Source organism: Bubalus kerabau, chromosome 5 (assembly GCF_029407905.1).
Source record: "Bubalus kerabau isolate K-KA32 ecotype Philippines breed swamp buffalo chromosome 5, PCC_UOA_SB_1v2, whole genome shotgun sequence".
NCBI lineage: Eukaryota > Metazoa > Chordata > Mammalia > Artiodactyla > Bovidae > Bubalus > Bubalus kerabau.
The window spans coordinates 12700987-12773075 of record NC_073628.1 but is presented as its reverse complement, the minus strand read 5'-3'; the positions used below and the strand labels follow the sequence as shown (position 1 = coordinate 12773075).

At 41.8% G+C, this 72089-nt stretch overlaps 1 protein-coding gene and 1 pseudogene across 1 annotated transcript; both read right to left on the bottom strand.

Annotated features, from left to right (window-relative positions):
- Positions 1–16654: 16654 nt before the first annotated feature.
- Positions 16655–26426, bottom strand: LOC129653637 (pregnancy-associated glycoprotein 1-like; annotated as a pseudogene).
- A 21711-nt stretch (positions 26427–48137) lies between these two features.
- LOC129653636 (pregnancy-associated glycoprotein 1) lies at positions 48138–57321 on the bottom strand. Its single transcript, XM_055583377.1, has 9 exons — positions 57221–57321; positions 56004–56151; positions 54903–55020; positions 54686–54804; positions 53294–53487; positions 52253–52369; positions 50168–50309; positions 49982–50080; positions 48138–48287 (listed from the first exon to the last, which is right to left on the bottom strand). Exons 1-9 carry the CDS (start codon positions 57319–57321, stop codon positions 48138–48140), a joined length of 1188 nt encoding a protein of 395 aa, XP_055439352.1.
- Between the last annotated feature and the right edge of the window lie 14768 nt (positions 57322–72089).

Below are 72089 nucleotides of genomic sequence, written 5' to 3'. Positions count from 1 at the left end.
TGCATGCAACCCAGGGCCCACCTCAGACAGTTCCTGGCAGAGCAACCTAAAAACCTGAGCAGTGTAGACAGGGAAAGCACACACTCCATGAGCAGGGCAAACCCAGTGTTCCCAAGACACTGGGAGCATTCCCCACACACACCAGTGATATTTGTTTCCAGCCTTCCTCCCTCCCCACAGCATGACTGAACAAGTGAGCCTAAAAAAATTGTCCATCACCACCAACTTCAGTCAGGGCAGAAATTAGAAACTGAAGAGACCAGCAAGCATAAGAAGCTAAAACAGAGGGAACTGACCCGGAAGTGACAGGTGAAATAGATTAAAACCCTCCGGTTAGCACTGACTACATAGGAAGGGGCCTATAGATCTTGAGAATTATAAGCTGGATCAAGGAACTATCTGAAAGTGAACTGACCCCACATAGTCCACAACAACATCAGAGAAAGACCTCTATATATTTTTACTATTTTCATTCTTTAATTTTTTTTTTAATTTTTAAGTCCTCTACTACTCCTTTAAATTTCATTTTTATAAGCTACTATTACTTTGGCAAAAAAAGACCCTATTTCTTAAAGCAAATTTCATATATATATATAATATTTTTGATATATATTTATATAAATATATATATATTATATTTTTGTGACTTTATTTTTTCTTTCTTTTTTCTTTAATATTGTATTTTTGAAACTCCAACCTCTACTCTAGATTTTTAATCTTTGCTTTTTGGTATTTGTTAGCAATTTTGTACCTTTAAGAACCCAATCTTCAGTAGCCATTTTTACTTGGGAGCGAGATCACTGACCTGATTTCTCTCTCCCCCTTTGGATCTCCTTTTTCTCCACCAGGTGGCCTCTATCTCCTCACTCCCCCTTCTCTTCTCTACCCAATTCTGTGACTCTCTTTGTGTATTCCGGACTGTGGAGAGCACTTAGGGAACTGATTACTGGCTGGAACTGTTTCTCTCCATTTGATTCCCCCCTTTATCCCCCGGGCCACCTCTGTCTCCTTCCTCTCTCTTCTCTTCTCTTCTCTGTGTAACTCTGTGAACATCTCTGAAGGATCCAGACTGTGCAGAGCACATAAGGAAGTGATTACTGGCTAGCTTGCACTCTCCCCTTTTGATTCCCCCTCTTCTACTCCTGGTCACCTCTATCTCCTTCGTCCCTCTTTTCTTCTCCATATAACTCTGTGAACATCTCTGGGTGTTCCTCACTGTAGAGAAACTTTTCATCTTTAACCTAGATGTTTTGTCATTGGTGCTGTATAGATGGAGAAGTCTTGAGTCTACTGTAAGAATAAGACTGAAAATCAGAGGCAGGAGGCTTAAGTCCAAATCCTGAGAACACCAGAGAACTCCTGACTCCAGGGAACATTAATTGATAGGAGCTCATTAAACGCCTCCATACCTACACTGAAACCAAGCACCACCCAAGGACCAACAAGTTCCAGAGCAAGACATACCACACAAATTCTTCAGCAACACAGGAACATAGCCCTGAGCTTCAATATGCAGGCTGCCCAAAGTCACTCCAAATCCACGGACATCTCACAACTCATTACTGGACACTTCATTGCACTTCAGAAAGAAGAAATCCAGCTCCACCCCCCAGAACACCGACACAAGCTTCCCTAACCAGGAAACCTTCACAAGTCACCCATCCAACCCCACCCACCATGAGGAAACTCCACAATAAAGAGAACTCCACAAACTCCCAGAATATGGAAAGGCGACCCAAAATACAGCAATATAAAGAAGATGAAAAGGCAGAGAAACACCCAGCAGGTAAAGGAGCAGAATAAATGTCCACCAAACCAAACAAAAGAGGAAGAGATAGGGAACCTACCTAAAAAAATATTCCGAACAATGATAGTGAAAATGATCCAAAGTCTTGGAAAAAAAAAAGGAATTACAGATAAATAGCCTGAAGACAAGGATTGAGAAGATGCAAGAAAGGTTTAACAAGGACTTGGAAGAAATAAAATAGAGTCAATATACAATGAATAATGCAATAAATGAGATAAAGAACAATCTGGAGGGAACCAACAGTAGATAATGGACACAGAAGATAGGATAAGTGAGGTAGAAGATAGAATGGTAGAAGTCAATGAAACAGAGAGGAAAAAGAAAAATGAATTAAAATAAATGAGGACAATATTAGAGACCTCTGGGACAATGTTAAATGCCCCAACATTTGAATCATATGAGCCCCAGAAGAAAAAGACGGAAAAAAAAAAAAAAAAGACCTTGAGAAAATACTTGAGATAATAGTTGAAAACGTCCCTAAATTGGGGAAGGAAATAATCACACAAGTCCAAGAAACCCAGAGAGTCCAAAACAGGATAAAACCAAGGTGAAACACCCCAAGGCACATATTAATCAAATTAACAAAGATCAAACACAAAGAACAAATATTAAAAGCAGCAAGGGAAAAACAACAAACAGAACACAAGGGGATTCCCATAAGGATAACAGCTGATCTTCGAATAGAAACTCTTCATGCCAGGAGGGAATGGCAGGGCATACTGAAAATGATGAAAGAAAAAAAACCTACAGCCCAGATTACTGTACCCAGCAAGAATCTCATTCAAATATGAAGGAGAAATCAAAAGCTTTATGGACAAGCAAAAGCTGAGAGAATTCAGTACCACCAAACCAGCTTTCCAACAAATGCCAAAGGATTTTCTCTAGACAAGAAACACAGAAGCTTAAACGGTGTATAAACTTTAAATGGTGTATAAACTCGAACCCAAAACAACAACGTAAATGGCAATGGGATCATACTTAACAATAATTACCTTAAATGTAAATGGGTTGAATGCCCCAAACAAAAGACAAAAACTGGCTGAATGGATAAAAAAAAACAAGACCCCTATATATGTTGTCTATAAGAGACCCACCTCAAAACAAGGGACACATACAGACTGAAAGTCAAGGGCTGGAAAAAGATATTCCATACAAATAGAAACCAAAAGACAGCAGGAGTAGAAATCCTCATATCAGATAAAATAAACTTTAAAACAAAGGCTGTGAATAGAGATAAAGAAGGACACTACATAATAATCTAAATATCAATCCAAGAAGATGATATAACAATTATAAATATAAATGCACCCAACATAAGAGCACCACAATATGTAAGACAAATGCTAACAAGTATGAAAGGGGAAATTAACACTAACACAATAATAATGGGAGACTTTAATACCCTACTCACATCTATGGCTAGATGAACTAAACAGAAAATTAACAAGGAAACACAAACTTTAAATGATACAATAGACCAGTTAGACCTAATTGATATCTATAGGACATTTCACCTCAAAACAATGAATTTCACCTTTTTCTCAAGTGCACATGGAACCTTCTCCAAGATAGATCACATCTGGACCACAAATCTAGCCTTGGTAAATGAAAGAAAAAAAAAAAATGAAATCATTCCCAGCATCTTTTCTGTCCACAATGCAGTAAAATTAGACCTCAATCACAGGAAGAAAACTATTAAAAATTCCAACATATGGAGGCTAAACAACACGCTGATGCATAATCAACAAATCACAGAAGAAATTTAAAAAAAAATCAAAATATGCATAGAAACGAATAAAAATGAAAACAAAACAACCCAAACCCTGTGGGACACTGTAAAAGCAGTGCTAATGGGAAGGTTCATAGCAATACAGGCACACCTCAAGAAACAAGAAAAAAGTCAAATAAATAACCTAACTCTACACCTAAAGTAACTAGAAAAGGAAGAAATGAAGAACCCCAGTGTTAGTAGAAGGAAAGAAATCTCAAAATTCGGGCAGAAATAAATGCAAAAGAAACAAAGGAGACCATAGCAAAAATCAACAAAGCCAAAAGCTGGTTCTTTGAGAGGATAAATAAAATTGACAAACCATTAGCCAGACTCATCAAGAAACAAAGGGAGAAAAATCAAATCAATAAAATTAGAAATGAAAATGGAGAGATCACAACAGACAACACAGAAATACAAAGGATCATAAGAGACTACTATCAGCAATTTTATGCCAATAAAATGGACAACTTGGAAGAAATGGGCAAATTCTTAGAAAAGTACAACTTTCCAAAACTGAACCAGGAAGAAATAGAAAATCTTAACAGACCCATCACAAGCACAGAAATTGAAACTGTAATCTCAAATATTCCAGCAAACAAAAGCTCAGGACTAGACAGTTTCATAGCTGAATTCTACCACACTGGGATGACCCAGAGGGATGGTATGGGGAGGGAGGAGGGACGAGGGTTCAGGATGGGAAACACATGTATACCTGTGGTGGATTCATTTTGATATATGGCAAAACCAATACAATATTGTAAAGCTAAAAAATAAAATAAAAATTAAAAAAAATTTAGAGAAGAGCTAATACCTATCCTACTCAAAGTCTTCCAGAAAATTGCACAGGAAGGTAAACTGTCAAACTCATTCTATGAAGCCACCATCACCTTAATACCAACACCTGACAAAGATGCCACACACAAAAAAGAAAACAACAGGCCAATATCACGGATGAACATAGGTGCAAAAATCCTTAACAAAATTCTAGCAATCAGAATCCAACAACACATTAAAAAGATCATACATCATGACCAAGTGGGCTTTATTCCAGGGATGCAAGGATTCTTCAATATCTGCAAATCAATCAATGTAATACACCACATTTAAAAATTGAAAAATAAAAGCCATATGATTATCTCAATAGATGCAGAGAAAGCCTTGGACAAAATTCAACATCCATTTATGATAAAAAACTATCCAGAAAGCGGGAATAGAAGGAACATACCTCAACATAATCAAAGCTATAGATGACAAACCCACAGCAAACATTATCCTCAATGGTGAAAAATTGAAAGCATTTCCCCTAAAGTCAGGAACAAGACAAGGGTGCTCATTCTCACCACTACTATTCAGCATAGTTTGGGATGTATTAGCCACAGCAACCAGAACAGAAAAAGAAATAAAAGGAATCCAAATTGGAAAAGAAGTAAAACTCTCACTGTTTGCAGATGACATGATCCTCTACATGGAAAACCCTAAGGACTCCACCATAAAATTACTAGAGCCAATCAATGACTATAGTAAAGTTGCAGGATATAAAATCAACACACAGAAATCCCTTGCATTCCTATACACTAATAATGAGAAAACAGAAAGAGAAATTAATGAAACAATTCCATTCACCATTGCAACGAAAGAATAAAATACTTAGGACTATATCTACCAAAAGAACCTAAAGACATATATATATATATATAAAACACTGGTGAAAGAAATCAAAGAGGACACTAATAGATGGAGAAATATACTGTGTTCATGGATTGGAAATATCAATATAGTGAAAATGAGTATACTACTCAAAACAATTTATAGATTCAATGCAATCCCTATCAAGCTACCAGCGGTACTTTTCACAGAGGTAGAACAAATAATTTCACAATTTGTATGGAAACAAAATAAATCTTGAATAGCCAAAACAATCTTGAGAAAGAAGAATGGAACTGGAGGAATCAACCTGCCTGACTTCAGGCTCTACTACAAAGCCACAGTCATCAAGACAGTATGGTACTGGTGCAAAGACAGAAATAAAAATCAATGGAACAAAATGGAAATCCAAGAGAAATCCATGCCTCTATGGACACCTTATCTTTGACAAATGAGGCAAGGATATACAATGGAGAAAACACAATCTCTTTAACAAGTGGTGCTGGGAAAACTGGTCAACCACTTGTAAAAGAATGAAACTAGAACACTTTCTAACACCATACACAGAAATAAACTCAAAATGGATTAAAGACCAAAACGTACAACCATAAACTATAAAGCACCTAGAGGAGAACATAGGCGAAACACTCTCCGACATAAATCACAGCAGGATCCTCTATGACCCACCTCCCAGAATATTGGAAATAAAGGCAAAAAGAAAACAAATGGTACCTAATCAAAATTAAAAGCTTCTTCACAACAAAGTAAACTATAAGCAGGTGAAAATACAGCCTTCAGAATGGGAGAAAATAATAGCAAATGAAGCATCTCACAATTAATCTAAAAAATATACAAGAAACTCCTGCAGCTCAATTCCAGGAAAATAAATGACCCAGTCAAAAAATGGGCCAAAGAACTAAATAGACATTTCTCCAAAGAAGACATACAGATGGCTAACAAACACATGAAAAGATGCTCAACATCACTCATTATCAGAGAAATGCAAATCAAAACCACAATGAGGTGCCATTTCACACCAGTCAGAATGGCTGCTATCCAAAAGTCTACAAGCAGTAAATGCTGGAGAGGGTGTTGAGAAAAAAGAATCCTCTTACACTGTTGGTGGGAATGCAAACTAGTACACCCACTATGTAGAACAGTGTGGAGATCCCTTAAAAAAACGCGAAATTGAACTGCCATATGACCCAGCAATCCCACTGCTGGGCATACACACTGAAGAAACCAGAATTGAAAGAGACACGTGTTTGTTAGTCATCTGTATATCTTCATTGGAGAAATGTCTGCTTAGTTCTTTGGCCCTTTTTTTTTTTAATTGGGTCGTTTATTTTTCTGTAATTGAGCTGCACGAGTTGCTTGTATATTTTTGAGAATAGTTCTTTTCAGTTGAATCAGTTGTTATTATTTTCTCCAATTCTGAAGGCTGTATTTTCACCTTGCTTATAGTTTCCTTTGTTGTGAAGAAGCTTTTAATTTTGTCCCATTTGCTTATTTTTGCTTTTATTTCCAATATTCTTGGAGGTGGGTCATAAAGGATCCTGCTGTGATTTATGTCGGAGAGTGTTTCGCCTATGTTCTTCTCTAGGTGTTTTATAGTTTCTGGTTGTACATTTGGGTCTTTAATCCATTTTGAGTTTATTTCTGTGTATGGTGTTAGAAAGTGTTCTAGTTTCATTCTTTTACAAGTGGTTGACCAGTTTTTCCAGCACCACTTGTTAAGGAGATTGTCTATTCTCCATTGTATATTCTTGCCTCCTTTGTCAAAGATAAGCTGTCCATAGGTGTGTGGATTTATCTCTTGCATTTCTATTTTGTTCCATTGATCTATATTTCTTCTTTGCACCAGTACCATACTGTCTTGATGACTGTGGCTTTGTAGTAGAGCCTGAAGTCAGGCAGGTTGATTCTTCCAGTTCCATTCTTCTTTCTCAAGATTGCTTTAGCTATTCAAGGTTTATTTTATTTCCATACAAATTGTGAAATTATTTGGTCTAGTTCTGTGAAAAATACCATTGGTAGCTTGATAGGGGTTGAATTGAATCTAACAAACACATGAAAAGATGCTCAACATCACTCATTATCAGAAAAATGCAAATCAAAACCACAATGAGGTACCATTTCACTCCAGTCAGAATGGCTGCTATCCAAAAGTCTACAAGCAGTAAATGTTGGAGAGGGTTTGGAGAAAAGGGAACCCTCTTACACTGTTGGTAATGCAAACTAATACACCCGCTATGGAGAACAGTGTGGAGATTCTTTAAAAAACTAAAAATAGAACTGCCTTATGACCCAGCAATCCCACTGCTGGGCATAAACACTGAGGAAATTAGAATTGAAAGAGACATGTGTACCCCAATATTCATCACAGAACTGTTTATACCAGGACATGGAAGCAACCTAGATGTCCATCAGCAGATGAATGGATAAGAAAGCTGTGGTACATATACACAATGGAGTATTACTCAGCCATTAAAAAGAATACATTTGAATCCGTTCTAAAGAGGTGGACAAAACTGGAGCCTATTATAAAGAGTGAAGCAAGCCAGAAAGAAAAACACCAATAAAGTATACTAATGCATATATATGGAATTTAGAAAGATGGTAATGATAACCCTGTATGCGAGACAGCAGAAAAGACACAGATGTATAGAACAGTCTTTTGGACTCTGTGGGAGAGGGAGAAGGTGGGATGATTTGGGAGAATGGCATTGAAACATGCATATTATCATATGTGAAACGAATCAGCAGTCCAAGTTCAACGCATGATACAGGATGCTTGGGGCTGGTACACTGGAATGACCCAAGGGATGGTGTAGGGAGGGAGGTGGGAGGGGGGTTCAGGATGAGAAACACGTGTACACCCGTGGTGGATTCATGCCATTGTATGGCAAAACCAATACAATATTGTAAAGTAATTAGCCTCCAATTAAAATAAATAAATTTATATTTTAAAAATGAGTAATTTCCACGCTGGTGGATGGGGACACAATTAGATTTGTACAATTTGAGACTCAAGGATTGTTCCCTATAATTTAGACCAGTACTATCAACTCTCTGCAGAAAATTGGAAGGGTATCACCTGTACCTTCCTACAGTTATTTGTATGTAGCTCTCTCCTGTGAACTCTAACTATATAGAGTCATAAATCTCTCCTCTCAGGTAGACTGTTTGTCTCCGCCTATGTACACCTTCCATGTATGTGCTGGAAACTATTTCTAGAGTTGGGGCAATTGTAGAACTCTCCTTGTTTGCTCCCAACCTCAGGAATCCATTCTCTGCTGCCAGATGTTTGATGTAAAACAATACACTTTCATTTGTCTTTTCTACTTTGGAGTTATTTGAGACAGGAGGATAAATATGCCCTTTACTCCTTTATGTCGACTAAAATGGAGGTCCCTCTGCAATCAGAACTCACTGAATGCCTTGTGAATGCTAGGCAGTGACTTCTGTGCATGGGTGCAAACTTGATTGATAGGGGATATGTGTTGGGGCCTTAAGGAGCTCCAAGTATTTCTGGAGAAACATGCCCATTACAAATATTATTTGCTATGTGATATGTTCAGTTCAGTTCAGTCGCTCAGTCATGTCCGACTCTTTGAAACCCCATGGACTGCAGCACGCCAGGGGTCTCTGTTCTTCACCAACTCCTGGAGCTTGGGCAAACTCATGTCCATCGAGTTGGTGATCCCATCCAACCGTCTCATCCTCTGTCATCCTCTTTTTCTCCTGCCTTCAATCTTTCCCAGTAACAGGGTCTTTTCTAATGAGTCAGTTCTTCACATTAGTTGGCCAAAGTATTGGAGGTTCAATTTCAGGATTGGTCCTTCCAATGAATATTCAGGATTGATTTCCTTTAGGGTGATTGAGTGGATCTCCTTGCAGTCCAAGGGACACTTAAAAGAGTCTTGTCCAACACCACAGTTCAAAACCATCAATTGTTAATCACTCACCATTCTTTATGGTGCAACTGTCACATCCATACATGACAACTTGAAAAATCATAGCTTTGATTATACTGAACTTTTTCAGCAAAGTAATGTCTCTACTTTAAAAAAAAATGTATAGGTTTGTCATAGTTTTTCTTCAAACGAGCAAGCATCTTTTAGTTTCATGGCTGCAGTCATCATCTGCAGTGAGTTTGGAGCCCCCCCAAAATAAAGTCTCTCACTGTTTCCATTGTTTCCCCATCTATTTGCCATGAAGTGATGGGACCAAATGCCATGATCTTCATTTTCTGAATGTGAAGTTTACACCAGATGTTTCACTCTCCTCTTTCACTTTCATCAAGAGGCTCTTTAGTTCCTCTTCAATTTCGGCCATGAGGGTGGTATCTTCTGCATACCTGAGGCTATTGATATTTCTCCCAGAAATCTTGATTCCAACTTGTGCTTCATCCAATTGTGCATTTCACATGATGTACTCTGCATATAAGTTAAATTAGCAAGGTGACAATACAGAGCCTTTACGTACTCCTTTCCCGAATTGGAACCAGTCTGCTGTTCCATGTTCAGTTCTAACTGTTGCTTCTTGACCTGCATACAGATTTCTCAGAAGGCAGGTAAGATGATCTGGTATTCCCATCTCTGTAAGTTTTCCACAGATTGTTGTGATCAACATAGTCAAAGGCTTTTGCATGGTCAATAAAGCAGAAGTAGGTATTTTTCTAGAATCTTCTTGCTTTTTCTATCATCCAACAAATGTTGGCAATTTGATCTCTGGTTCCTCTGCCTTTTCTAAATCCAGCTTGAACATATAGAATTTCACAGTTCATGTACTGTTGAAGATTTGCTTGGAGAAATTACTTTGGTAGAATGTGAAATGAGTGCAACTGTGTGGTATTTGAAAATTCTTTGAAATCACCTTTTTTTGGGATTGCAAGGAAAACGACCTTTCCAGTCATGTGGCCACTGCTGAGTTTTCCACATTTGCTGGCATATTGAGTGCAGCACTTTAACATCTGATATAGCTGTACTGCAATGTCATCACCTGCACTAGCTTTGCTCTTAGTGATGCTTCCGATGATCCATTTCACTTTGCATTTCAGGATTGTCTAGCTCTAGGTGAGTGATCACACCATCGTTTTTATCTGGGTCATTAATACCTTTTTTGTGCAGTTCTTCTATATATTCTTTCAGCCTCTTCTTAATATATTCTGCTTCTGTTAGGTCCATCCCATGTCTCTCTTTTATTGTGCCCATCTTTGCCTGAAACATTCCCTCCCTATCTCTGATTTTCTTGAAGAGATCTCTGGTCTTTACCTTTCTAATGTTTTCCTCTATTTCATTGCACTGATCACTTAGTAAGGCCTTTTTTTTTTTTTTTTAATCTCTTCTCGCTGTTCTTTGGAACTTTGCATTCAGATGGGTATGTCTTTCTTTTCTCCTTTGCCTTTTGCTTCTCTTCTTTTCTAGGTTATTTGTAAGGCCTCCTCAGGCAACCATTTTGCCTTTTTCCCTTAGTTTTTCTTTCAAATGATATTGATGTGGTATGTACAGATCAAAAAATGAAGATCATGGCATCCAGTCCCATCACATCATGGCAATACCTAGAAAAACAATGAAAACAATGACAGACTTTATTTTTCTGGTCTCCAAAATCACTGTAGTGACTGCAGTTGTGAAGAAAAAAAAAAAAAAAAGATGCTAGCTCCTTGGAAGAAAAGCCATGAAAAACCTGACAGCATACTAAAAATCAGAGACATTATTTACCAGTAAAGGTCTGTATAGTCGAAGCTATAGTTTTACCAGAAATCGTGAGTGCATGTGAGAGTTGGACCATAAAGAAAGCTGAGTAACAAAGAATCGATGCTTTTAAACTGTAGTGTAGGACGGCTCTTGGGAGTCCCTTGGATGGCAAAGAGATAAAACCAGTCCATGCTAAAGAAAATAAGTCCTGACTGTTCATTGAAAGGACCAATGTTGAAGCTGAATCTCCAATAATTTGGCCACCTAATGGGAAGAACTGGCACATTAGGAAAGACCCTGATGCAGGGAAAGATTAAAGGCAGAAGGCAAAGGGGAAGACAGAAGATGAAATTATTGGGTGGCATCACTGACTTGATGAACATGAGTTTGAGCAAGCTCCTGGAGTTGGTGATGGACAGGGAAACCTGGCATGCTGCACCCCATAATATAGCAAAGAGTTGGACATGACTGAGAGACACAAGCTGGAATCTGATTGCCGAGAGAAATATCAATAACCTCAGATATGCAGATGACACCACCCTTATGGCAGAAAGTGAAGAGGAACTAAAAAGCCTCTTGATGAAAGGGAAAATGGAGAGTGAAAAAGTTGGCTTAAACCTCAACATTCAGAAAATGAAGATCATTGCATCCGGTCCCATCACTTCATGGGAAATAGATGGAGAAACGGTGGAAACAGGGTCAGACTTTATTTTTAGGGGGCTCCAAAATCACTGCAGATGGTGACTGCAGCCATGAAATTAAAAGACGCTTACTCCTTGGAAGGAAAGTTATGACCAACCTAGATAGCATATTCAAAAGCAGAGACATTACTTTGCCAACACAGGTTCGTCTAGTCAAGGTTATGATTTTTCCTGTGGTCATGTATGGATGTGAGAGTTGGACTGTGAAGAAGGCTGAACGCTGAAGAATTGATGCTTTTGAACTGTGGTGTTGGAGAAGACTCTTGAGAGTCCCTTGGACTGCAAGGAGATCCAACCAGTCCATTCTGAAAGAAATCAGCCCTGGGATATCTTTGGAGGGAATGATGCTGAAGCTGAAACTCCAGTACTTTGGCCATCTCATGAGAAGTGTTGACTCATTGGAAAAGCGTCTGATGCTGGGAAGGATTGGGGGCAGGAGGAGAAGGAGACGACAGAGGATGAGATGGCTGGATGGCATCACTGACTCGATAGACATGAGTCTGAGTGAACTCCGGGAGTTGGTGATGAACAGGGATTCCGGGTGCTGAGATTCATGGGGTCGCAAAGAGTCAGACACGACTGAGTGACTGAAATGAACTGAACTGAGAGACTGAACTGAACTGATGTACAGAGGTCATCAGTGAGCAGGCAGAAGTCTTTGGGGTCCAGTCAAGCCTGTGGCCCTGGTGGGAGTGGTGAAAGATATAGGTGGAAGGGGAGGCTTCCCATCCTCTGGTGCAGGTCCTTGAATCCAAGGCAAGGAGCACAAGATTTTGAATGTACTACCAAATATTGTTTTCTAAAAAAAGAAAAAAAAAAAAACTTTTCTACAGGAGTGAGAACTTTGACTGAGTCTGTTCTCTAGATTTTACTGAGGGATGAGGAAGGTTTCTGGAGTGGGCTGAGTCTGCAAAAATTAGGTGACCAGCTGCTGGAGGGCCAGGCTTATGGTAGACATTCTGCACTAGATGGAAAACAAATCCAGGGGAAAAGTGTCCCTTCTGGAGTGTACATGCCAATGTATCACATTCTTTCAGCAGATCACTTCAATGGTGTTTTGGGGCAAGCAAAAATGCATGATGGGTGGTTTGCTTTTGTCAATTCCTGTGAGTAGTTAGATGACTAAATGTTTGGTTACTTAATTGCATGGTTGGAATTATGCTTGGGAAAGAAAACTAGATGAAGTCCACATATATTTCGTCATTAAACAGCAAGCATAAGAGGTTACTAAGACAACTATAGGTAATTTAAACATGAAGGGCCAAATGAGGAAAGATTAATTTAACAGGCTGAGATTGGATGTTCAGGTTGCCATAGTCGTTGCTATGACAAGTAGCCATAACAGCTACTTGTTGCTACGCTGGAGATGTGGGAAACTGACAAGAGACCAAGAGCCTTTATGGCTTTCCTTGCAGTGTGATTTCAGGGGATAAGTAGATGACAAGGAAAGGCTGACTGCTAAAGCTGAGGAAGGGAGTAATCTGAGCCAGTAATCATTAGCTCTTGTGGGAGCCCAGAAAAAAGAAGCATTGGCTCAGTCAGAGTTCTGGGTCAGGGTTCAGAAATAGATGTCATTTGGCTTGAATCAATATTTAGCCTTGGGGATGGCAGCCATAGTGTCTACACAGAAGACTTTCTTCTCCCAGGTGGCAGAATAATTCATATTTGTGCCAGACTCAGGAACCCAGAAAGCCCTGTCAGGGTCATTTGCTCTTTGCAGGCACACATGCAATCTAGAAGGTGGAATTACCATCATGGGGCCCATTTTCCAGATGAGAAAACTGAGGTTAAGAGACTTGATCAAGCTCGCACAGCTAAGCATGTAAAAAGCCAAGCACAAACCCAAGGTAACAGCCCTCAAATTGTGTGTTTTTGTTCCACACCCACTGGGAGTGGTAGGTGGTGATCTGGAAGCAATGCTTAGGCAGAAGCAAACAATATTCACGTTTAAATTGAAGAAAGTAAGGAAAACCACTAGAACATTTGGCTATGACCTAAATCAAATCCCTTATGATTATATAGTGGAGATGAAAAATAGATTCAAGGGATTAGCTCTGTTAGCCTGAAGAACTATGGATGGAGGTTTGTAACACTGTACGGGAGGTGGTCATCAAAACTGTACTCAAGAAAAACATATGTGAGGAGGCAAAGTGGCTGCCTAAGTAGGCCTTAAAAATAGCTAAGAAAATAAGAGAAGTGAAAAGCAAAGGAGAAAGGGTAAGATATAACAAATGGAATGCAGTCTTCCAGAGAATAGCAAAGAGAGATAAGAAAGGTTTCATAAGTGAATAGTGCAAGAATTAGATGAAAACAATACAACTGTAAAGACTATGAAAATCTTCAAGAAAAGTGGAGATATCAGAGGAACAACTCATGCAAAAATGGGCACAATAAAGGACATAAAAGTCAAAGACCTAACAGAAGAAGATGAGATTAAGAAAAGGTGGCAAGAATGCACAGAAGAACTGTATAAAAATGGTCATAATGCCCGGGATAAGGATGATGTTGGGGTCACTCACATAAAGCCAGATATACTGGAGTATGAAGTCAAGTGGGCTTTAGGAAGCATCACTACAACTAAAGCTAGGGAAGATGATGAAATTCCAGCTGAGCTGTTTAAAATTCCTAAAGAATGAGCCTGTAAATGTGCTGCATTCAATATGTCAGCAAATTTGGAAAACTCAGCAGTGGCCACAGTGCTGGAAAAGGTCAGTTTTCATTCCAATCCAAACGAAAGGCAATTCCAAAGAATGTTCAACCTATCCCACCATTGTGCTCATCTCACTCGCTAGCAAGGTAATGCTCAAAATCCTTCAAGCTAAGTTTCAACAGTACATGAACTGAGAACTTCCAGATAAACAAACTCGTTTGAGGAAATAGAGATCAAATTGCCAACATCCATTGGATCATAGAGAAAGCAAGGGAATTCCAGAGAAACATTTCCATCTGCTTCACTGATTATGCTAAAGCCTTTCACTGTGTGGACCACAACAAACTGTGGAAAATTCTTAAGGAAATGGGAGTACCAGATCACCTTACCTTTCTCCTAGCAAGTCTCTATGTAGGTCAAAAAGCAGCATTTAGAATCAGACACGGAACAACTGAGAGATTTGAAACTGGGAAAGGAGAATGACAAGGTATACATTGTCACTTTGGTTATTTAACTTAAATGTAAGCTACACCATTCAATATGCTGGACTGGATAAATCCCAAGCTGTAATCAAGATTGCTGGGAGAAGTATCAACATCCATATATATAAAGATGACACTGCCCTAACAGCAGGAAGCAGAAAAAGAGCTAAAGAGCCTCTTGATGAGGAGAGGAGATGAAGAAACTAGCTTAAACTCAACATTCAAAAAAACTATTCACAAAAAGACACTCAACATTCATGGCATCCAGTCCCAACACTTCGTGGCATATAGATGAGGGAAAAGTGGAAACAGTGGCAGACTTTATTTTCTTGAGCTTCAAAATCACCATGGACCTCAACTGCAGCCATAAAATTAAAACATTTGCTCCTTGGAAGGAAGAAAGGCTCTGAAAAACTGGCACAGTGTATCAAAAAGCAGAGACACACTTTGCTACAGAGGTCTGTAGTGTGAAACCTATGGTGTTTCCAGTAATCAGGTACAGATGTGTGATCTAGACCATAAGGAATGGTGAATGCCAAAGAATTGAGCTTTTGAACTGTGGTACTTGAGAAGATTCTTGAGAGTCCCTTATACAGCAAGGAGATCAAACCAGTCAATCTGAAAGGAAATCAACCTCTGACCCCTGCTGTCTCAGCTGAGGCATCAACTGAGGGCCTCCAGGTGGACAGAAAGGATGCTTCCACTGCAAAAGTACCTAACCATGGCAGCTCCAAGCAAACAGTTTGTAGCCTCACCCATGGAGAAGCTCAGAAAGGCTGAAGGCTCTGTGTACCCTGGGTCTCCCGATAACATGGTTGCATTCTCCCCAGCAGCACTGGAGGCCAAGGAAGGGGCATTCTGGGCCCTGGAGGAGGGGGATGGCTCAGGGATCCACTGGGGCCACCGCTTACCAAGTAGAACTGGTAATGACAGAGCAGGCATATGTGGCAGAGACCTGGTGAATGGGTGTGGCACAAAAGGGAACCAGCTCTCCATGAAGTACCTAACCCAAACTCCCCTGGAGGAGAAGCCCAGGGATAAGTCCATCTGAGATGGGATGAAGAGAGTCTATTTCATTACCCCTTATAATTTCTCTGAATGAGGAGGTGGTGGAGTTGGTGGGTAATCACAAACCCTTCCATGGCCTAGACTATCTCCCAGTTGCTTTCTTTGTGGCTGCCTCTCCCCAGGTTCAGTCATTTAGTTCTGGAGGAAATTGACAATCATGTGTGCTGCTGGGTCAGGGCCACAAGACCATGTAAAGTCAATCACAGGACCCCATGGCCCTGCCAGGATGGCTAATCTAGGACTGTACATGTGATCTGAGGTGGGTCATTCAGAGAACACCCTCAAACTCTGATGTCTTCAATCTTTTCTTTCCTTATTGGAGATGCCTTCAGGATATAAAACCCTAGGGCAGGTAGCTTGGACTCCCTCAGTAGGTGTAGAAGCCTTAAGGAAGAAAGTTGTCAGGCTAAGACCATCAGAGAAGAAGGAAGGGAAAGAGTGAGGGTGTGAAATAGAGAACTGATGACTTCTGATTTCTTGGATCCAGTCACATAGACCTTTGCATTTGCTCTGAGTCTTGTGTCCTGGATTCCCAGAATCATTTCAATGAGTCTCCCCTTTTATTGAACCCAGTTGCAGGTGGGTTCCTCTCAACTGTCATTCAGATTTTGTTCTCTATCCTTCCCAATCATTATACACCTCCCAGACACAAACAGAGGCACCTGTTTGTTTCAGCACCATTATGAGTGAAACCCTTTTTATTCTTTAATGAGAATAGGGTGTGCAGACCACCAAATACAGTTCACCAGCATCCTGGGCAGGAGTACCCTAAGTGTGATTTAGTGTTTGCTCGGAGTGGCCTTACTGATTCCTGAACGACTCCAAGCATTTATACTGCCTGTGCCAGGTCAATCCTGTCATTTCCTCGAACAAAGCCTGAGAAATACAACTTCAGGAAGATGTCACCCAGGATCCAGGTGTCTCTAGATGTCCTCTCTGTGTTCTCTTTAATGGTGGTATAGCAGTGGCCTCTAGAATCCTGGAAGAGTCAGAGACACACACCAGTCAGCCTGAGCCCTTACTTGCGACTTCCACAAATATCCAGACCCAGCACAATTCTTGGTTTTATGTCCCTCTTTTGATAAGTATCAAGGGATTTTCACATTAGCAGGGGATATGAGAGTTCATCCACAACCAAAAAGGGCCAAGACATGAGGTTCCCATGAGGAAGGGTGTGTCGGAGGGGAGGACTGGAAGTTGGGAATACAAAGGAATGATAAAGAACAAAGTCCTACTGTTGAGAATAAGGAAATATATTAAATATCCAGTCATAAACCACATGAAAAATAATAAGAAAAATAATATGTATTTCTGTATGTGTATAACTGAGTCACATTGCTGTGCAGCAGAACTTAATGCAACACTAAAGATTAGCCACACTTCAATGGCAGAAAGTGAAGAGGAACTCAAAAGCCTCTTGATGAAAGTGAAAGAGGAAAGTGAAAATGTTGGCTTAAAGCTCAACATTCAAAAAACGAAGATCATGGCATCTGGTCCCATCACCTCATGGGAAATAGATGGGGAAACAGTGGAAACAGTGTCAGACTTTATTTTTGGGGGCTCCAAAATCACTGCAGATGGTGACTTCAGGCTTGAAACTAAAGGATGCTTACTCCTAGGAAGGAAAGTTATGACCAACCTAGATAGCATATTCAAAAGCAGAGACATTATTTTGCCAACAAAGGTCAATCTAGTCAAGGCTATGGTTTTTCCACTGGCCATGTACGGATGTAAGAGTTAGACTGTGAAGAAAGCTGAGCACCGAAGTATAGATGCTGTTGAACTGTGGTGTTGGAGAAGACTCTTGAGAGTCCCTTGGACTGCAAGGAGATCCAACCAGTCCATTCCAAAGGAGATCAGCCCTGGGTGTTCTCTGGAAGGACTGATGCTAAAGCTGAAACTCCAGTACTTTGGCCACCTCATGCGAAGAGTTGACTCATTGGAAAAGACTCTGATGCTGGGAGGGATTGGGGGCAGGAGGAAGAGGGGATGACAGAGAATGAGATGGCTGGATGGCATCACCAACTCGATGGATATGGGTTTAAGTCAACTCCAGGAGATACTGATGGACAAGGAGGCCTGGCATGCTGCAATTCATGGGGTCACAAGAGTCGGACACGACTGAGTGACTGAACTGAAATGAACTGAATAAAATTTTTACAAAAGAAAAACAGTGTCCATAGTTCTCCTCTCTCCCTGTTTCTTTCCTTCTGACTCCTGCTCTTTGTTTTCTCTGCAGAGAATGCTGGTTCTCCTCCTGCATCCCCACAATCCATACTTTATTTAAAAACTTTATTTTGTATTGGAGCATAGCTGATTAACAAAATTCTTAGTTTCAGGTGGACAGTAAATGGACTCAACCATATATATCCATGTATCCTGGTCCCAAAAATACCCCTCCCATCCAGGTTGTCATATAATTAAGTGGAATTCCCAGTGCTACACAGTAACTCGTTGTTGGTTATCCATCTTAAATAGAACAGTGTGCCCGCAACACGTTCTTGAAAACTTAACTCGGGAACTCTGGGAAGCCTCCTTCGGCCTGCACTCACCCTCTTTGGCCACTCCAGGCTTGGGTGGGTAATGTACTCTGGTTCCCCATCCCCACCATCTGTCCATAGCCCTCATCACCCCGAGTAATTACCCATTGCCCCAATGCAGAGCACCTTGGGATGCCATTTGCATGGAATCCAGTGCAGTTTTTCCTAGAACTGAGCAACCCCACATGGCTCCATGAGTTTACAGTTTTAGAATTCCTGAAATTCCCTCTCTTCCTCAAAGCCTTCTTTCAGCCCATCAGCCAGGTCTGATCTCCCACAGGGAGCTGACATGAAACCTCCACCCTGTGCCGGGGCTGAGCAGTCACCTTGCACCCTTTATTCACATTAACATCCAGCCTCCCCACAGAGGGGTCGGGTATCCCAACTCACAAAGGGGGCACCCCACCAGAGTAAGGGGAAGATGCATCCGACAACTAAGGTGACCATGTAATTTATCATCCAAACCAGGAAAACTGTGAGAAGGAAAGGGAGACTGTTAATCCCTATGGTGGAAGGCCACACTGGGAGTGTCCCCATTCATTCTCCTTGTCACATGACTTATTTCAAGGACCGCTGGAGCTGACTTTCTGTGTTCATCTGTCTGAGAATTCAGATTGAACTGAAGCCTTTTGAACATTGAGAACCTGAGTGTTCCCCTCTCCTTGTGACTCCCACCATGCGAGTATGACGTGGTGTCTCCACATTTATTTCAGGATGATCAGTGTCCCACACTGCCCTTTACTCTTAAACAGTTCATCTTGTGGGAGGCTCTGGCCAGCTCCTGGGCTCAGCAGCATCTGTAATAGTGTGAGATGACCTGCACAGGGCACCCTCCTCCCAGCAGCAGCCCAAGGGTTCCTGCAAGATCCTATTTGAGAACCACCCTTCAGGGTTCTCCCCTCAAATTGAGGATGTAGGCTTGAGCTGGGACTGGGTAGTTGATGCCATTGATGGTGAAGATAATAGAGGGCAGGGTACTGACCACAAAACATGAAACGTAGTGCTGTTATACAGAGAGGGAGAGAAGTTGGCCCTGGAGATCCTTCTTGTGTGTGGAGACTGGGAGTGACCCTGGGGCATGACACTTCACCTCGGAACCCAGTGGCATGGCGCTGATGAGCTTCTGGATGTTATTGACCAGTCTTCTTGGGCCAAGGACCAGTGATGTCCCAGTATCCACAAGTGCCTCCCGGATGCCAGAACAAGCAATAATCTTTCTTTTCATGGAGATGCTGAGAGACAGTGTGACAAAGTGGGCATCAAGGCCACTCTGAGTTGCCCCAGAGCTGCCTCCTTCCTGACTATCTTCTAAACAGCCCTCTGTCTCTTGCTGCCTTTTCCTTTGCTCCTGATGGCACCTTCCTTCACATTCTTGAATGTGGTACTTGATTACACCAGGCTCTTTTGCACCTTGACACAAGCTGCTCTTCCTTCCTACAGGAGCCCCCTCCCCTTTGACTAGCAAATTTCTTCTCATCTTCTAGATTCCAGCTTAATTGTCATGGTTTCAGGGAAGTCTTTCCCCAGGTGTTTATCAGTCTCCTTTCTTGACAGTCTCTTTGTAGACACTTCCTCATGTCTAGCATGTACCAAAGTCACAATTCACTATATGTGTGTCTCATTTCCTGTGCATCTGCCTTCTTAGATGGGAGGGCGAGTTTTATTCTCATTACCTCCCTAAAGTGCTTGGCACACCGTGTATGCCCAAGGCTTCTCTGTTCAGTGAGTGAATGAAGACAGTGTGAATAATGAATGAGAAACATCCAGAGAGCTGTATTGTGTGGGGAACAGATAACAGGTCAGTCGCAGACTAAAGATGGAGGTTTGCGAGGGGAGCAGATTCTTATAGTGGTGGGATAGACAGGCTCCTCTGGGAGAGGGTATCTGCCAGCACTGCTCCTACAACCAGCTCAGACCCTGAGACCCTGGCCAGGAAATACATGACTAGCCCACAGAAACTCCAAAGGACAGGTCAGCTTTTGTCTGAGGGTATCACACAGAATCCTATCAATTATGCCTCTTGTCCTCGGGTCATTCCTGGATCCCAGCTTCCTGATTCTCTGTTATAGCCCCTGCCCCACTGTGTGCCCATGAACTAGGGGTGTCTTTTTTATTAGTTACTTTCACATCTTATGACTTCAGCAAATCTCTCTACACTGCTCAGTAATTGCTCCCTTAGGAGACCAGTTCTCCCCATTTGCTCAGGATTTTCCCTGTTTTTAAACTGACATTTATCTGTACTGAGAACTTCCTATGTCTCAGGTAGCCCCGGACAGTTGGTCATCTTATACCTCTGTTCAGGCTGGAGAAATTCTCCCTGATCCTCTGTTCACCACATTGTAGAGTCCTCTAACCATGCTCCACGCTTTACTGGGCAGTGGGTGCAATCCTCTTCCAGTTGTACAGACCTCTCTGGACCCTTTAGGACCCTGGTCAGAGCCCTGGTCAGAAGGCCTGGGGATTATGAACCCATTGGTTGTTTGTATATCTATCTGCTTATGTGTTTGTTTGTATATGTGTTTATATGTGTGTTTATATGTGTCTCTGTGAGTGCTTGTGTGTCTCTGACTAAATATGCATGCTTTTATGTATCTCTGAGTAGGTTTATATGTATCTGCTTGTGTGTTTCCAAGTGTCTGTGTGTCTGTCTGTGTCATTGTGGGTGGTGTATATGTCTGTTTGACTGTGTGTTTGAGAATGTATTTGTGTGTGTCTGCCTGTGTCCATGTACAGTAGCTGGAGCATTATTTGGGCTGACCCTCAGAGGGAGAGGCTTACCTGGCCATGTGTAACTCCAGTCTCTGGCGTGGATCAATGGTACCCAGTTGAGCGCTCCCTGGCAGTAGGATTTATCCACCCCACCAAACATCACCACACTACCTTTCACCCTGCATGTGTAGGGAGAAGAGAGTGGGGGATCCTTGGAGGACAGTAACAACAGCACTGTCTGAGAGCTGTGCTAGTCCACCCATCAAGGCCCTAATAAGGTCCCCACATACAGATGCAGAAATTGAGTCTCGGAGCGATTGAGATCCAGACTGAGGTCAGTTACTGGCTAATGAGTGGCACAGAGGAGGTTAGAAGCTGAGTCACCTGGCTGGGCGCCACCCACTCTATCTTCTGAAGATGCCCTACCTTCTGCGACCTGAGTGCTCAGACACACTCAGAGGACACCATGCTGAAGCATAATGGCTTTCTCCTTGTCTAGCTTGTCATTTTTCAGGAAAATCAAAGCATGGGAGTTGTAAGGGTATGGGTGCAGGTCACCCAGAGTTGGCACCATTGGCCTGTGACCTCTACTGTCCAAAGGACCTCAACTCAGAAGGGACCCCACCTCTGTTCTCCCTGTCTTGAAATACCTAATATTTATTGAACAAGGGGTCCCACATGTTTATTTTGTGTTCCACACATTCATGTTTCACTGGCTTCTGCAAATTGGGTAGCTGGTCCTGGGCTCCCAGTGGAATGCTAATGAGGAAGGAAAGATATCCACCATCCTTCTCCTTCCTTCCTGATCAAATTCATAAGTAAATCATATTGCTTTTTCCTCCAATTTGTTTCCTGTTGCCTTCAATTAGTCTTCCTCCTCACTCACCGCCCCCCCCCCCGGAACAAATTACTGGTTTTGAGCCCAGAAGCAGGGTTGTGTTCCAATAAAAGGTTATTTATACAAGCCAGGGGTGAAGGCAGGTACAGTCCTGGGGTATATTTATCCTGGCTTAGATTATCTCTCAGGATTCTTCTTTATCAAGTGTTCTATAATTTTCGTGCAACTGAAAGCATCTTACAGCTAATTTGGAGAAAGGGATCGTCCATCTCAGACTTACTTGCTCAAGGAGAAGGCAAAAACAGTCTCAGAAATGGCACCTGGATTCTTCAGGTTGGCAAAGATGGAGGTAGCTCCAAAGATGGATATGTTGGGGTAGTTCAAGCCCAAGATGCCATCAAAAGGTGCACTCTCACACCCATATTCCACAACGCTTAGACTGAACAGCTGGTCAGTACTTACAATGTCCCCAATCTGTGGGAGAGAAGAATGATCCCACTTAACAGATAAGTGAAGTGGAGTTTTATTGCCATTAAATCCGCAGAGAAGAAATGAGGCTGGGCTGTGTCTTTGGTGGACCTCAGATGGTTAGACCAACGTGGGAGGGGAATTTGGGTTCCATTTGTGAGAAGCTGTGAATTTTAAAACATCTCCCCCTCTGAAAAACACCACCTGAGTGCATCAAACTGGCCTTGTGGCTTCTGTCCAGGTGGGGCAACCAAGAGTCAGGCCACGACCCGTTGTGGGTGCCCCCTTGTGGACAAAATGAGTCGAGAGCAAGGTCGTCTTCTCTGGAATCACTATTACCTAATGACAAGAATGGACTGAATTCTCTGTAAGGTACTGTGGATTCTGCCTCTGTCCAGGAAGACAGAAGCCAAAAACACAATCTTGCTTGCAGGTATCTATGAAAATACAGTCTGGGAAATTCACTTTTGGGGATATGTGTGTATTTGTGTGAGTGTGTATGAGAGAGAAAGAGAGAGAGGGGAACTACACAAGCACTTTGGGGAGGCAGGCCATACATTTTATTAGACTCTCAAAGTCACCGTAGAGTGAGAACTCATTTATCAGGCCCTTTAATTTCTCTGGCCTCCAGTTTCCCACTATGGGTACCTGAAGACTTTGACTGCCCCCAGGGTCCCCAGATCAGTTTTATCCTGTCCCTAAACACCCTATAGCAACTTCAGTCAACCAGTTCCACCGTTTACCACATGTGTGACCCCAGCAACCCTTGCTGTCTGCACCTCAGTTTCTTCATATGTCTCATGAGCTAACCCCCACCTGCTGTGTGGGGTAGTTGCAGGATTAAACCAATTATTACCTGAAAGTGCCTGGAATAGTCTGTGAATATAAAAGTGGGTGATTTTTTCCCCTCTTCTCACTCCCAGCAAAATGAACCTTGATCTGCTCATGGGCAGAGTAGCTGCAAGTTCACACCTCAAGCCACTATCTGGGTTAGCTAATCCGTTTGCTCATGTGTCACCACGGCATTGCTTCCCCAGGAACAGTATACTGTGGGTAAGATGGGCAATGTCTATGGGAGTTAGCCTAGGAAGAGTCCTTCCAGATGGTCCTGCATCCATTTTACAAGAAGGGGTCACCCCAACGCCAGTCCTGACTCAGCTTCTCTTTACATGTTACCGGAACGGTGTCATAAACAAGAAATCCCTTCATGGTCCCAGATCCATAGGCAATCCTGAAGGTCTTTTGGGTAGGCTGGAAGGTGGAAGACTTGTAATGACTGAACCTAACTTGTCTAGCTGCAGACACAAGAGTGTCATCATGTGCCAAGGGTGGAAACAGGGCAGCAGGGCAAGTGAAGGATGGTCTGGGTAGAGGGTGTCTATTCTCATAACAGGCTGGACTGGGGCAAAAGAGGGTGGGCACCCACAAGTCAGATGAACCTGTGTCAAAGGTAACCTGGAATCCTGAGGGGGTGTTCCAGTGGTGATGTTACCTACATAGAGCATCTGCAGGGAGAAAGAGGGAGTGGGTTGGTGCAGAACTGGCTACCCTCTCTTCCCACACTAATAGCTCCCTATGGGTGTCATGTATCTCTTGAGATCACTTTCCAACCACTGTGAGGCTCACAGCCTTTGATCACAGAGGTGCTTGCATTTGATTTTTTTTTTTTTCCTGTGCTACATTGTATGCAGGATATTGATTCTATGACCAGGCGTTGAAGTGGTACCTCCTGCATTGGAAGTGCAGAGGCATAATCACTGGGCCTCCAGGAACATTGGACACCCAGGGAAGTCCTGGTGCCTTCATTTGAGAAACACTGTAGTCTCGTCAAACCCAGCCTTAGCACCCCCTTCTCCAGGAGGCCTTTCTTGATCAACCTCAGCCACTCCCTCTAAACTCAGACCACATCCAATGAACACCACACTAGTGACCCTTTCATTTGACATGTATTTACACTTTGCCTATCTCTCAGGCTGACATGAGCATTCTTGAAACAAAATAAGCCCTTTTTCTAATCTAAAAACAGTAAGCACTGTGTTAGATTCTGATGGCCTTACATGGATTACGGGTTTAGTAACTTTTTACTGCTGTGGTGCTTGCATCTGTGGGAACGGAAATCTTCTGCCTGGTTATTCACAATTGCTTTGCAGTTGGTTCTACAGCCTGATCAGAGATCACTCTTCATCTATAACTAGTTGACTCCCTTAGTTCAGAAGGAGCTGCTGCTGCTGCTGCTGCTAAGTTGCTTCAGTCATGTCTGATTCTGTGCAACCCTATAGACAGCAGCCCACCAGGCTCCACCGTCCCTGGAATTCACCAGGCAAGAACACTAGAGTGGGTTGCCATTTCCTTCTCCAATTCAGGAAAGTGAAAAGTGAAAGTGAAGTCGCGTAGTCATGTCCAACTCTTAGCCACCTCATGGACTGCAGCCTACCAGGCCTCTCTGTTTTGGGGTATTTCCAGGTAAGACTACTGTAGCGGGTTGTCATTGCCTTCTTCTCAGAAGGAACAATCTACCTCAAACTAATGACACATCTTTGACACAGAAATGGATGTTTACCTTCCACCTGGTAATTTCTTGGCCGAGTCACCAAGACAAGAGTTGAAGATGATAGTGCCTTCTCCTCTGAGTGGGGTTCCTTTGGCCCAGTGTTTCTGCCTCTTGCAGGAGCCCCAGCCCCAACATCCCACGTGGCATTTCCAAATGGGCCCCAGTGTTAGGCTAGAGCACCAGGGAAGCTGTGGAGCACCATCCTCCCAAAACACTCACATCCATGATGTTCCTCAGGGGGTGAATAGTTATATTTGAGCCACGAGAAGAAATCTGAGATAGTCTGTAAGCATGTTCCCTGAGGAAATTGTTCAGTGAAAATGTTTTTTTCACTGAAGGTATTTCTCATGATCTTCACTTGCCTTAGAGGTATTCTTTCACTGAACATTTGACAAAGAAAACAAAGAAGATGCTCCATTTAGCTGTCAGTGTTAAGGTATAACTGTCATTGTAACGGCACTGTGTATTTTCTAATCATTTTTATGAGTCATCTTATAGTAAGAATTTTATGCATATTCCATGGCAAAGACATAGGTTTGAATAAAGCTTCTATTCTGTAATGTTAGGTAAGCCATATGACAATGCGGGGTCTCAGTCTTCCCTTCAGTAAAATGGTGGAATGTAATGATACAAACCCTCCAAAAAGGATATCTTGGGGATAAGTGAAGTGATGGGTATAAGGTACCTGATAAATAGGAAGTCTCAACAATGACAGCCATTAGCATTGCTGTTGCCACCCCACTGTATCCTTCTCATAGAAGCTCAGGGATGGAGGTAGAAGGGGAATTCCTATCCTATTTTACAAGGGAGAATTTGAAATGCAAGAAGTTTCTGAGTTGGCTGTGGTCACACTGCTTGTCAGATATAAAACACTGTATAAGTAGTTCTCCCAATCTTTGTCCAAGTTGAAAGAGAAGAGAGAGTTGAAAGAAGAATCCAGGAGATAGGGAGCCAGTTCAGGAAATGTAGAAAATTAAGAGAAAAGTTAAAAGAAAGTACCACAGAGAGAAACACACTCACAGAGACTTCCAAAGGGTTGGAGAGATAAATGATAGTGATACTGAGATGCAGACATAGACATATACACACTGAAGTAGAGAGGGAACAAAGAGGACATGCTAAATAAAAGGTAGAAAAGTGCTATTCCACAGGACCACACCTACATCTGCATTGACTGTGCACTGAACAATTGCAAGGATTTCCAATTTCAATAGATCATGACATGACTGGACCCCAGAGTTGTGCAACTATGAAAATCTACACCAAGAACCTTAGGTCCCACAGTTCCTATAACAAGGTACTTATCAATAAATAAGGGTTGAACTTTAAGATTGTCAGGGAAATATTCCATTCTGTTCTAAACCTGATAAGTAGAAGAATAATCGGATGAAAAGAAAAATCACAGAAAGGAAGATGATGTGGCTTACAGTCTCCATACTTACATGACTCTGCAATCTGAGAAGGCCACCAGGTTGAGGAGCAAAAGCCACTTCATGCTTCTTTCCTGGATCCAAGTATTCAGGGAACTCCTGGTTCTTAGCATGTAGTGGTGACCAGGAGCTGCTAGTTATATATGTTCTGACATGCCCTAGTTTATCCCTTTTGGCCGCTAATAGGTCTGAAAAAATAAAAAATGTCTCGATAAAATCTTTACCTTCATTAGTGTCCTTGGCAAGTGGACTTTGAACCTTCACACAATGCAGATAATTGAACTGTAATCTCTTCCTGGAAGCTTGGCTGGAAAGTCAAACTGATGTGCATGGACATCTAAGAAGATGGAGAACCTTGCTTACTTGGAGAAAAAACCTGCTAAGAGCATCATAAAAATGGACACTAAGGGCCAGGCTCAACATTCGTGTTTTCATCTTCCTAGCCACTTCATGAGATATGCATTGCTGTCTTCATTGGAGAGGAGATTGCTAGGAGGATAAGTTGTCAAATGATAAAGTGAAGTCTTCAGGGACAGCCCAGGGACATACAATGGGCTTTAGGTAGTGGGTCTAATGGCAGACATCAGGGACATCTATGATGCCAGTCTGCAACAAAGATTTAGGGCAAAGAAGTACTTCAATTGCATGGTTTCAGTATTGGAAGAAATGTCATATGCGTCCAAATGGTATTATATAGCATCCAACAACTGTACAAGGAAGAACTGTGTGCTAGGCTCTGGGTTACAGGCTTCAAAGTCAAAGTTGATCAAGACAAAAGAAGTCTTTATCTTAAGAGAGCTAGCAGTCTAGTTATAACAAAATCATGGCCCCAGGAGGCAGAGGATATGATACTAGGACTAGGTGGCCATGTTGAACCCTGGGCCACACAGGCCTTACCACTGGGAGCAGCCTTTCCTCCACTTCACCCATGCTGGAAAGCAGGCCAGTTGGCCATGTTTTCAAGAGAATCGGAAGTTTGGATATTTATGTACAATCTACTGATTTTAATGTTAGCAACTAATTTTTTTCACAAAAAACAGTGCGAATGAAATCTCCTCAGCAATGTGCTAGAATCAGCCTTCAGTCTCTGCAGGTTTTTATTTCTCGCCTAGAATTGGGAGTGCAGTGGGGGCAGAGAGGAATTTAATTCATGTCAGTTGATATAAAAAGAGACTGAATGCATACTGAACATGTGTGTTTCCTTTCTATTTATAAAGAAAGATCATCAGGGACATACAAACCAACGAAATTTAACTGCTGAAGACAAATGGATATATTTCTGATATAATTTCCCCATAGGGTCTATGTCATGAAAAATTTTGTCTGCCAAATCAAACATACAAAAAAATAATTTTGAAATGTCTTCCCAATCAAAGAAGACAAAACAACTGTGGCAGCCAAAGTAAAGACAGTCGTGTTTAATAAGTCATCCAGGACTCCCAGGGCCTATTCCTGCATGAGGTCTATCCATGCCTGTCCCTTGAATACAACAGGAGCCTCTCCTGTTGCCAGGTGTGTTTAGATGGGGCACTGTGACTTAATCCTCATTTTTGCATGTTGTTTAAATTCAGTTCTCATGGTTAAATCCCAACAGGGGGAATATGACGTCACTGACAAAGGATACACATATATGCCTTTTGAACTATGGTGTTAAAGAAGACTCTTGAGAGTCCCTTGGACTGCAGGAGATCAAACCAGTCCATCCTAAAAAAAAATCAGTTTTGAGTATTCACTGGGAGGACTATGCTGAAGCTGAAGCTCAAATTATTTCCCCACCTGATGGGAAGAACTGACTTATTGGAAAAGACCCCGATGTAGGAAACATTGAAGGCAGGAAGAGAAGGGGAAGACAGGATGAGATGGTTTGATGGCATCACCAAGTCGATGGACATGAGGTTGAGTAAGATTCAGGAGTCGGTGATGCTTAGGGAAGCCTGGCATGCTGCAGTCCATGGCATTGCACAGAGACGGACATAACTGAAAGGACTGAACTGAACTGAACTGAACAAATTGAGAAGAAAGAGACTGATAATTCTAATTGCATCAAGTTGGTGACTAGCTGCCCATAACAACACATTACTTAAGTGGCTTTAAAATTCAAAATTATGACTGCATTCAGAATGGAATATCTTCTAAGGAAAAACAAAAATGCTGCCCATCCAAAACAAAACCAAAGAAAATCAAAAGGAAAACAGGAAAGAAATCTGAAACTATATTCAACAACTTATTGTTCCTCATAACTTCTGTTATTATGACAGAATCATATGCATGTTAACAGGTAAAAGCAAAACAATAATTAATACTAATGTTCTGAAGTAAGCCTTTCAGTGGCTAGAAAAAGAGGTTCACACATAACATAAAGAAGTTTAATTAAAACCCTGCTGTCTTACATCTTGAACTGAAAGCATAAGTTTGTACCAACTAATTATATTTATTTTTATTTTATTTTTTAAGGAAAATCTGTACTTCCTACTCTGATCAATGGAAAGCCTACAAGCAATGACAGCTTGATAACAGTGGCAATTCTGAGGTCGAACAAGTAGCTTCTAAATATGTTTCCCATTAGATGATGCATGGATTCTTAAAGAGATGGCTGATTTCAGGACTGAGTAAAGAAATGCACAAAATAATCTTGAGAATCGTGAAGGACCAGAAAGCCAGGGCACTTCAAAGCCCAATGGGGACTGGACAGAAAGTTTGGAATCCAAATGAAAAGGATCTACCAGTTTGTTGGACAGAATGATGTTTCTGCTTTTCAACACACTGTTTATGTTTGTCATAGCTTTCCTGCCAAGAAGCAAATGTCCTCTGATTTCATGGCTGCAGGCACCATCCACAGTGGTTTTAGAGGTTAAGATGAAGAAATCTGTCACTACTTCCAACTTTTTTCCTTCTATTTTCCATGAAGGATGGGGCTGGATCCCATGATCTTAGTCTTTTAATATTCAATTTTAAGCTGGCCGAATGTGTCCAAATGTTAATAGGCAACATCTGATTTGTCACTGTGATAGATTGCTAGGGCACCAACTCATTATTCTGAGCACTGAGAAAGGAAAAAAGTCATCAATATTTATGCTATTTTTGTTTCTATTAAGCATAGGTTATGTAACTACAAACAGTTCCAGGAAAACAAGCTAGACTGTCCCTTCTGGGGGTGATGAAAGAATGATGGAGAGCAGCTATAATACAGATGAAGCCTCACTCACTGGCCTGCAGCTCACCTACTGCTGTGGAGGTCTGGTTCCTAATAGACCAAGGACTGGACTGGTACTTGTCCTGACCCACTGTGCTGGTACTGTGGACTCCTGCACTAAACCACTCACTGTGCTGGTATTGTGGACTCCTGCTCTAAACCCAATAGTGGGACATTCTGTTAGACAAACCACCCTGCTTCTGCCCAGTTTCAGAACAAATAAATTACATTAAAATTGGGAGAGGGACAGCTATTTAGTCTTAAAGGAGAACAACCAAATGCAACATATGACTACATTCTTTCAATAAACTCTGAAAACTGCTTTTTGAGAATCAGGGAAATTTGTACATGGACTGGATATTAGATGTTAATTTTATTGGGAACACATGAGCATTTTTTTCACATCCTATCATTTTACCCCACTCATTATGTATATTTTGTGGTGTTCATCTTGTCCCTAAAACACTTCAGGAAAAATGAATAAGGAGTAAAAGACAGAAGAAAATGATGGTCTGTCTTGATTTAAAAGCAAAACTGCATAGCTGCTATGGATTAAATTGTGTCCACCCTTGACTCCCAATGTGATGGTGTTAGGAAGTAGGGCCTTTGAGAGGTACGCAAGTTGACATGGGGTTTTGATAGTGGCCCCTCATGATGGGATTAGCCTCTCCCTCTTTTTCTCTCTTATTTTCCCTCTTCCTCCTTCCCTTCCCCCACAAAAAATGAGAACATAGCAAGAAGAGAAAGACCTGAGGCAAGTCAAGAATGTCTTAACCGGGAACTCAATTGTCCACCACCTTGATGTTGCATAGTCTGCGGTCTATGACAACCTGTGGGACTAAGAGGTTAGTTTTGTAGTTATTGATGCTGAATGATGAAATATAGGGTTCATGACCCTCTTCTTTCTTATATTTGTTATGTTCGAAATCGTTTTGTAGTAAGAAGTTTATAGAATGAAGATTCTCTTAGTGATACCCAGATGGGACCAGGATAGCAGATTCAGGCATGTCCCTGATGAGTGAGTGTTTGGAGGACCACACGCTCCTTACTCCAACTCTTCTCCTGCCATCTGAAAACCACCCCCCCCCTCCATACCTGACAACATTACCTCCAACCCTAACTGCATCTCAACTCCCCTGCTAAGCTACTGAGTCATCTAATTGGAGATCTAGATGATTCAGGACAGGGCCTGTGAGGGGAAGGAATGCATGTTTAGAAAGAATGATCTGGGCAGACCCCTACTTGGTTTTCCCTTCTTTATTGCCATCTGCAGGTGAGGGATAAGGCCTGGGTAGAGAGGAATCCACAAGTGAGACTGCATGGATATTTGCAAGAGAAGGGAGGAGGAATTCACAACCCAATAACCAGGAGGTGGGCGGCTTGCACAGAACCCAGGAGGGAAGGAAGAACCACTAGGGAAAGAATAGTGCCTACCTGAGGGCCAGACCTATCTGAGTCTTCCTGTTAAACTTGGAGGTTGTATCCTTCCTGCTTTAATTTCTGCTCCAGATGTGGAGGGGATAGATCTGTACTCACTGTTAATGAGTCACAGGGAGAGGGACAGCCTCCCCCAGGAGCCTTGGGTTCCACTCTAACTGTGAGTATCATCCCAAGCCAGAGAGCAAATGGCAGGTCATCCAAAAGATGACCTACTTTAAATAGTATTTAAAATGCTACAAAATTTGTCTAAGAGTCCTGGCATATCTTGTTCCCAGTGTTTTTTAGGAGAGATAAATAGTTATCCTAATTTGGGTTCTGCTGAGGATTCTACAGGCTTCCTCATTGATAACTTCTGACTTATAACTACCCGATCTCATCCCTCATAACCCAAATGATGGTAAGTTCCAGTGGGCAAGGCCTCTAAAATCCTCTAAAGTTGGAGTCCTCCAACTCCACACAGTTGGCTGTGTGCCAACTGGTCTACAACTCGCAATCCTGAGCCCAGGACCCATGAACATCACCAGACAGTTACAGCCCCCTGCCCACCAGAAGCAGCCTCAGCATCATCAGCAATACCCACCTCGGAGCCACTTGTCCACTGATGGGCACTGAGCCTCAGTCTGGAACAAATATTCTGGAGCAAGTCCAGTCTCCCTCATCCAAGAGGTGGGAAACTGAACCATGGGGTGTATGACTCACCTTAAGGCTGCAGGTAAGTTAGTGAAGACTTGGGACCCAGGAATCCTGGTTCCCAGGCTAGGAGACTTCCAGGAAGGCAAAGATGAGAGAAAGCTCGATTGCATCCACTACTGGGTAGCTCTCAGATGTCTGCAAGCACCAGAGTGGAAGTTCCATTCCCTTTGCCGCTCAAGTCTGGTTCCAATTTTATCAGCAGACCTGCCTCCATGTAGCAGCAGGAAAGCAATATTCAGGGCTGTTTCTTTTGGGTTCCAGGCACAGTGGGGAAGCCCCAGCTGTAGTGACCCAAGGAGGCAGTCATGCAGGTGGTGACTGACTCACTCCCAACTCAGAATCCAAAGAGCTCCTGCTCCTCATTCACACAACACAGACCTTGGGTGACTGGATAACATGTACCTGCAGTCAAGCAAAAAGCATTCCTTTCTCAGCCTTCTGGAAACTTAGATATGTGTCTTATGTTTCTTCAGAGAACCCCTGGCTGACCGAGGCTAGGGTCTAAGACTAGCCTGAATGAAGCAGATGTGTTCCCTCTTTGATGCTCAAAATAGACCTTGGAGATTCAAAGGCCTTGAGAGGGTTACAATCACACTTACGTTTTTTTGGAACTTCGCTTGATGAATCTGGTTGGAGTAAAAGGACAGAAACACAGGACAAGGCTGGACATCTCTGGGTCCCAGCTGATTGTGAGTTGAGTTCCATCCACCAGGCTTAAAAGTCAGGTGCTGATGTTATTCACAAGCCACCTTTGAAGAAGGAATAGAGGAAAAAGTTTTTGGGCAGGCAGTAGTGTGGTCAAAGGGCGATGGGAATCACACAGGGCAAGATGAAACAAGAGTCATTACTTGCTTCTTTGCTCTATCAGTTCCTTGGCATTTCTACTCCTGAGAACAAGTACATGGAAATAGAGGCATTGGTGGTGCCTCTGGCACCTGATGCTCCTGGGGATAACCAGTTTGTGTTCATGTCCCTGAGTCCAGAGCATATTCAGCCTCGTATTAGCCCCAGGTTCTCACTTCTTGGGAAGGCTGGCATGCTTCATTGCTGCTAACTCACAACTGAAGCATGGGATGAGGTCATGGTGGTTGACCTGTAGGCCAAGTTCCAAGCATGAAAGGAAGATTGGCAGTGGAAGGGTAGCCATTTATTAAGCTTTGTTACCTTGATCCTTAGCAGGGGCTACTTCCCACATCTACAATGATTTTCTCCCAGCATTTGCTTGGCCAGGTACTTCTCAACATTTACCATCATCTCAAATGAGTCTCTCTCAGGCTTGCTTTCCCTGGCCACTGCACTCTCACAAGCACAGACCCTGATCCAAAAAGTGCCTATAGACACTTACCTCCATCAATACAACAATTACAGTTACCAAAGTGGAAAGGTGGGAGAGGGATAAATTGAGAGTTTGAGATTAATATATGTATACTACTTTATTTAATAGATAATCAACAAAGACCTACTTTACAACACAGGAATTACACTCAATAGTCTGTAATAACGTGTATGGGAAAAGAATCTAAGAAAGAATGGGTACATGTCTATGTATAAGGGAATTAATTTCCCATACAACTAATATTAATACAATACTCTAAATTAACTATACTCCTATATAAATTAAAAGCTGAATTTTGAAAAGTGTTTTATGTCTAGAGACTTATGGAGTTCTTTAGATTCACATGATTCCAGATATGATGCTGGAGATGGCAGAGTGGGTGCAGAAATCGAGACATTATCTGAGGTTGCATTTTCCTGAGCTTTGGTGTCTTTTTGCTTCTAGTGTCACCTTTGATTTGTCTTTGGAGGATCTAATACAAGGTCTCTGAGACACCAGTTCAGTGTTATTTGAAGGATGAGAGAGAGGTGCTAGTGGGAGAATGAAATCCCAACTCCCTAGTCTTGGGTTGGGGCACGTTTGAGGCACAACTTATGTCCCAAGTTCCCTATGAAGACAGGCTGTAGTTTCCCTCTCCACTGCTTGCATGATATCAGACCCAGACTGGTTCATCCTTTTTCATATCCTGCTTGCCCTGAGACCTCACTGATTTCTCTATGAGAATATTTTTAATATAAATTGATTTACTTTAATTGGAGGCTAGTTACTTTACAATATGGTAGTGGTTTTGCCATACATTGACATGAATCTGGCCCAGGTATACATGTGTTTCCCATCCTTAAACCTGCTCCCACCCCCCTCCCAATCACATCCCTCTGGGTCATCCCAGTACACCATCCCCAAGCACCCTGTCTCATTAATCAAACCTGGACTGGTGATCCATTACACATATGATAATATACATGTTTCAATGCTATTCTGAAAAATCATCGCTCTCTCCCACAGAGTCCAAAAGACTGTTCTATACATCTATGTCTCTTTTGCTGTCTCATATACAGAGTTATCGTTACCATCTTTCTAAATTCCATGTATATGCATTAGTATACTGTATTGGTGTTTTCCTTTCTGGCTTAATTCACTCTGTATAATAGGCTGCAGTTTCACCCACCTCATTAGAACTGATTCAAATATATTATTTTAATGGCTGAGTAATACTCCATTGTGTATACGTACCACATCTTTCTTATCCATTCGTCTGCTGACGGACCTGTAGTTTGCTTCCATGCCCTGGCTATTATAAACAGTGCTGCGATGAACATTGGGGTACACGTGTCTTTTTCAATTCTGGTTTCCTCAGTGTGTATGCCCAGCAGTGAGATTGCTGGGTCATATGGCAGTTTTAGTGCCAAATTTTTAAGGAATCTCCACACTGTTCTCCAGAGTGGCTGTACTAGTGTGCATTCCCACCAACAGTGTAAGAGGGTTCCCTTTTCTCCACACCCTCTCCAGCATTTACTGTTTGTAGACTTTTGGATAGCAGCCATTCTGACTGGCGTGAAATGGTACATCATGGTGGTTCTGATTTGCATTTCTCTGATAATGAGCGATGTTGAACAAATTTTCATGCATTTGTTAGCCATCTGTATGTCTTCTTTGGAGAAATGTCTGTTTAGTTCTTTGGCCCATTTTTTGATTGGGTCGTTTATGTTTCTGGAATTGAGCTGCATGTGCTGCTTGCATATTTTTGAGATTAATTCTTTGTCCATTGCTTCATTTGCTATTATTTCCCCCCATTCTGAAGGCTGTCTTTTCATCTTGCTTGTAGTTTCCTTTATTGTGCAAAAGTTTTTAAGTTTAATTAGGTTCCACATGTTTCTTTTTCCTTTTATTTCCAATACTCTGGGGGTTGGGTCCTAGAGGATCCTGCTGTGATTTATGTCGGAGAGTGTTTTCCCTATGTTTTCCTCTAGAAGTTTTAGAGTTTCTCATCTTATGTTTAGATATTTAATCTATTTTGAGTTTATTTTTGTGTATGGTGTTAGAAAGTGTTTTAGTCTCATTCTTTTACAAATGGTTGACCAGTTTTCCCAGCCACACTTGTTAAAGACATTGTCTTTTCTCCACTGTGTATTTTTGCCTCCTTTGTCAAAGATAAGGTGTCTATAGGTGCATGGATTTATCTCTGGGCTTTCTATTTTGTTTTACTGATCTACATTTCTGTCTTTGTGCCAGTACCATACTGTCTTGATGACTGTAGCTTTGTATTAGAGCCTGAAGTCAGGCAGGTTGATTCCTCCGGTTCATTCTTATTTCTCAAGATTGCTTTGGCAATTCTAGGTTTTTTGTATTTCCATATAAATTGTGAAATTATTTGTTCCAGTTCTGTGCAAAATACCGTTGGTAGCTTGATAGGGATTGCATTGAATCTATTAGATTGCTTTGGGTAGTTATACTCATTTTCAATATATTGATTCTTCTGATCCATGAACACGCTATATTTCTCCATCTATTAGTGTCCTCTTTGATTTCTTTCACCAGTGTTTTATAGTTATATATATATATATATATATATATATATATATGTCTTTTGTTTCTTTAGGTATATATATTCCTATGTTTTTTTATTCTTTTCTTTGCAATGGTGAAGGTAATTGTTTCCTTAATTTCTTCTCTATTTTCTCATTATTAGTGTATAGGAATGAAAGGGATTTCTGTGTGTTGATTTATATCCTGAAACTTTACTATATGCATTGATTAGCTCTAGTAATTTTCTGTTGGTGTCTTTAGGGTTTTCTATGTAGAGGATCATGACATCTGCAAACACTGAGAGTTTTAATTCTTCTTTTCGAGTCTGGATTCCTTTTATTTATTTTCCTGTAATGATTGATGTGTCCAAAACTTCCAAAACTATGTTGAATAGTAACAATGAGAGTGGACATCCTTGTCTTATTCCTGACTTTAGGGGAAATGCTTTCAGTGTTTCACCATTGAGGATAATGTTTGCTGTGGGTTTGTCATATATAGCTTTTATTATGTTGAGGTATGTTCCTTATATTCCTGCTTTCTGGAGGGTTTTATCCTAAATGGATGTTGAATTTTTAAAAAGGCTTTCTCGGCATCTATGGAGATAATCATATGGTTCTTATCTTTCAGTTTGTTAATGTAGTGTATTATGTTGATTGATTTGTGGATATTGAAGAATCCTTGCATCCCTGAGATAAAGCCCACTTGGTCATGATGTATGATCTTTTTAATATGTTGATGGATTCTGTTTGCTAGAATTTTGTTAAGGATTTTTGCATCTATGTTCATCAGTGATATTGGCCTATATGTGGCATCTTTGTCTGGTTTTGGTATTAGGGTGATCGTGGCCTCATAGAATGAGTTTGGCAGTTTGTCTTCGTCTGGAATTTTCTGGAAGAGTTTGAGTAGAATAGGTTTTAGTTCTTCTCTAAATTTTTGGTAGAATTAGATGTAAACCATCTGGTCCTGGGCTTTTGTTTGCTGAAACATTTCTGATTACAGTTTCAATTTCTGTGCTTGTGATGGGTCTGTTAAGATTTTCTATTTCTCCTGGTTCAGTTTTGGAAAGTTTTACTTTTCTAAGAATTCGTCCATTTTTTCCAAGTTGTCCATTTTATTGACATATAGTTGCTGAGAGTAGTCTCTTATGATCCTTTGTATTTCTGTGTTGTTTGTTGTGATCTCTCCATTTTCATTTCTAATTTTGTTGATTTGATTCTTCTCCCTTTGTTTCTTGATGAGTTTGTCTAATGGTTTGTCAATTTTATTTATCCTATCAAAGACCCAGCTTTGGGCTTTGTTGATTTTTCTTATGGTCTCCTTTGTTTCTTTTTTATTTATTTATGCCCTAATTTTTAAGTTTTCTTTCCTTCTACTAACCCTGGGGTTCTTCATTTCTTTCTTTTCTAGTTGTTTTAGATGTAGTGTTAGGTTATTTATTTGACTTTTTTTCTTGTTTCTTGAGATAAGCCTGTATTGCTATGAACCTTCCCCTTAACACTGGTTTTACAGTGTTCCATAGTTTTGGGGTTGTTGTGTTTCCATTTTTATTCTTTTCTATGCATATTTTGATTTCCTTTTTTATTTTTTCTGTGGATTGTTGGTTATTCAGCAGCATGGTGTTCAGCCTCCATGTGTTGGAATTTTTCATAGTTTTTCTCCTGTAATTGACATCTAGTCTTACTGCATTGTGGCCAGAAAAGATATTTGGAATTATTTCAGGTATTTTGAATTTACCAAGGCCAGATTTATGCCGCAGGATGTGGTCTATCCTGGAGAAGTTTCCACGTGCACCTGCGAAAAAGGTGAAATTCATTGTTTTGGGGTGAAATGTCCTATAGATATCAATTAGATCTAAATGGTCTATTATATCATTTAAAGTTTGTTTCCTTGCTATTTCCCTGTTTAATTGATCTATCCATAGGTGTGAGAGGGATATTAAAGTCTCCCACAATTTTTGTGTTATTGTGTGTGTATATATATATATATATATATTTGGCCGAACTAGGTATTCATTTCTGCTCAGGACTTCTCTATTTCCAGCGAGCTGGGGCTACTCTGTAATTGCAGTACACTGGATGTTCAATCCTGTGTTTCTCTTGATGCATATCCCAGGCTCTAGGGCACTCAGTCTCCATAGTTGTGGCCTGCTGGTTTAGTTGCCCTGGGGCATTTGAAATCTTCCCTAGCCAGGTCTCAAACACATATCTTAAGCACTGGATCAAAAGGGAAATCACTCTGGAAGGAATTTGAAATACATCACTTTTACATGAAACTGGCACCATGGCCTATTTTTAAGGAGACCAATAGAGGATTTTCCGCTACTTCAGGTAATCTCCTGAGACCAGGACTTATTTAGGTTCCCCTTCCAAGTGTTCCTACAGCATCTTGAAGCTGTCCTCACCAAGTCACTTTGTTCTTGCTTGAGTTTCTGAAACCCACACTAGACCACAGCTTCCAGAGGGCAGGGCTGTCACTTGACTCACTTGTAAGTATACATCAGTAGATCTTATCTCTTTATATCAGGCTCTAATGTCAAGACAAGGCTAACACAAAGATCAATTATTCTATTATGAGTGTTAGGTTACAGGTTCAACTACTGTAATCAAACCTTAAATAGCATTCTCTTAAATACAATACAATTTCAATTCTCTTTCATATAATATTAGTGCAGGTCTCTCCACAGAAATGGGGACCCACTTCTTTCTTGTTACATTTTCCACCTATGCTACTTACCTCTGGTCTAACATGGCTGCTCCAGCTCCTGTCATTACATCTGCATTCCAGCTAATGGGGCAGAAAATAATACTTCCATTTGGAAGTGACATATCACCTCTACTAAAATTCCACTGGCCAAAGTATCTTCCATGGTCATGGCAAACCTGGGAGTGGTGGGTCCACAGAAAGGCAGGGGAATGTGATCCTACTACAGAACATTCATGATGAGTAACAAGGGCCACCATAATTCATTAATGTGCCTGTAATTCATTCTTCTTTGGTTCTCCCCACACAGCTTTCAGCCTGTTTTGGTCTGCAGATATAGATATGGATGTGGTTATAAGAGAGGAAATGGCCCCGGCTGTACAAATATGGAGAAAACAAGAAACAAAAGAGGATAGGAAAGTGTAAAAATGAAAAATCTATAGGAAAATATGCTTATAATCATAATTTTGCAGTTATAAAATTTAGATATACCTGTGGTTGATGAATCAATTTATAAAATAAAAATAAGAGAAATGTAAAATATAAATATATTCACTAAACCAAACAAATTAATAAGGCTATATCATATTAAACACATAGTATTATCAGGATTAGTTTGGATGCACATTGCAAAAAAGTCTGTATGTAGCTCAAAAAGTGGCATATCAGACACAAAACAAGTGAAATATTTGAAAGGGGGAAAGAAGCATGACAAGGTGTACATTCTCACTCTGGTTATTTAATTTCTATATAGGATACATCATTTGATATGCTGAACTGCATAAATCCCAATCTGGAATAAAGATTGTTGGGGAAAATATCAACATCCACAGATATGAAGATGACATTGCCCTAATAGCAGAAAGCAAAGAAGAACTAACGAGCCTCTTGGTGAGGAGATGAGATGCAAAAGCTGGCTTAAAACTCAACATTCAAACAACTATTCACAAAAATATACTCAACATTCATGGCATCTGATCCCATCACATCATGGCATATAGATGAGGGAAAAGTGGAAACAGTGGCAGATTGTATTTCCATGGGCTCCAAAACCACTATGGACCTTGACTGCAGCCACACAATTAAAAGACACTTGCTCCTTGGAAAGAAGAAAGGCTATGAAAAACCTGCACAGTGTATTAAAAAGCAGAGACTCACTTTGCTACATAGGTCTCTAGGGTCAATGCTATGATTTTTCCAGTAATCATGTACAGATGTGCAATATGGACCATAAGAAAGGGTGAATGCCAAAGAATTGAGCTTTTGAACTGTGGTCCTTGAGGAGATTCTTGAGAGTCCCTTATACAATGAGATCAAACCAGTCAATCTGAAAGGAAATCAACCTGTGACCCCTGCTGACTCAACTGAGGCATCTACTGAGGGCCTCCAGGTGGAAAGAACGGATGCTTCCACTTCAAAAGTGCCTAACCATGGCAGCTCCAAGCAAATAGTTTGTAGCTCCACCCCTGGAGGAAGCTCAGAAAGGCTGAAGGTTCTGTGGAACCTGGGTCCCCCAATACATGCATTGCATTCTCCCCAGCAGCATTTGTGGGGATTTTCTCCCCAGGACTTGGAAATGATGAAGCTGAAAGAACAACACTCGGACAGTCTCTTGCAAGGACTGACAAATTTGTATCTGCTGTTGAGCATTTTTATAGAAGCAGGAACAAAGAGCTTAGAGTATATGGCCAGCAGAGCACGTACGGGGTTAAGACATAATCAGTAAAAGATATTTCAAGGACAGCACATTCTAAATGACCCAGGTGTTTATCCCATGACCCATTTTCTCAAGCAACATCTTTAATATTATTAAATCTTGGCGCCGAGCATAGCTAAAAGCAGGAGATGTTTTTAAGCTATTGCAAAGCCTGGGTACTTCTGGCCCTCTGCCATTTTCCCAAGGACCTTCTCCTTCAAGGCTATTTTGCACTGCATTTCCCAACATATTGTCCTTTCGTTTTTAGTTTAAGCACGGCAGCTGCTAGTTGGACTCCGTTGTGAGAGGCACAGAGGCTTGAGTAGAGACATCTGTATCCTATAATCAATGACAGAAAAAGTAGGGTGATTAATACATATATAAAAATGTTGCTTCCTGAAAACCAAGTTCTAGGGTCTAGGGACGATAAGGTTTTGGTTAAAGTATCATAAAATTGAGTGCTGTACAATTTCCTAGGTACCTCAACTTGAAAATTAGCATTTTGTTGTTTCAACAGATTGATGTCTAAACTTGAGTTGTCTGTAAGATCCTGCAAATGTGCTTTAACTTTATCCCAAGGATACTCAGTGCTATTATAAGGCATGTTAGTCAGACAAAAAGACGTAAAATTCCAGTCACAATGTATATGTGTTTGGAAAGTCAGTTGTTGCACTTGATCTCCTAAGTGGATCATCACAGTTTGTAACTCATTAATTTGTGTTTGTAATTGCTGATCTATTTGGGCTTGTCCAGTCCAAAGATCATGAGAGTCTTTGTGCCATGCCGTGATAAAATCATGATTTTGTATAGAATTGTGTAATGCCATACCAGACAGGGTTCCTACTGTAACAATGGATATTAGACTAAGAATGCCAGCAATAATCCACCCTATTATGCGCTTTGACCTTTTCAGACCATTTCTGGGCAGAACTGAAAGGAATACAGAGTCGGCCCATGGCTCTGGTAAATTGACAGGAAGCCACAGTTCAGACCTCTGCTTGACTATAGCGACACCGGCATTGTGGTAAGAAATAGTATGGTTTAAACATGTATATAAAGCACAAGCTGTACAGTTAACAATTTTAGCAGAAAGATCTATATCAAAGTTACCTACAATAAACATGTACGGGAGGTGCACACAGGATTGGTTATAACCTGTACTATTATACATAAAGGTATAGTTTTGGGATTTTAAAGCCTTCGCAGTCCCATGTACGCTGGCAAAGAGTTCCAGTGCAGCAGGAGTCTTCCAAATATGCCACTATTCAGGTCTCATAAGAGGAACTATAGTTCTGGGCCGAGGTGGAGACAACCCTCCATTATACCAGTTTAACAATACATCCTTATCAGTCCAAAAAGCCAATATTGGTCTTATGGAATCCCCACGTGTTGACTCTATGATACCAGGAACAGCTATGATTTTTTTCTTGCTCCTCAGAGCAATTCACAAATAACCCATGAGGACCCCAATCCATGAATTTGAATATGGATTGATCTTGTTGTTTGATAGAAACCTTCCCGAACTGTCCCCGACAGTCAGAAAAATATAGTGGTTTAATTGATCGTTTCTTTCTCCAAGATACAGTATCACATACTAGTTCTTTAGGCTGGAAAAGTGAGTCAGTATAGTTAGCTATTTATCCAGGATAATGTCTTTCAGAACCATTTAAGAGGAAGGATGCAGTTGCAAACATTCCTATACTGTAGGCGGAAACATTGTGTACAGAGTAAGCCCATCATTGTGGAAATATAGTGATGCACAAAGAGTGAGCTCTGAAGCATATAGGTAGTGTCTTGAATCCAATTGAAACATTTATCTTTTTCCTTCATCTTCTTCATGAATTGGCCTCTGCATTGACCACGGGGCAGGGAAGTGCAGACTATCATTGGTGAATACCATAGGGGCCTTGTCAACCCAATCCACTATGGATAACAAAGGTGGATTAGGTATATATGCCCAATAAACATATTACTCACTTACCCCAGAGGAACATGAAAAAACAGCTAACACTGCCAGAAACAGCTTATCTGGAGTCATAGGAGTTCCAGTGTTCTTTAGTGTTTGCTCAGCCTGACGAGTCATGTTTTTCACTTGAGCCCATGTCGGGTAAGGATTCAGACGGTGGTTTTTCCTCATTGGCTCCTCCAAGGTCATTGACAAGACCCTTCGCATCAGCTTCATCACCTGCTGAGGGAGTCCAGTCTTGGGGTCCTTCTCGGTAATGGACATGGCAAAGGAGAACCCAGATTTCCTCTCCATCTGCAACGACAAGACCATAACCCTTGCCTAGGAGTTGTAAGATTCCTGGCAGCCACTGATTAAATTGCTTATACCATATTGGTGTATTGATTTCTAATTTGCTGTTTTTGTCTTCTGCAAAATGTCTATCTGCACTAGTGTCAGAATTATTTTTTGTTAAGTTTAAAAATTTTAGGAAATAAAGAGTTAAAGATAATAATAATTGAGGGTTCATAAGATAAGAAGTGTATCTCCTCTTCCAAATTCCCCCTTTCTGTTTTAATAAATGAGTGTTTAGTGTGCAGTGGGCTCTTTCAATAATGGCTTGACCCTGGGGATTATAGGGTATTCCTGTAATGTGTGTGAAGTTCCATTCCAATAAAAATGAATGAAATGAGTGCGAGGTAAATGCAGGTCCATTGTCTGTTTTCAGGACTGAAGGAATCCCCATAATGGGGAAGGTGAGTAAGAGTGTGGAAATGGCATGTTTGCTGGATTCTGAATAGACAGGTATTGCCCAGATAAAGCCAGAAAATGTATCTCCTGAGATAAAAAGCAAAAAAAAAACAAAAACAAAAAAAAAACTTTCCTAGAGAGCAGTGAGTGAAGTCAGATTGCCAAAGGGAATTAGGTTGTTGCCCCCGGGGGTAAACTCCTGAAATCGTAGTTTGTAAGTGCAAAGGAGCACAGACGTCACAGGTTGTAATAATACGCCTTGCTTCAGTGAGGGGAATATGGTATTTAGAGTGCAATCTGTTAGCATTGGTATAAAGATTAGCATGTTCGTCACTGGCAGATGTAAAGACGGGAGCTATGAGCCTGTCAATGGCACCATTTCTTGCAACCAGAGGGCCAGGTAAACCTGAATGAGCACGTATATGTGCAATGAAGAAAGGTTCTGTACATGAGCGAATTAAGGCTTGAGTCTGTGAAAAAAGAGTATATAATTCTTCATCTAGATTGTATAAAAAAGTGGTAACAAAGTTGGGAAAAATGGAAGCAAGGTATTTGGAATCAGTATATACGTTGAAGGATAATGATTGAAGAGACAAAAGCACATATAAAACATACAATTCAATTCTTTGCACTGAAGAATAGGTAGTGGGTAATTTCTCTTTGATATCAGGGCCGACAATCCCTGCTACACCTTTCTTGTTGCCATCAATGAAATAGGTGGGTGCATTGGAAATAGGCTGGGATGCAATGATATTAGTTATAATGAATTTAGTACATTGTCGAAAGTCCCATAATTTTCCTTTTGGCAAATGAAATAAGATAACATTTTGAAAATCATTTAATGCTATTTGCATGGTCAGGTTATACTGTAAGACAATTTGCAATTCCTTTTTTGTCAAGGGGATGTGTATTGTATATGGATCAAATTCAGCCAAAGTTTGTACATGGCATGGCTTCTCCCTGACACGATTAATTGTCCTATTTTCTCAATATACAATACGATTTTTTTAGACTGTTTAGTGTGTAAATATACCCATTCTATTGGGCTGTGTTGAGATGTAATTGCAGTGGGCGAATGTTCAGTGGGGAATATATATAAAGAAACCAGTTGATCATGATCTAGCCGAGTTGAAAAAGATTGTTAAATGTGTTCCTCCACTAAGGCTAGCTCTTCTCTGGACTCTTTTGTTAGCTGCCTAGGGGTATTAGGGTTAAGGGATCCCTCTAAAATTTTAAATAGATTTTGTAAGGCATGGGTGGGGATGCCAACAGATGGCCATAGCCAATTAATATCTGCTAGCAACTTTTGAAAATCATTCAGCGTGCATAGAGACTACACAGAAATTTGAGTTTTTTGAGGTTTGATTTTAGATTCTTCCATAACATGTCCTAAATAATTAAAGGGTGCTTTCAATTGAATTTTATCTGGCACAACAAGCAGGCCATGATTTTGAAGAGGAGTAGTAACTTCATTATATAACTGTTGTAAACAGAGTTCAGATTCCATGGAGAGAAGTATATCATCCATGTAATGAATTATGAAAGCAGTAGGATATTTATCTCTAATGGGTTGTAACAAAACAGAGATGAGATATTGGCAAATGGTAGGAGAGTTCTTCATTCCCTGAGGTAGAACCTTCCATTGAAATCTTTTAACAGGAGCCATGTGGTTTATAGAAGGAACTGAAAAAGCAAAATGTTTTCTATCTTTAGGATGCAAAAGTATAGTTAAAAAGCAATCTTGTAAAATAATAATTATAGATTAGCCTTTTGGTACCATGGAAGGGGAGGGTAATCCAGGTAGTAATGGCCCCATAGGAATGATAATATTATTAACATTTCTTAGTTCTATCAACATTTGCCATTTTCTTGATTTCTTTTTTATTACATCAGTTTCACCCACTCCTAGTAGTCTAGAAGGAGCCACAATGTTACCCCAATCAAGGGGCCATTCTTCTGCTCTAATGACTGAAATGTCAGCTCCGGTATCTAGCATGCCTGTGAAATTTTTTCCCCGTATGCGTAAAGTGAGCATGGGTTTCTGATGTTCCTTTAACAAGGTGGACAGTTCAGCAGTAAGGTTGGTACTACCAAAGCCTCCCTGCTGAATTTTATCAGATGCTTTCATTGGTTTGACATATGGTAAAAGTAATAATTGTGCAAAATGTTCCCCTTTTTGTACATTCCCCATTTTCACAACATTTACCATAACACGTATTTCCCTTTTATAATCTTTGTCCATAACATCTGTCAATACCATTAAACCTTTCATTGTGCAGCTATTCTGTCCCAAAATTAGTCCCACTGCCCTGGATGGAATCGGGCCATAATATCCAGTGGGAATTTTGTGGAGGTTATATAGTTCCATTAATTCCATGTCATAAGGGCTAGGTATATCAATGCAAGCACTCCTAGATGTAGCTGCTAGTAGCATCATAACGCTGGGTCCTCCTTTTGTAACGGGGCTAGAAGATGGCCCCTTTATTAGCTTCCCTGTTGTTTTTGTTGTGCACAGGGGGTCAATGTGTTTCCATCCTTATCAAATTTAGAATGACATTCATTCAGCCAATGGAACCCCTTTTTACATCTTGGACATACTCCTGGGGGGTCTCTTCTTATTAGAAGTAGTATTATTTTTTCTGGCCTGTGTTGGCAGGTGGCATTGTTTTTTCATATGGCTGGCCTTCCTGCAGTTAAAATATTTGGCATTAGCAGCTTTCTGTACATTAAAGGTTTCTAATACCACCAATTTTGCTCTATGGGACATAGATCCGATATCCTTACAAGCTTTCAAATACTCCATAAGAGAGCCAGTCTCTCAAACTGGTCTAAGCACAGATTGAAATTGCTTATTAGTGTTTTCAAAAGCAAGTTGTTTTAAAATAATATTTTGTAAAGTCACATCCTTAATAGATTTTTTGATTGCATCCTTTAATTTCCCTATAAATTGAGAATATTCCTCCTCATGTCCTTGAATAATCTTAACAAATGAACCATCAGAGTTCGGGCTATCAACCTTTGCCCACACTCTGTGGGCAGTTTCTTTAATGAAATGCAACATCTGAGGGGTAATATTAGCTAATTGCGCAATCATATTGGCCATGGCTCTTGTTCCAGTGAGTATATCATAGGTTAAATTGGCAGGGTTACCATGAGATTGCTGGTCAATCATCATTTGTTGGGCCTCATCATTAACCCATATTTGCCATTTAAGTAATTGTTGAAGATTTTGAACCATCTTTGCTATTTGAAAAAAATCATATGGCATCCAATGATCAGCCCATCCTCTGAGGAATTCTACACAGTAAGGAGAAGTAGGTCCATACAGAGTGCATGCTTTCTTAAAGCTAGACAACATGACAAAATCTAGATTAGCCCAAGTATTTTGGCCTTGGGCAGGCTGATTAAACTGTATTGGGAAAGCAAAAGCACAAGCAGGCATCTCCCATGGAGGAGTGAAATGATTAGTACGGACAAAGTTAGCAACTGCTGTTACAGGCGGAGCAGAAGGAAAAACCTCAGACTTGGGCTGTCCGTTGAATGAAATGGCCTCCATTCTAAGTGGCTTCAGTTTTGACACATCCTGTATATATATATGTCTCTAAGTTGTTTTTCTAAGGATTGTGTCTGATTGAGCATAACATTCTTATATTTCAAGGCACCTTGCATATCTTGTTACTTAAGCTCATATTCACGTAAAGACTGAATAGTCTTTACTTCCAAATCAACGTTATGCCCTTTAATTTGTTCTATGATAGCCTGTATGAGTGACCATGTAACCCTTGCCGATATGCTAGCAAAACATTACTTTTAACCCTTTTCTATATGTCTAGATAGAGTGTCCCCTCTTCTGGGAACCATGAATTGTTCCAGTAAAATATGATAGCAGTCATTCAAATGATCTCTTGAAATATTAATACCATTTTGTTTCAGAAAATGATGCATTATAGAAATGAAAGGAATCTTACTGCTATGTTGTCCCATCCTGCTTACCTCTTTCTGCAGGGCTTGTTGCTTTGTTCAGCCTTCCATTTAAGTCCCTGTTCATGGCACCACTTGTGGGGATTTTCTCCCCGGGACTTGGAAACGACAAACCTGAAAGAACAACACTCGGACAGTCTCTTGCAAGGACTGACAAATTTATTTCTGCAGTCGAGCCTTTTTATAGAAGCAGGAACAAAGAGCTTAGAGTATACGGCCAGAAGAGCATGTACAGGGTTAAGACACAATAAGTAAAATATATTTCAAGGACAGCAAGTTCTAAATGACCCAGGTGTTTATCCCATGACCCATTTTCTCAAGCAACATCTTTAATATTATTAAATCTTGGCTCCGAGCATAGCTAAAAGCAGGAGATGTTTTTCAGCTATAGCAAAGCCTGGGTACTTCTGGCCCTCCACCATTTTCCCAAGGACCTTCTCCTTCAAGGCTATTTTGTGCTGCACTTCCCAACAGCATTGGAGGCAAGCAAGGGGAATTCTGGGCCCTGGAGAAGGGGGGTAGCTCAGGGATCCACTGGGGACACCACTTACCAAGTAGGACTGGAAAGGACAGAGCAGGCATATGTGGCAGAGAGCTGGTGACTGGGGTGTGGGAACAAGAGGGAACCAGCTCTGCATGAAGTACCTCACTCAAAATCCCCTGGAGGAGAAGCCCAGTGATAAGATCATCTGAGATAGGACAAAGAGAGTCTATTTCTTATCCCTTATAATTCCTCTGAATGAGGAGGTGGTAGAGTTGGTGGGTCATCACAAACTCTTCCATGGCCTAGACCATCTGTCAGTCGCTAACCTTGGGGCTGCCTCTCCCCAGCTTCAGTCATGTAGCTCTGGAGGAAATTGACAATCATGTGTGCTGCTGAGTTGGGGCCAAAGACCATGTAAAGCTAGTCATAAGACCCCATGTCCCTGCCAGGATGGCTGATCTAGTGCTGTACATGTGATCTGAGGTGGGTCATTCAGAGAACACCCTTGAACTCTGATGTCTGCAATCTTCTTTCCTTACTAGGTGATGCCTTCAGGATTTAAAACTCTAGGGCAGGTAGCTTGAAATCCCTCACTAGGTGTAGAAGCCTTAAGGAAAAAAGTTGCCAGGCTAAGACCATCAAAGTAGACTGAAGGGGAAAAGAGAAGGTGAGAGAGAATTCATGACTTCTGATTTCTTGGGTCTAGTCACTGAGATCTTTGTATTTGCTCTGATTCTTGTATCCTGGATTCCCAGAATCATTTAAATGAGTCTCTATTTTCCTTGAAGCCAGTTTGAGCATGGCTTCTCTCAATTTTGATTCAGACTTGGTTCTAGATCCTTCACTCCCAGACACAAACAGAGGCAACCATTTGTTTCAGCACCATTAAGAGTGAAACCCTTTATTCTTTACTGAGAATAGGGTGTGAAGACCACCAAATACAATTCACCAGCATTCTGGGCAGGAGTGCCCCAAGTGTGAGTGAGTGTGTGTTAGGAGCGGCCTTACTGATTCCTGAACCACTCTAAGCATTTATACTGCCCGTGCCAGGCCAATTCTGTCATTTCCTCGATCAAAGACTGAGAAATATAGCCTCAGGAAGGCGTCACCCAGGTACCAGGTCTCTGTAGATGAACTCACTCGGTTCTCTTGAAAGGTGGTATAGCAGCGGCCTCTATCATCCTGGGGGAGTCAGAGACACACACCAGTCAGCATGAGCCCTTACCGGTGACTTCCGCCAATATCCAGACCCAGCACAATTCTTTGTTTTATTTCCCTCTCTTGGTAAGTATCAAGGGGTTTTCTCAGCATCAGAGGATGTCAGAGTTCATCCAAAACCAAAGAGGGCCAAGTCATGAGGGTTCCATGAGGAAGGGTGTGGTGAGTGGAGGACTGGGAGTTGGGGAAACAGAGGAATGAAAAACAACAAAGTCCTACTGTAGAGTGTAAGGAACTATATTCAATATGCAGTGATAAACCACATGAAAAAGATTAAGAAAAAATATTTTTTCTGTGTATGACTGAGTCACATTGTTGTGCAGCAGAACTTAATGCACACTGAAGATTAGCCAATCTTCAATATATTTTTTTTTTAGAAAAGAGCAAGTGTGTCCATAATTCTCTTCACTCCCTGTTACTTTTCTTCTCACACCTGCTCCTTGTTTTCTCTGCAGAGAATGCTGTTTCTCCACCTGTGTCCCCACAATCCAAACTTTATTAAAAAAAAAAAAACTTTTTTTGTATTGCAGTATAGCTGATTAACAATATTCTGATTTTCAGGTGGACGGTAAAGGGACTCAACTTTATGTATCCAGGTATCCTGGTCCAAAGACACCTCTTCCATCCAGGCTGTCATATAACTGAGCGGAGATCCCTGTGCTACAAAGTAACTCATTGTTGGTTATCTATCTTAAATAGAACAGTGCCCACAACCAGTTCTTGAAGACTTAACTCAGGAACTCAGAGAAGCCTCCCTAGGACCACACTCACCCTCTTTGGCCACTCCAGGCTTAGTTGGGTAATGTACTCTGTTTCCCCATACCCACTGGTCAGTCCGTAGCCCTCATCATCCTTCGTAAGTCCCCAGTGCCCCAGTGCAGACCACCTTGAGATGACATTTGCATGGAATCCAGTGCAGTTTTGCCTAGAAATAAGTAACCCTCCATATGGCTCAATGAGTTTGTGGTTTTAGAATTCCTGAAATTCTCTCTCTTCCTCAAAGCCTTCTTGAGCCCATCAGCCTGCTCTGAACTCTCGAAGGGAGCTGACATGAAGCCTGAACCCTGTGACAGGGCTGAGTAGTCACTGTGCACCCTTTATTCACCTTAGGATCCAACCTCCCCACAGAGGGTTCAGGTACATCAACTCACAGAGGAGGCACCTGGCCGGAGCAATGGGAACATGCAGCCGAGAACTAGGCTGACCATGTAATTTATCATCCAAACCAGGCAAAGTTTGAGAAGGGAACAGAGATTGTTAACTTATCCTGGACATCACACTGGGACTGTCCCCAGCCATTCTCCTTGTAACATGGGCTATTTCAGGGACTGCTAGAGCTGAATTTCATGTTCATGCACCTACGGGTTCAGATTGAATTGAAGCTCTTTGAGGACTGAGGACTTTAGTGTTCCCCTCTCCCTGACTCCCACAATGCCCTATGGTGTGGCATCTCCACATTTATTTCAGGAAGATCAGTGTCCCACACAGCCCTTACTTCTCAAATGATTGGTTTTGTGGGAGGCACTGGCCCAGCTACAGGGCCAGCAGCATCTGCAATGAGGTGACATGGCCTCCAGAGGGCTCCCTTCTCCCAGAAGCATCCCAAGGGTTCCTGCAAGCTCCAGTTTGAGAACCAACCTTCAGTATTGTCCTCTCACCTTGAGGATGTAGGCTCGACCTGGCACTGGGTAGTTGATGCCGTTAATGGTGAAGATAATAGAAGGCAGGGTATTGACCTCAGAACATGGAACGTAGTGCTGTTAGAGAGAGAGGGAGAGAGGTTGGCCCTGGAGATGCTTCTTGTGCATGGAGACTGGGAGTGACCCTGGGGCATGATGCTTCACCTCGGAACCCCGTGGTATGGCACCGATGAGCCTATGGATGTTATTGACCAGTCTTCTTGGGCCTACGATATCTGATGTCCCGGTGTCCACAAGGGCCTTGCAGCCATCAGAACAAGCAATAACCTTTCTTTCAATGGAGATGCTGAGAGACAATGGAAGAAAGCAGGCATCAAGGTCACTCTGAGTCTCCCCAGAGTTGTCCTCTTCCCAACTGTCTCATAAACAGCCCTTCATCTCTTGCCCTCTTTTCCTTTATTCTCAACACAACACCTTTCTTGACATTCTCTGATGCAGTACTTGAATATACCAGGATCTTTTGTACCTTGACACAAGCTGGTCTTCCTTCCTAGAAGACACCACTCCCCTTTGACTAGCAAATTTCTTCTCATCTTCCAGATTCTGCCTTAATTGTATGGTTTTTGGGAATTCTTTGCCCCAGTGTTTATCAGTCTCCTATCTTGGTCACTCTCTGTAGACCCTCATGTCTGCTTCTGCTGCTGCTGCTAACTCACTTCAGTCATGTCCAACTCTGTGGGACTTCATGTAGGGCAGCCCACCAGGATTTTCCAGGCAAGAGTACTGAAGTGGGTTGCCATTGCCTTCTCCTCCTAATGTCTAGCATGTAACAAGTCACAATTCACTATGTAGGTGAGTCAATTCACGTACATCTGCATTCTTAGATGTGAGGGCGAGTTTTATTCTCATTGTCTCCCTAAAGTGCCTGAGACACAGTGGACACGCAATGCTTGTCTTTTCAAGGAGTGAATGAAGACTGAGAAAATAATAAGAAACATCCAGAGAGCTGTATCTGATGGGGAACAAACAACAGGTCACACACAGAGTGAAGATGGAGATTCACAGGGGCGGCAGATTCTCATAGTAGGGGGAGAAAGGGGCTCCTCTGGGAGAGGGTGTCTGCCAGCACTGCTCCTACAACCAGCTCAGACCCTGAGACCCTGGCCAGGAAATACATGACTAGCCCACAGAAACTTCAAAGGACAGGTCAGCTTTTGTCTGAGGGTATCACACAGAATCCTATCAATTATGCCTCTTGTTCTCAGGTCACTCCTGGATCCCACCTTCCTGAGTCCCTGATTCTCTGTTATAGACCCTGTCCCACTGTGTGCCCAAGAACATGGTGTGTCCTTTTTATTAGTTGCTTTCACATCTTAAGAATGCAGCCAACCTCTCTCTACTGCTGGGTAGCTGCTCCCTAATAAGACCAGTTCTCCCCATTTTCTCAGGACTGTCCCTGTTTTTAAAATGACATTCATCTGTGCTGAGAACTTCCTATGTCCTAGGTAGCCCTGGACAGTCTGTCATATTATCATAACTCTGTTCAGGCTGGTGAAATTCTCCATGATTCTCTGTTCACCACACTGTAGAGTCCTCTAACCATGGTCCCCACCTCAAAGGGCAGTGGGTGCAACCCTACACCAGCTGCACAGACCTCTCTGGACCCTTTTAGTACCCTTGTCAGAGCCTTGCTCAGAAGTCCTGAGGATTATGAACCCATGGGTTGTTTGTGTATCTAAGTGCTTGTGTGTTTGTTTGTATGTGTGTTTCCATGTGTCTCTGTGTGTGCTTGTGTGTGTCTGACTAGCTATGCATGTTTTTATGTGTCTCTGTGTAGGTTTAAAGGAGAAGGCAATGGCACCCCACTCCAGTACTCTTGCCTGGAAAATCCCATGGATGGGGGAGCCTGATGGGCTGCAGTCCATGGGGTCACGAAGAGTCGGACACAACTGAGCAACTTCACTTGCACTTTTAACTTTCATGCATTGGAGAAAGAAATGGTGTTTTTGCCTGGAGAATCCCAGGGAAGGGGGAGTCTGGTGGGCTGCCATCTATGGGGTCGCACAGAGTCAGACACGACTGAAGTGACTTAGCAGCAGTAGCAGCAGTGTAGGTTTATATGTGTCTGCTTGTGTGTTTCCATGTGACAGTGTGTCTGTCTGTGTTGTTGAAGGTGGTGTATATGTCTGTGTGACTGTGTGTCTGAGAATGCATTTGTGTGTGTCTGCCTGTGTCCATGTACAGTAGTGGGAGCATCACTTGGGCTGACCCTCAGAGGGAGAGGCTTACCGGTCCATGTGTACGCTCCAGTCACCCGCTTGGATCAAGGGTACCCAGCTGAGCTCTCCCTCATAGTAGCGGTGGTCCACCCCACCAAACATCACCACACTGCCCTCCCGCTCATCTCTGTAGAGAGAAGAGAGGGGGCAATCCTTGGAGGACAGTAACAGCAACACTGTCTGAGAGCTGTGCTTGTCCACCCATCAAGGCCCTAATAAGGGCCCCATGTACAGATGCAGAAATAGCATCTGGGAGAGATTGAGATCCAGACTGAGGTCTGCTACTGGCTAGTGAGTGGCACAGAGGAGGTTAGAAGCTGAATCACTTGGCTGGGCTCCACCCACTATGTCTTCTGAAGACACCCTGGACCTCCAGTGACTTGAGTGCTCAGACACCCTCAGAGGACCCGGTGCTGAAGTGTTTTGGTTTCCCCTTGTCTACCTTGTCATTTTTTCAGGAAAATCAAGGCCTAAGGTGAGTTCTAAGGGTGTGGGTTCAGGTCACCCTAGTTGGCTTCACTGGCCTGTGACCTCTACTGTCCAAAGGGCCACACACTGAGAAGGGACCCCGCCTCTGCTCTCCCTGTCTTGAAATGCATAATATTTCTTGAACAAGGGGTCCCACACTTTTGTGTCCCACACTTTCATTTCTCACTGGCTCCTACAAATTGGGTAGCTGGTCCTGGGCTCCCAGTGAAATGCTAATGAGGAAGGAAAGATATCCACCATCCTTCTCATTTCTTCTTTATCAAATTCATAAGCAAATCCTAATGCCTTTTCCTTCCACTTATTTCTATTGCCCTCCATTAGCCGTCCTCCTCTCTCACCCCACTAGACCATGTTACTGATCTTGAGCCCAGGAGTAGCGTTGGGTTCCAATAAAATTTTATTTATAAAAGCCAGGGGTGAATCCAGTTGGGCCCTTGGGCCAGAGTTATCCTGAGTTAGATTATCTCTCACGATACTTTTTTATCAAGTGTTCTATAATTTTCGTGCAACTGAAAGCACCTTCAGCTAATTTGGAGAAAGGGATTATCCATCTCAGACTTACTTGCTCAAGTAGAAGGCAAAAACAGGCTCAGAAATGGCACCTTCATTCTTCAGCTTGTCAAAGAAGGGGATGGCTCCAGAGAAGGATAGGTTGGGGTAGTTCAAGCCCAAGACACCATCATACATTCTGCCCTCAAACCAGTATTCCTCGATGCTTAGACCAAATGGCTGGTCAGTACTTACAAGGTTCCCAATCTGTGAGAGAGAAGAGTGTTCCCACTTACAGATACGTGAAGTCGGGCTCAGACTGGGCTGGGGTGCATTGTCATTAGATCCTCAGAGAAAAATTGAGGCTGGGCTCTGTCTTCAGTGGCCCACAAATGGTTAGACCAAGCTGGGAGGGGAATTTGGGTTCGATTTGAGATAGGCTGTGAATTTTATAACATTTGCCTCTCTGAAAATCACCACCTGAGTGAGTCAAATTGGCCTCGTGGCTTCTGTACAGGTGGGGCAACCAAGAGTCAGGCCAGGTCCCATTGGTGCCACCTTATGGACAAAACCATCGAGAGCAAGATAGCCTTCTCTTTGTCATCACTGTGACCTAATGACAGGAATGGACTGCATTCTCTGTAATGTACTGTGGATTCTGCATCTGTCCAGGAAGACAGAAGCCAAAAACACAATCTTGCTTGCAAGGTTCTATGAAATTACTGCCTGGGGAATTCACTTTTGGGGATATGTGTATATTTCTGTGAGTGTGTATGAGAGAGAAAGTGAGAGAGGGGAACTACTCAAGTATTTGGGGGGAGGCAAGCCATAGGTTAATTAGACTCTCAAGGGTCCTCTAGAGTGAGAACTCATTTATCAGACCCCTTGACTTCTCAGGCCCCCAGTTTCCCACTCTGGATACCTGAAGCCCTTGACTGCCCCCAGGGTCCCCAGATCAGTTTTATCCTGTCCCCAAACACCCCACAGCAACTTCAGTCCTGAAAAGCCAACCTAACTCCACCTTTTATCACATGTGTGCCCTCAGCAAGGTCCTTGCTGTCTGCACCTCAGTTTTCTCATATGTCTCATGAGCTAATTAGACCACCTGCTGTGTGGGATTGTTGCAGGATTAAACCAGTTATCACCTGAAAGTGCTTGGAACAGTCTGTGAATATAAAAGTGGGTGCTTTTTTCCCTTCTTCTCACTCCCAGCAAAATGAACCTTGAACTACTCATGGGCAGAGGAGCTGCAAGTCCACACCTCAAGCCACTCTCTGGGTTAGCTGATTTGTTTGCTCGTGTGTCACCATGGGCAGTGCCTCCCCAGAGACATGATCCTGTGGATAAGATGGCCAATATCTATGGGAGTTAGGCTAGGAAGGGTTCTGACAGATGGTGCTGCATCTGTTTTCAAGCAGTGGTCACTCCATAGACAGTCCTGACTCAGCATTTGTTACACTGTTACCCGAACTGTGTCATGAACAACAACTCCTTTCATTCTCCCAGATCCATAGGTGATCCTGAAGGTCTTATTGGTAAGCCGGAAGGTGGAAGACTGAAGATGTCTGAACCTAACGTGTGTAGCTGCAGACACAAGAGATGAGTGTCATCAGGTGTCAAGGGTGGAAACATGGTGGCAGGGCAAGTGAAGGATGGTCCGGGTACAGGGTGTCTGTACTCACAACAGGCTGGACTAGTGCAAAAGTCGGAGAGCACCCACAAGTCAGATGAGGCTGTGTCAAAGACAACCTGGAATTCCTGAGGGGGTGTTCCAATGGTGATGTTACCCATGTACAGCATCTACAGGGAGAAGGAAGGACTGGGTTAGTCCAGAACTGGCTGTCCTCTGTTCCCACACTGATGCCTCCCTCTGGGTGTCACATATCTCTTGAGATCACTTTCTAACCATTGTGAAGCTCACAGGCTTTGATCACAGACATATCTTCATTTGATGTATTTTTCCTGTGCTACATTGTATGCAGGATATTGACTCAATGACCAGACGTTGAAGTGGTACCTCCTTCTTGGGAAGCCCAGAGGCATAACCACTGTGCCTCCAGGACTGCTGGACACCCAGGGAATCCTGGTGCCTTCATTTGATAAGCTCTGTAGTCTCTTCAAACCCAGCCTTAGCACCCGCTTCTCCAGGAGGTCCTTCTTGGTCAACCCCAGCCACTCCCTCTAAACTCAGACCACATCCAATCAACAGCACACAGTTGACCCTTTCATTTGACATGTATTTACTCTTTGCCTACCTCTCAGGCTGGCATGGGAATTTTTGAAGACATCTTTAAGACAAAATAAGCCCTTTTTCTAATCTAAAAACAGAAACCACAGCGATTCTTATGGCCATACTCAGAATACAGGTTCAGTAACTTTTTACTACTATCATTCTTACATCTATGGAAACTGAATTCCTCTACCTGGGGATTCACAATTGCTTTGCAGTTGGTTCTACCTTTTGATCAGTGATGGTTCACTCTTCATTTATAACTGAGTGGCTCATTTAGTTCAGAAGGAACAATCACCCTCAAACTAATGACACATCTTTGACACAGAAATGGATGTTTGCCTGCCACTTGGTAATTGCCGGGCCCAGTCACAAAGACCAACAGTTGAGGATGAGAGTGCCTTCTCCTCTGGATGGGGTCCCTCTTTTCCAGTGTCCCTGCCTTCTACAGGAACCCAACCCCAACATCCCACCTGGGACCTCCAGATGAGCCCCAGTGCTAGGCTAGAGCACCAGGGGGCACTGTGGAGCACCATCCTCCCAAAATACTCACATCCCTGATGTTTCTCAGCGGGTGAGTTAGATTTGAGCCACGAAAAGAAATCTGGGACAGTCTGTAAGCATGCTCCTTCAGGAAATTGTTCAGCATGTTTTTTCCACTGATGACATTTCTCATGGTCTTCACTCTCCTTAGAGGTATTCTTTCACCGAGCATTCGAAAAAGAAAACAAAGAAGATGCTACAATTAGCTGTCAGTGTTAAGGTATAAATGTCATTGTTATGGCCTTGTGTATTTTCTAATCATTTTCATGAGGCACATTATTATCAGAATTTTATGCATATACCATGGCAAAGACATAGATTTCAATACAGGTTCTGTTCTGCAATCTTGGGTAAGACATATGACCATGAGTGTCTCAGTCTTTCCTTCAGTATAATGGTGGAATGTAACAATACAAACCCTCCAAATAGGATATCTTGGGGATAAGTGAAGTGATGGATATAAGGTACCTGATAAATAGGAAGTCTCAACAATGACATCCATTAGCATTGCTGTTGCCATCCCACTCTTTCCTTCTCATAGAACCTCAAGGAAGGAGGTAGAGGGGAACTCTTATCCTCTTTTACAAGTGAGCAATTTGAAATTCCAGAGGTTTCTGAGTTGGCTGTGGTCACACTGCTTGTCAGATACAAAACATTGTAAAACAGTGTATCTTTCTCCAAGTTGAAAGAGGAGAGTTGAAAGAAGAATGCAAGATATAGGGAACAAGTAAGGGAAATTCAGAGGCTTGGGAAGGAAGTAAGAGTCAAATGAAAAAATAAAAGAAAACAACACAAAGAAATACACTCGCAGTGACTTCCAAAGAGATGGAGAGATAAATGACAGTGATACCGAGATGCAGATATAGACATAACACACTGAAGTAGACAGGGGAAAAAGAGGACACGTTGAAAAAAATGTAGAAAAGTACTATTCCACAGGACCACATCAACATCTGCATCGACTGTGCATTGAACAGTTGCAAGGAGTTGCTTTTTCAATAGGTCATGACATGACTGGACCTCAAGATTTGTGCAACCCAAATCTACACGAAGACCTTTGGATCCACAGTTCCTATAGCAAGTTACTTATAAATAAGTAAGAGTTGAGCTTTAAGACTCTTAGGGAAATATTCCATTATATTCTAAACCTGAAGGGTGGAAGAATAATCAGATGAAAAGAAAAATCCGAGAAAGGAATATGATGTGGCTTACAGTCCCCATACTTACTTGACTATGCACTCTGAGAAGGCCACCAGCCCGAGGAGCACAAGCCACTTCATGTTTATTTCCTGGATCCAAGTACTCAGGGAAGATTTGGTTCTTAGCATGTAGTGGTGACCAGGAGCCCCTAGTTATATATGCTCTGACCTACCCTAGTTTTCCCCTTTAGGCCACTAAAAGATCTGAAAAAAACACAAAGGTCTTGATAAAATCTTTACTTTCATCAGTGTCCTTGGTCAGTGTCCTTTGAAGCTTTCAGAATACAGAGAATTGAACTGTAATCTCTTCCTTGAAGCTTGGCTGGAAAATCAAACTGATCTGCATGGACATCTAAGAAGACGGAGAACCTTGCCTACTTGGAGAAAAAAAATGGCTAGTAACATCATGAAAATGGATACTAGGGGCAATGCTCAACACTCGTGGTTTAATGTCATCTTCCTAGCCACTTCATGAGGTATGCATTCCTGTTTTTTCATTGGAGATGAGATTGCTAGGAGGATAAGTTGTCAAATGGCAAAGTGAAGACTTCAGGGACAGCCCAGGGACATACAACTGGCTTTAGGTAGTCAGTCTAATGGCAGATATCAGGGGCACCTATGATGCCAGGCTGCATCAAAGATTTAGGGCAGAGCAGTACTTCAATTGCACTGAATTCAATTCTTCCATATTGGAAGAAATTTCATATGCATTCACAAGATATTTTATATCATCCAACAACTGTACAAGGAAGAACTGTGTGATAGGTTCTGGGTTAAAGGCTTCAAAGTCAAAGTTGATCAAGTCAAAAGTAGTCTTTATCTTAAGAAAGCTAGAAGTCTAGTTCTCACAAACTCATGGCCCCAGGAGGCAGGAAATATGATACCAATGGCCATGTTGAAATCTGGGCAGCACAGGCCTTACCATTGGGAGCAGCCTTTCCTCCACTTCACCCATGCTGGGAAGCAGGCCAGTTGGCCATGTTTTCAGGAGAATCAGAAGTTTGGATATTTATGTACAATCCACTGATTTTAATGTTAGCAACCAATTTTTTTTTTTTCCCAGAAAAAAACGTGGGAACAAAATCTCCACAGCGATGTGCTGGAATCAGCTTTCAGTCTCTGCAGGTTTTTGTTTCTGGCCTAGAGTTTGGAGTGCAGTAGGGACAGAGATAAATTTATTTCATGTTGGTTGATTTTAAAAAAGACTGAATACATAGTAAACATGCTGACTCATTGGAAAAGACCCTGATATTAGGAAAGATTGAAGACACGAAGAGAAGCAGAAGACAGAGGATGAGATGGTTGGATGGCATCACCAAGTTGATGGACATGAGCTTGAGCAAGCTGTGGGAGTTGGCGATGGATAGGGAAGACTGGCATGCTGCAGTCTATGGCGTTACAAAGAGACGGACACAACTGAAGGAATGAACTGAACTGAACAAATTAAGAGCAAAGACTAATAAATCTAATTTTAACAATAAATAACTAATAAATATATCTAAAACAACACATTACTTATGTGGCTTTAAAATTCAGACATATGACTCTACATTCAGAGTGGAATATCTTCTAAGGAAAAACAAAAATACTGCCCATCAAAAAAAAGAAAAGAAAAGAAAACCAAAAGAAAAAAAAAAAAGGAAAGAAATCTGACACTATATTCAACAACTATATCCCTTTGGTATCTTTAATTTTCTTGAAGAGATCTCTAGTCTTTCTCATTCTATTGTTTTTCTTGATCTCTTTGCATGAATCTCTGAGGAAGACTTTCTTATCTCCCCCTGCTATTCTTTGAAACTCTGCATTCAAATGGGTATATCTTTGTTTTTCTCCTTTGTTTTTTGCTTCCCATCTTTTCACAGCTCTCTGTACGGCCTGCTCAGACAGCCATTTTGCTTTTTTGTATTTGTTTTTCTTGGGGATGGTCTTGATTCCTGTCTCCTCTACAATGTCATGAATCTCCATCCATAGTTCATCAGGCACTCTGTCTATTAGATCTAGTCTCTTAAATCTATTTCTCACTTCCACTGTATAGTCATAAGGGATTTGATTTAGGCCATAACTGAATGATCTAGTGCTTCTCTCCACTTTCTTCAATTTTCAGTCTGAATTTGGCAATAAGATGTTTATGATCTGAGCCACCGTCAGCTCCCTGTTTTTTTGTTTGTTTGTTTGTTTTGTTTTTTGTTTGTTTTTGCTGACTGTATAGAGCTTCTCCATTTTGGATGCAAAGAATATAATCAATCTGATTTAGGTGTCAACCATCTAGTGATGTCCATGTGTAGAGTCTTCTCTTGTGTTGTTGGAAGAGGGTGTTTGCTATGACCAGTGTGTTCTTTTGGCAGAACACTATTAGCCTTTGTCCTGCTTCATTCTGTATTCCAAGGCCAAATTTATGTGTTACTCCTGGTGTTTCTTGACTCCTACTTTGGCATTCCAGTCTCCTATAATGAAAGTGACATTTTTTGGGGGTGTTTTCTAGAAGGTCTTTTAGGTCTTCATAGAACTGTTCAACTTCAGCTTCTTCAGTGTTACTGATTAGGGCATAGCTTGGATTACCGTGATATTGAATGGTTTGCCTTGGAAACAAACAGAGACTCTACTGTCATTTTTGAGATTGCATCCAAGTACTGCATTTCAGACTCTTTTGTTGACTACGATGTCTACTCCATTTCTTCTAAGGGATTCCTGCCCACATATGTAGATATAATGGTCATCTGAGTTAAATTCACCCATTCCAGTCCATCTTAGTTCACTGATTCCTAGAATGTCTATGTTCACTCCTGTCATCTCCTGTTTGACCACTTGCAATTTTCCTTGATTCATGGACCTAACAATCCAGGTTCCTATGCAGTCGGAATCCTATGCAGTCTCTACAGCACGAATCTTGCTTCTATCATGAATCCCACCCACAACTGGGTGTTGTCTTTGCTTTGGCCCCATCCCTTCATTCTTTCTGGAGTTATTTCTCCACTGATCTCCAATAGCATATTGGGCACCTACTGACCTGGGGAGTTCATCATTCAATGTCCTATCTTTTTGCCTTATCATACTGTTCATGGGGTTCTCAAGGCAAGAATACTGAAGTGGTTTGCCTTTCCCTTCTCCAGTGGACCACATTTTGTCAGACCTCTCCACCAGGACCCGTCCGTCTTGGGTGACCCCACATGGCATGCCTTAGGTTCATGGAGTTAGACAAGGCTGTGATCCGTGTGACAGATTGGCTAGTTGTCTGTGATTGTGGTTTCAGTCTGTCTGCCCTCTGATGCCCTCTCTCAGTGCCTACAATCTACTTGGGTTTTGCTTACTTTGGACATGGGGTATCTCTTCACAGCTGCTCCAGCAAAGTGCAGGCGCTGCTCCTTACCTTGAAAGTAGGGTAGCTACTCTCGGCTACTGCCTCAGATTTGGACGTGGGGTAGTTTCTCCACCACACTTCTGCACTGCCGTTGCATCCTCCACGCATCTGCACCTCCATCGCAGCTGAGGCAAGCAATAATTCAACAACTTATTGTTCCTCATATCGTTTCTGTTATTGTGACAGAATCATAAGTATATCAACAGGTAAAACAAGACAATGATTAAAACTAATGTTCCGAAGTAAGCCTTTCAGTGGCTAGAGAAAGAGGTTCACATGTAATATATAGAAGTTTAATTCAAACCCTGCTGTCTTAAATCTTGAACTGAAAGCATAAGTTTGTACCAACTAATTATATTCCTTTTTATTTTAATTTTTAAGGAAATGTGTACTTCCTCCTCTGACCACTGTAAAGCCTAGAAGCAGTGACAACTTGATAACAGTGACTATTCTGAGGTCTGATATCCAACTTCTAAATAGATATCCCATCAGACAATCTTAAAGAGATGGCTGATTTCAGGAATGGGTAAGGAAATGCTCAAAATAACCTAGGGAATCATGAAGTACCAGAAAGCTGAGGAACTTCAAAGACCAATGGGGACTGGACAGAAAGTTTTTGAATACAAATGAAAAGGCCAAACACCTACCAGTTTTTTGGGTAGAATGATGTTTCTGCTTGCCAACACACTGTTTATGTTTCTCATAGCTTTCCTGCCAAGAAGCAAATGTCTTCTGATTTCATGGCTGCAGGCACCATCCACAGTGGTTTTAGAGGCTAAGATGAAAAAATCTGTCACTGCTTCCACCTTTTCTCCTTCTATTTGCCATGAAGGATGGGGCTGGATCCCAAGATCTTAGTTTTTTAATATTTAATTTTAAGCTGGCCGAATGTGTTCAAATGTTAATAGGCAACATCTATTTTGTCACTATGATAGATTGCTAGGGCACCAACTCACCATTCTGAGCACTGAGAAAGGAAAATAATCATCAATATTTAAGCTCTTTTTGTTTCTATTAACCATATGTTATGTTACTACAAACAGTTCCAGGAAAAGAATCTAGACTGTCCCTTCTAGGGGTGACGAGAGAGTGATGGGGAGCAGCTATAATACAGGTGAAGCCTCGCTCACTGGCCTGCAGCTCACCTCCTGCTCTGGAGGTCTGGTTCCTAATAGACCAAGAACTGGTACTGGTCCTGACCCACTGTGCTGGTATTGTGGACTCCTGCTCTAAAACAAATAGTGGGACATTCTGTAAGACAAACCACCCTGCTTCCTCCCCATTTCTGAACAAATAAATGGCATTAAATTTGGGACAGGAACACTTATTTAGTCCTAAAGGAGAACAACCAAGGGCAACATGGGAGTACATTCTTTCAATAAACTGTGAAAAGACATCTGCTTTTTGAGAATCAGGGAAATTTGTACATGGACTGGATATTAAACTTTCATTTTATTGGGACAAAAATGCATTTTTTTTCATATCCTATCATTCTACCACAAATACTCATTATGTACATTTTGCGAAATGTTTGTCTTGTCCCTAAAATACTTCAGAGAAAATGAATAAGGAGTAAAAGAGGGAATGAAAAGACCTTGTCTTGATTTAAAAACAGATAACTGCTATGCTATGCATAGCTGCTATGGATTGAATTGTGTCCACCCTTGACACCCAAGGTGATGGTATTAGGAAGTAGGACCTTTGGGAGGTACCCAGATTGACATGGGGTTTTTATGGTGGTCCCTCATGATGGGATTAGCCTCTCCCTCTTTTTCTCTCCTATTCTCCTTCTTCTTCCTTCCTTTCAACACCACATGTGAGAACATAGCAAGAAGAGAAAGACTGATGCAAGTCTTGAATGTCTCCGCTGGGAACTCAATTGGTCATCACCTTGATGTTGCATAGTCTCCAGTTTATGACAACCAGTGGGACTATGAGGTTATCGTTGTAGTTATTGATGCCAAATGATGACATATAGGGTTCATGACACTCTTCTTTCTTATATTTGTTATGTTTGAAATTGTTTTGCAGTAAGCAGTTTATAGAAAGTCCATTTTGAAGACTCTGTCTTAGTGATACCCTGAGAATCCCAAGATAACAGATTCAGGCAGGTCCCCAATAAATGAGTGGTTGGAAGACAACATACTCCTTTCTCCAACTCATCTCTTGTCATCTGAAGTCTGTCCCCCACACCTGACATACTTACTGCCCCCGTCCCCCATCTGCATCTCTATTCCTCTGATAAGCTAAGTCATCTAGCTAGAGATATTGATGATTCAGAACAGGGTCTGGAAGCAGAAGGAACGCAGACAGTTTTAGAAAGAATGAACTGGGAAGACCCGTCTTTGATTTCCCTTCTTTCGTGCCATTTGCAGGAGAGGGATTGGGCCTGGATAGGGATGGAGCCACAAGTGGGACTGCCTAAATAGCTACAAGTGAAGGGAGGAGGAATTCAGAACCCAGTAACGAGGAGGTGGGCAACTTGCACAGGACCCAGGAGGGAAGGAAGAAGCACTGTGAAAAGAATAGTGCCTACCTGATGGACAGACCTTCTTGATTCTTCTGGTTAAACTTGGAGGTCACGTCCTTCTGCTGGAATTCCAGCTCCAGATGTGGAGGGGAGAGAGCTGTACTCATTGCTAATGAGTCACAGGGGGAGGGACAGCCTCCCCCAGAGGCCCTTTGATTCCACTGTCTGGGTATCATCCCAAGCCAGAGAGCAAATGGCAGGTCATCCAAAAGATGACCTATTTTAAATGGTATTTAAAATATAGAAAACTTGTCTGAGTCCCAGCATATCTAGTTCCCAGAGTTTTTCTGGAGAGATGATTCATCAACCTAATTTAGGTTTCTGCTGAGGAATCTACAAGCTTATCCATTGGTAACTTCTGACTTATAACTACCTGATCTCATCCACAGAACCCAAATGATGGTAAGTTAGAGGGGGCAAGGCCTCTAAGGTCCTCGATGTCACAGCAGCTGTGTGCCAAGTGGTCTACCACTCCGAGTCTTGACCCCAGGATCCATGAACATCACCAGACAGTTACAGCCCACTGCCCACCAGAGGCAGCCTAAGCATCCTCAGAAACATGCATCTCTGATCCACTTGTCCACTGATTGTCAGTGAGCCTCAGTCTAGAACAAGTGTTCTGGAACAAGTCCAGTCTCCCTCATCCAAGAGGTGGGAAACTGAACCCTGGCGTGTATAGCTCACCTTAGCTGCAGGTAAGTTAGAAAAGACTTGGGACCCAGGAACTCTGGTTCCCAGGCTAGGAGACTTCAAGGAAGGGAATGATGAGAGAAAGCTCAATTGCATCCACTGCTGGGTAATGCTCAGATGCCTGCAAGCACCAGAGTGGAAGTTTCTTTCCCATTGCCCCTCAAGTCTGGTTCCAATTTTATCAGCAGACCTGCATCCATGTGGCAGCAGGAAAGCAATATTCAGGGCCGTTTCTTCTGGGTTCCAGACACAGTGGGAGAGCCCCAGCTGTAGTGACCCAAGGAGGCAGTCGTGCAGGTGGTGACTGACTCACCCTCAACTCAGATCCCCAGAGCTCCTGCTCCTCATTCACACAAGACAGACCCTTGGGTGACTGGGTATCATGAACCTCCATTCACAGCGAGAAGCATTCTCTTCTCAGCCTTCTGGCAGCTTAGATATGTGCCTTATGTTTCCTCAGGGAACCACTGGCTGAGCGAGGTCAGGGTCTGAGACTAGCCTGGATGCAGGGGATGTGTTCCCTCTTTGATGCTTCAAATAGACTTTGGAGATTCAAAGGCCTTGAGAGAATTACAATCACCCTTATATTTTGTAGGGACTTTGCTTTATGAATCTGGTTGGAGAAAAAGGACAGAAACACAGGACAAGGCTGGACATCTCTGGGTCCCAGCTGACTGTGAGATGAGTTCCAGCCACCAGGCTTCACAGTCAGGTGCTGATGTTATTCACATGCCACCTTTGATGAAGGAAAAGAGGAAAAAGTTTTTGGTCAGACAGCAGTGTGGTCAAAGGCCCGTGTGAATCACATGGGGCAAGATGAAACAAGAGTCATGACTTGTTTCTTTGATCTATTAGTTCCTTGGCATTTCTATTCCTGAGAACAAGTACATGGAGATAGTCAGAGGCATTGGTGGTGCCCCTGGCACCTGATGCTCCTGGTGATAACCAGTGTGTGGACACGTCCCTGAGTCCAGAGCATGTTCAGCCTAGTGATAGCCCCACGTTCTCCCTTCTTGGGAAGGCAGCCGTGGCTCATTGCTGCTAACTCACAACTGAAGCATGGGATGAGGTCATGGTGGTTGACCTGTAGGCCAAGTTCCAATCATGGAAGCAAGATTGGCAAAGGAAGGGTAGCCATTTATTAAGCTTGGTTACCTTGGTCCTTAGCAGGTGCTACTTTCCACATCTACAATGTTTTTCTCCCAGCTTTTTACATTGCAGGGTCTTTCTCAACATTTAGCATCATCTCAAATGAGTCCCTCTCAGGCTTGCTTTCCCTGTCCACTGCACTCTCACAAGCACAGACCCTCATCCAAAAAGTGCCCTGACACTTCCCTCCATCAAACAATAATTATAGTTACCAAAGTGGAAAGCTGGGAGAGGAATAAATTGAGAGTTTGAGATTAATATATGTATACTACTTTAATAGATAAACAACAAAGACCTACTGTACAGCGCAGGAGTTCTGCTCAATAGTCTGTAATATCCTGTATGGGAAAAGAATCTAAGAAACGATGGGTACATGTGTATGTATCAGATCAGATCAGATCAGTCGCTCAGTCGTGTCCAACTCTTTGCGACCCCATGAATCGCAGCATGCCAGGCCTTCCTGTCCATCATCAACTCCCGGAGTTCACTGAGACTCACGTCCATCGAGTCAGTGATGCCATCCAGCCATCTCATCCTCTGTCGTCCCCTTCTCCTCCTGCCCCCAATCCCTCCCAGCATCAGAGTCTTTTCCAATGAGTCAACTCTTCGCATGAGGTGGCCAAAGTACTGGAGTTTCAGCTTTAGCATCATTCCTTCCAAAGAGATCCCAGGGCTGATCTCCTTCAGAATAGATTGGTTGGATCTCTTTGCAGTCCAAGGACTCTGTGTATGTATAAGGGAATTAATTTCCCATACAACTAATATTAATACAATGCTGTAAATCAACTACACTCCTATATAAATTAAAACCTTTTTTTTTAATGCTTACATATACAGACCCATGGAGTTCTTTAGACTCACAGGATTTCAGATATGATGTTGGAGATGGCATACTGGGTGAAGAAATCTAGACATTATATGAGGTTGCATTTTCCTTAGCTTTGGTGTTTTTTGCTTCTAATGTCACCTTTGATTTGTCTTTGGAGGATTTAACACAAGGGCTTGGAGACTCTAGCCGGGTGTTAGTTGAAGGATGAGAGGCAGGCACTAGTGGGAGAGCGAAATCCAAGCTCCTTAGCCTTGAGTTAGGGCACGTTTGAGGCACAAGTTATATCCCAACTTCCCTGTGAAAACATGCTGTAGCTTCCCTCTCCATGACTTGCATGATTTCCAACCCAGACAGGTTTCATCCTTTTTAATGTCTGACTTCCCCTGAGACCTCACTGGTTTCTCTGGGAGATTTTTTTTTTCTTAATTTTGACAGCACTAGATCTTCATTGTGGAGAAGGCAATGGCACCCACTCCAGTACTCTTGCCTGGAAAATTCCATGAACAGAGGAGCCTGGAAGGTTGCAGTCCATGGGGTCGCTGAGGGTCAGACAGGACTGAGCTACTTCACTTTCACTTTTCACTTTTATTCATTGGAGAAGGAAATGGCAACCCACCCCACTGTTCTTGCCAAGAGAATCCCAGAGATGGGGAAGCCTAGTGGGCTGCCATCTGTGGGGTCTCTTATAGTCAGACACGACTGAAGTACTTAGCAGCAGCAGCAAGTCTACATTGCTGCTAAGGACTTCTCTACTTGCAGGGAGCAGGGGCTATTATGTAATTGCAGTGCACTGGCTTTTCAGTCCTGTGCTTCTCTTGATGTAGATCACAGGCACTAGGGCACCCAGGCTGAGTAGTTGTGGCCCATGGGCTTAGTCGTCCTGGGGCACTTTCAGTCTTCCTAAACCAGGTCTCAAATGCATATCTTAAGCACTGGATCAAAAGGGAAAACACTCTGGAATGAATTTTAAATAAATCACTTTTACATTAAACTTGCCACCATGGCCTGTTTATGAGGAAACTGACTGAGGATTGTCCCTGCTTCAATCAACCTCCTGAGATCAGGACTGGTTGACATTCCCCTCCCAGTGGTTCCTACAGGATCTTGAAGCTCCCCTGCCATGTGGCTTTGTTCTTGCTTGAGTTTCTGAATCCCACACTAGACCACAGTTTCCAGAGGGCAGGGCTGTCTCTTGACTCACTTCTAAGTATGCGTCAGTAGATATTGTCTCATTCAGGCCCTAATGTCAAGAAAAGGCTAACACAAAGATCAGCTATTCTGAGTGTTAGGTTACAGGTTCAATGACTGTAATCAAACCCTAAATAACATTGTCTTAAATACAACACAATTTCAATTATCATTCATATAATGTTAATGCAGGTCTCTCGACAAAGATGAGGGCCCACTTCTTGTCACATCTTCCGCCTGTGCTACTTACCTTTGGTCTAACATGGCTGCTCCAGGTTCCTGTCATTACATGTGCATTCCAGCTAGTGGGACGGATAGTAATACTCCATTTGGAAGTGACATATCACCTCTACTCAAAATCCACTGGCCAAAGAATCTTCCATGGTCATGGCAAACCTGGGGGTAGTGGGTACACAGAAGGGCAGGGGAATGTGGTCCCACTTAAGAACATTCATGATGATTAGCAAGGGCCACCACCATTCATTCATGTCCCTGTAATCCATTCTTCTTTGTTTCTCCCCACACAGCTCTCAGTCTGTTTTGGCCTGCAGATATGGATATGGATGAGGTTATAAGAGAGTACATGTCCCAGGCTGTACAAATATGGAAAAAACAATAAAGGAAAGAAGAAAAGAAAGTATTAAAATGCAAAATCTAAAGGAAGGCATGGTTAAAACCATAATTTTGCATTTATACAATTTAGGTATAATGGTTGATGAATCAATTTATAAAATAAAAATTAGAGAAATGTAAAATATAAATCTATTTACTAAACCCAACAAAATAATAAGGCTATATAGTATTAAGCACATAGTAGTACCAGGATTGTTTGGATGCACATTGCAAAAAACTAAAACAACTATATCTTTAGCAAGATAAACTTGATTTTTCTCTCCCACTGAAACAAAGCTGAAGGTGGGCCAGCCAGAGCTTGGGTGCTATCTATCTCCAAAGTTACATGATTGTCCAATACAACTGCAGGAGTGCCAGCCATCACAACTAAAATCCACACAACAGTTAGGAAGTAGGTGGGGAAGGGAAGAGTCCCATCTCTCAGCTAAATTAGCTCCTTGAAGCAGTCTTCCAAGAAATCCCTCTTACAGATCTGCTTCCATCTCTAAGTCACCTCTCATGACTAAGAGTATGGGTGGGCAGGAAATGCAGTCTGGTAGCTACAGGGCTCAGGGCTATATAACAAACTATTTTCAGTTTTGAAAGAGAAGCAGAGAATAGATCATTTTGTAGGTAGCCCGCAGCGGCTGCCTTAAAGAACAGCAACAAAAAAACAATGGAATAGGCTCAACAGCTGGACAGAGTGTGGAAACCAGGAGAAAGGAGCATCAATGAGAAACAGCTTAGATGGATCTGAACTGTGCTCCAGAAAATAGAGGCAGACTGGTCAATAGAGATCTTCTAAGAACTGAAGTGAGGATTACACATACCGCATGATCCAATTTAGTTTGAAAACTGCTTTTCCAACTCAGGTCCCTAATCTCTATTAATTCTTAAGCTTCTAAATACCTTGTCTTTGTTACCTCACATTCTGAACTACCTGTCTCACTTTCCTTATTTCTGTCCACATCACTTCTCCATCTAATCCACCAGCATTACAAGATCCAGTATTGAGAACTTAGTAACAGTTTCTAGAAGGGGGTAGAAACACCATGATAATTTCTACTTTAGTATTTGTTTGTCCTGATCAAGGTCTTTTGAAAAGACTGAAATGGCTATAATTATGGAGATCTCATGTTTCCTCTAAAATCCCAACCAAGAATGTGACTTCCTTGGACCTGGAGGGGATGTGTTCACTTTTGGATCCACAGGTCTTAGCAGAACAGTAAGTCCCCTGTATATGAACAAGTTGCATTTGAAAATGGTGTTTACTGTTGGTGGTAATGCAAACTAGTACAGCCACTATGGAGAACAGTGTGGAGATTCCTTAAAAAACTGGAAATAGACCTGCCTTATGATCCGGCAATCCCACTGCTGGGCATACACACTGAGGAAACCAGAAGGGAAAGAGACACATGTACCCCAATGTTCATCGCAGCACTGTTTATAATAGCCAGGACATGGAAGCAACCTAGATGTCCATCAGCAGATGAATGGCTAAGAAAGCTGTGGTACATATACACAATGGAGTATTATTCAGCCATTAAAAAGAATACATTTGAATCAGTTCTAATGAGGTGGATGAAACTGGAGCCTATTATACAGAGTGAAGTAAGCCAGAAAGAAAAACACCAATACAGTATACTAACGCATATATATGGAATTTAGAAAGATGGTAACAATAACCCTGTGTACGAGACAGCAAAAGAGACACTGATGTATAGAACAGTCTTATGGACTCTGTGAGAGAGGAAGAGGGTGGGAAGATTTGGGGAGCATGGCATTGAAACATGTAAAATATCATGTATGAAACGAGTTGCCAGTCCAGGTTTGATGCACGATACTGGATGTTTGGGGCTGGTGCACTGGGATGACCCAGAGGGATGGAATGGGGAGGGAGGAGGGAGGAGGGTTCAGGATGGGGAACACATGTATACCTGTGGTGGATTCATTTTGATATTTGGCAAAACTAATACAGTTATGTAAAGTTTAAAAATAAAATAAAATTAAAAAAAAATGAAAAGGGTGTTTAAAAATCCCAATTTCTTCATAAATCCATCAAAGTTACTTAGGTAGTCAACTAAGACAATCGGCTATGTATTAGCATAGTTTAATAGCTTTATGATACTTTTCACACAAATAATACATAAAAAACAAACACAATAAAATAAACATTTTTAATCTTGCAGTACCTGGATATGGCATGGCAACCCACTCCAGTATTCTTGTCTGGAGAATCCCCATGGCAAGAGGAGCCTGGCATACTGCAGTCCATATGTTGAAAATTCAGACACAGCTGAGCAATTAAGCACACCTTTAAAAATAGAATAGTAGTACCATCTATGTTACCACTGCATATAAGCTTCCTTTCAGACAGCGTAGGCTTGAAATAAAAGTCCTGTGCTATTGTACTTGATACAGTTCTGTACAGTAAAGTACACAAATGTACACCAACTTTTCTTGCATGTGTCCACAACAATGTGTGTCAGATCTGTGAACTAACTGATGTGATTGTACATACAAATGCACTTTTACAGGTTTGAAAGTTTTCAACTTGAATGTATGTAATAAACTTGCTACACACGTTTTCAGTGAATGTATGTAGTGAAGGAACAAGAGAGGAGAGTAAGGAGCTGCCTGTTCTTTCCCTTTTGCATGTATTATGGCCACTCTGCGTAGGAATTTCATTGGATGTAATTGAGGCCCAGTGTATGGGAACATGGCTGCAAGTGACAGAGGAACAGAATCCCAGGAGGTTGGACAAGAGCCGTGGTTGGTTGAAAAGAGCCAACAGTGCGAAATAGGAGGAAACAAGTTTTCACTGGTTTATGTGAAAGACTCAGCAAATATCATCCGGATTTGTGTGTAATGATTGAGCTGTGGTTTAGAGGAGCAGTTCCTGTTGCCCAGGATGAGCAAGAGAGGAGAAGATACAGGGGACTGAACCTTGAAAATCAAACATGAATGTCTAATATTGTCTATGTATGTCAAGTATGTCTAGTATTGAAGAGATGTAAGTCCTGTCAATTTATCTGCTCCCTCCTGAGAAGAATTAGAGTTGTAAATGAGGGAAGGTCTGAATTATGCTAGCACCATATTCTTCTTCTGTCCAGTGAACATTGATTTCTAAAGCCATTTCTTATAAACAGAAGATGTTATTTATTTGATTGAAGTTTTCTAATTTACTGTTCCATATAAACTTTTGGTGATGTTCTGTGCCCAGGCACATGGGGCCCTGGAGCCTGGTAGGCTCTGTTTCAGCTGCACAGTGCAGTGTATGGGGATCTGATGTCATCTGGGCCCTGGGTTATATCTTCAATCTGGGTTCACATCTGAGGTGTTAACTCTAGTTGGGTTTAATTTGATCATCTTGCTCTTTATCTCCAGTTTGTCCCACGTTCTTTCTTTCCATGTCTCTTTTAATCCCTGACTTCTCTGTGACTGAGTAGTTTTTCTGATTCCCTTTTATATCCTTTGTCACTTTATTAACTGTAACTGCTTTTTAAGTAGTTTTAAGATCCATGGTATGCGTTTTTAACTGGCCAGTCTATCATTAATTATGATCATTATTAAATTATTTATTTATCATTTATTTGTCTGCACTGGGTCTTAGTGTGGCATGCAGGATCTTCCTTGTCATAGGGACTCTCTATTTGAGGAGGGAAAGCTCAGTACTTGCAGCATGTAAACTCTATTTGAGACATGCAGGCTTAGTTGCTCAGTAGCATGTGGGATCTTAGTTCTATGGCACAGGAGCAAACCTTTGCCATTTGCAAATGCTTTGCATTCCAAAGTAGATCCTTAACCACTGGACCACCAAGGAAGTCCACATATTTACCTTTTAATACATATTACACGCTTATCATTTTGAGTACTCTTCATTCTCCCTGTAGATCCAAATTTTCACTTCGTTTTAAATTCCTTCTGACTTGAGACCTTTTAAAATCATTTATTACATTGGTCTGTTGATAGTGATGCAGTCTTGTTGTTGTTGTATGTCTGATAAAGTATTTTATCTTGTTTTTGATATGTATTTTTTTGGGTATAGAATTCTGAGTCACTTATATTTCTCTCAGCATTTAAAATCTGGTGCCAGTGTCCTCTGGCTAACATTGTTTCATTTGCCTAATCTGCCATCATTCACATTTTTTGTTCTACTGTGTCTGTTTTCCCTTCTGGTTACATTTCTTTCATTGATTGTCTTAAACCATGAATTATGATGTGCCTTTGTATAGTTGTCATATTTTTGTCCTTGAATTAATTGAGCTTCTGTGTTAACTGATTTAAAGTTTTCATTATACCTGGGAATTTTTCAGCTGGTAATTATGAAGTTCTTTGCTCTATTCTCCTGCCGTTCACTTCCTGTGGGATTCCATTCACATATATTTTAGCACTCTTAAACTTACTTCAAATGTCTCTGATGCACAATTATATTTTTCCCACAGTCTTTGCCTTTCTATTTTACATGTCTCTATTTAACATACTCAATATTCTTCAGCTTCATGTATATAAGGATTATTGATGTAGTAAGCATTTTAATG

Excerpts from the sequence above, each read along its gene's own strand:
- LOC129653636 (XM_055583377.1), bottom strand. The coding sequence starts at position 57,321 with ATGCTAAGAACCAAATCTTCCCTGAGTACTTGGATCCAGGAAATAAAC. Across the intron at positions 54,805-54,902 it reads TTGCACTAGTCCAGCCTGTT|CTACACACGTTAGGTTCAGA; the intron begins GTGAGTACAGAC and ends TTGTGTCTGCAG. Across the intron at positions 53,488-54,685 it reads TTGTTCATGACACAGTTCGG|ATTGGGAACCTTGTAAGTAC; the intron begins GTAACAGTGTAA and ends TCTCTCTCACAG.